This window comes from Simochromis diagramma, unplaced genomic scaffold, assembly GCF_900408965.1.
Source record: "Simochromis diagramma unplaced genomic scaffold, fSimDia1.1 OVJJ01000585.1, whole genome shotgun sequence".
Taxonomy (NCBI): Eukaryota; Metazoa; Chordata; class Actinopteri; order Cichliformes; family Cichlidae; genus Simochromis; species Simochromis diagramma.
In genome coordinates this window covers 2,509,405-2,570,395 of record NW_024387398.1, presented here as the reverse complement: position 1 = coordinate 2,570,395, position 60,991 = coordinate 2,509,405, and the positions used below count along the sequence as shown (strand labels likewise).

At 37.7% G+C, this 60,991-nt stretch overlaps 6 protein-coding genes across 10 annotated transcripts; 2 read left to right on the top strand and 4 right to left on the bottom strand.

Moving 5' to 3' along the window:
* Window positions 1–5,127: 5,127 nt before the first annotated feature.
* LOC120720530 (signal-regulatory protein beta-2-like) lies at window positions 5,128–7,675 on the top strand. Its single transcript, XM_040010262.1, is given in 5 exon segments — window positions 5,128–5,434; window positions 5,711–6,034; window positions 6,119–6,427; window positions 6,430–6,962; window positions 7,065–7,675. Coding segments are annotated over 4 exon segments (729 nt in total). The 5' UTR covers window positions 5,128–5,391; the 3' UTR covers window positions 6,483–6,962; window positions 7,065–7,675.
* Window positions 7,676–7,709: 34 nt separating this feature from the next.
* LOC120720518 lies at window positions 7,710–12,253 on the bottom strand. The gene is made up of 6 exons (XM_040010247.1): window positions 12,084–12,253; window positions 11,596–11,940; window positions 11,161–11,499; window positions 9,663–9,773; window positions 8,516–8,589; window positions 7,710–8,024 (listed from the first exon to the last, which is right to left on the bottom strand). The coding sequence occupies exons 1-6, from the start codon at window positions 12,124–12,126 to the stop codon at window positions 7,959–7,961; spliced, it is 978 nt and encodes a 325-aa protein (XP_039866181.1). The 5' UTR covers window positions 12,127–12,253; the 3' UTR covers window positions 7,710–7,958.
* Window positions 12,254–21,297: 9,044 nt separating this feature from the next.
* Window positions 21,298–22,955, bottom strand: LOC120720537 (coiled-coil domain-containing protein 106-like). The gene is made up of 3 exons (XM_040010272.1): window positions 22,641–22,955; window positions 22,100–22,258; window positions 21,298–21,596 (listed from the first exon to the last, which is right to left on the bottom strand). The coding sequence occupies exons 1-3, from the start codon at window positions 22,774–22,776 to the stop codon at window positions 21,346–21,348; spliced, it is 546 nt and encodes a 181-aa protein (XP_039866206.1). The 5' UTR covers window positions 22,777–22,955; the 3' UTR covers window positions 21,298–21,345.
* LOC120720523 lies at window positions 22,948–24,683 on the top strand. 4 transcript variants are annotated; one of them, XM_040010253.1, is made up of 5 exons: window positions 22,948–23,034; window positions 23,201–23,377; window positions 23,567–23,674; window positions 23,783–23,990; window positions 24,154–24,683. In XM_040010253.1, exons 2-5 carry the CDS (start codon window positions 23,202–23,204, stop codon window positions 24,616–24,618), a joined length of 957 nt encoding a protein of 318 aa, XP_039866187.1. In that variant the 5' UTR covers window positions 22,948–23,034; window position 23,201; the 3' UTR covers window positions 24,619–24,683. The 4 variants fall into 4 exon arrangements, 3 of the variants coding, with proteins under 3 accessions (XP_039866187.1, XP_039866186.1, XP_039866188.1); XM_040010252.1 differs by having other exon boundaries at window positions 22,948–23,377; XR_005692965.1 differs by lacking the exon at window positions 23,783–23,990 and having other exon boundaries at window positions 22,948–23,377.
* Window positions 24,684–32,872: 8,189 nt separating this feature from the next.
* LOC120720501 lies at window positions 32,873–37,741 on the bottom strand. Of its 2 annotated transcripts, XM_040010228.1 has the most exons (6): window positions 37,433–37,741; window positions 36,976–37,314; window positions 36,546–36,884; window positions 36,070–36,180; window positions 34,573–34,637; window positions 32,873–33,969 (listed from the first exon to the last, which is right to left on the bottom strand). In XM_040010228.1, exons 1-6 carry the CDS (start codon window positions 37,473–37,475, stop codon window positions 33,844–33,846), a joined length of 1,023 nt encoding a protein of 340 aa, XP_039866162.1. In that variant the 5' UTR covers window positions 37,476–37,741; the 3' UTR covers window positions 32,873–33,843. The 2 variants fall into 2 exon arrangements, with proteins under 2 accessions (XP_039866162.1, XP_039866161.1); XM_040010227.1 differs by having other exon boundaries at window positions 36,976–37,741.
* Window positions 37,742–45,846: 8,105 nt separating this feature from the next.
* Window positions 45,847–57,974, bottom strand: LOC120720479. Its single transcript, XM_040010193.1, has 4 exons — window positions 57,932–57,974; window positions 57,408–57,473; window positions 51,147–52,676; window positions 45,847–47,820 (listed from the first exon to the last, which is right to left on the bottom strand). Exons 2-4 carry the CDS (start codon window positions 57,416–57,418, stop codon window positions 46,257–46,259), a joined length of 3,105 nt encoding a protein of 1,034 aa, XP_039866127.1. The 5' UTR covers window positions 57,419–57,473; window positions 57,932–57,974; the 3' UTR covers window positions 45,847–46,256.
* Between the last annotated feature and the right edge of the window lie 3,017 nt (window positions 57,975–60,991).

The following is a 60,991-nucleotide window of genomic DNA, read 5'->3' as shown; positions in this document are numbered from 1 at the left end:
GGTGCATGTAAACTAGTTAACACTGGCTAGTGAGCATGCAACAGCGCAGAAATAGTTTGCCTGAATCAACAAGTCTTGTACTTTTTTATTTCAAAGAATTGTGGTATGTGTACGGTGACGGTGTCTGTAAAAGAATACTCAAAGCCACATGTGGCAGCTGAAGTGTGAGATTCAGGCTGTGGCAGGCCACTTCTCTGTTTCCGACATCCCCTCAAACCTGTTTACTCAGAATGTTCATGAATTTTGTTATCAACAGAATATGCAGCTGGTTCACAAGAAGCCTTCGCTGGCTTTTTTAAAACTTAAACCATTAACAAGATCGTTTTCTGATCTGTCTTCCTGGTCGTGGCCATGTTTCGTTCAATTTTATGCAGAGTTGTACAAAAGTAATTATTTTCAGTCACACAAACGCCACACACCTGTGCTTACAGTTTAAAATGTAATAGTCGACTTTCGTCAGGTAAAATCTTTCATGCACTCATGATGTTAAATATGTAGCACTTAAGGCTTATTTGATCAGAGGTCAAATTAAATCTCATCGGTATCTCAGAAAGAAGTTTGCCGACCACCAGGTGATTTGCATGTGACTGAAAAGAAAGACGTCAGATATTAGAAGCCTGGCCTTTTATTTGTTATTGCAGCAGAAACACACTTTGTACATAAATTAGCCACACTAGCATCTTTGAGAAAATAGCACTAAATAGCACCTCGAGGATGGGGAATAAGGTGCATTAAAAGAATGCTCAGACACGATAGCTAAGAGGATATCCTCCCTTTGGCTGTTTGCACCTCTGATGGCTTCCTTTCTGAAAAAACTAATTAGGGTAGGCACAATTCAGTTACAAATGCAACACTGGAAGCATTGCATTGTATCAGTTTTGTTGAAATCCAAATATCAACAGATGTTGTTTTGTTTCCTTAAGCAAACTTGTGTTTTTAGCTATTGTGTTGAGAACTATATTGAGTCACAGACTGCATTAAGGTCAGAAAAAGAAGTGCGTGAGGGGAAGATCAGCTGTTTCAGCCCTCAAGACTTTCTACAAACATTAAAGCGACACCAGTGACTAATTAAGGAAACCACATTGTTGAAATGGAAATTCTCATTGAACAACTGTTCTTATCAAGTGCTTGATATGCTGCAAACTGCTATTGTTTAAAACCTTCTTATTTTCATCTGGCATGTCCTGTGAAAAAGGAGAGAAAAACATTAGCCCCCTACACAGAAACTAAAAATACAAAAGCAAGAGAGAAAAAAATCCCCCCTGTGGATTCACACCAGATAACCACCGCTGAATTTTCCATGCATCATTCGTTTCTCACTGCTTCTGAAACATGAACCGAAGAGTTTTTACAAGAAGCTGATCAGAGAGTGGATGTGACAGCAGAACGCATGAGCCAAAACTGTTTAGCCCTTTGTTTCATTATGAATGGTCGACGTTATTAAGGTCAACAGACAACACGTACAAAATCGAATTTAATGTGCACAATCTTCTAGTGAGTGGTGAAACACAAAGTAACACCACAGTTTGCCACGCAAGTACTACAAAAACTGTTGAAGCGCTGAAGTTAAAATTAGTAATGATGACTGGTGTTATTGCCTGAGATTAATTAATTTAGTTTCAGATGCTCTGATAGGAGGAGCAGGAACCTTGCAGGCCCCACATGTTAATGATATGATGACAAATACTCTGTTGCCACCTGCTGATGAGTTCTTAAATCCTTTAAATGTAATTCCCCAGTGATTATTAAAGAAAAAAGTTACAATTATAATACGATGTATTATTATTATTATTATTATTATTATTATTATTGTTGTTGTTGTTGTTATATTTTGCCTAAATGAAAAACTTCTTTTAACTTAAATCTTTCTGTAATGTATTAATATCATATAAAAATAATTTGTCAGTCTGTCAGTTGTTACTAATTAAAATTAATAAAAAAGACTTTGTGATTGTGATCATCTGCCTCTGTCTCATCCCATTCTCATCCTCCTTTGTCACACCAACCTGCTACCTGCTCTCCTTCACAACCAGAGATGGGCAGTAGCGCGTTACTTGTGACGCGTTACTCTAATCCGATTACTTTTTTCGAGTAACGAGTAAAGTAAGGGATTACTATTGCAAAAACGGTAATTAGATTACCGTTACTTTCCCGTAAGCACGCTGCGTTACTGCGTTACTAAAACCGTGATTTTTTTGCGAGAGTGTCATGACAGTGACGTAAGCGAGTGCGACGTTCGTGACAACAGCTGTGTGCAGATCAACAATGGATCACATATCGAGTGCGGAGAGAGTATGAGCGTGCAGCGTTTAAAGCGTGGAAGTACTGACCTTACTTTGAGTTTGATTCCATAAAAAGTGACAAAAACATTAGTGTCCGCTGTGCGTGGGAAGAAAACTTCTTTTTACAGCGAAAAAAACCCCTAAAATTCCAAGCAAGCACCGAGTAGCTACGACGCAATGGGAAACTCACGGAGAAACTCGCGGATTCTTCCACTGACCGCGGCACACCTGCACCAGGGTAAACCTCCGCCTACCCCGCTCCTGCTTTACAGGTGAAAATAGAGCAACAGGACCGCTGAGTCTTTGACTTTATTTATTTTCTGCTGTGTTTTACTTGCATTTATTTGAAAGACTGAGTGTAAACACAAAAAATATTTTATTTTATGTGCTGGAATGTGCAGAAAATAGCTTTAAATGTTAAACTAATTTATTCAAGTCAGAGAATGTTGCATATAATTAAATGTTTGCTTGATGCATAAAGTTAAAAGATTAAAACTAATAAAACAAGTTTTAAAAAGAGACTTTTCCATTTGATTACATTTTGTATGATGGATTATGCAGAAAAAGTAGAATTGGGCTGAAAGATCTATCGCTTTATCACCTATTCAGGTTGTAAATCGTGTTTTTAAAAGGTAACTAAGTAATTAATTACTTTTGAAAATAAGTAATCAGTAAAGTAACGGGGTTACTTTTTTGGAGAAGTAATCAGTAATTAGTTACCGATTACTTGACCGTAACTTGACCAACACTGTTCACAACATGCACAGTCCCTGCTCTCCACAAGTGAATCAGTTTGCCTCCCTTACTAAGTCTCAAACCAGCAGGGCTCACTGCCCGTCATGTAAACTTTGACCTTTACTTTTGCTGCTATCCTTCTGTGGCAATTCCACTCCACTCACTCCACCTTGCTTGCACTCGCTTCTTCACTTCTCTTATGGACTGTCCGTTACTTCGTTTTCGCAGGTTTATTGAACCTCTGCTCATCTTTACTTCTGAGAAGCTCTACCTCTCTGATGTACTTTTTTATATCCACTGTGTGGTCGCCCTGATGCCATTTCAGGTAAATAGTTGCAAAATGTTCCTCCATCAAATTCATTAATTATGAGATATGCAAATATTTGCATTTGTTCCTATCTATATTTAACACTGCTTCCCAACTTCAGAATTGTGATTATATATGTAACAATGGTTACAGTCCTTATATTACCATGCAACTGCACACATGGACACAGACTCAGAAAAAGCTCAGGATGAGACCAATGTGACAGAAAGTGTAAAGAAAAAGTGCATAACAAACTACACTTTCCAGCAGCCAATAGAATCAAATCCACTCCTCCCATGAGACTCTCTCACAACCATTCATGTTGAGGTTAGTGGGATTTTTTCAAACCTGTAAACTGATGTCAAATAAATGTCAGCCAAGCACCATCTACTCTGAAAGATAGACATAATCATAATGTGAGAAAGCAGTAAACCAAACAGTATGTAACCAATTCAAAAAGTGTAATAAAGAAGCTAAAAAGGTTAACGAGTGAAAGAAAAGAGCAAAATTAAGTGAACTCTGTAAGTGAACTTGCTTAAACCCCTCTTACAAAGTTAGTATTCTGTAAAACCCAGGTAGTTTATGTTTACATCTGGCAATAAATATTAGTATGTTCTGTATCTCTGTGTGCTTTGTCTGCATCATTTTTCTGCTGTAAAGATAGCTGGTATTTGAGATACTTTTGTTTTCATTAATAAATGCTTCATAAGGAAAAAACAGTGATCGCTTTATATGAACTCACACAAAATACTTAATGTTGATAGATCAGGGGTTGTGTCATCTTTTTTAAAAGACGACACAACCCCTGATCTATCTCATTAACTAACAATTAGTAACTGGATGAAATAACCCTAATTTACCCTATGAAATAAGTATTAATAAAACCTCTGTTAACACACTCACATGCAATGAGGTTATATCTTAATTATAAAGATAAATGTACTTATAAATACATCACTTATTTAAACTTTATAAATGATACCATGAACGCATTATGGGTTGTTAAACAAAAATAAACATTTATATCTGTAGATATAAATTGTATAGTAAAGATGAGTAACGCTGTATAAATGATCAATTAAAAATTCAAACACGTCAGTCATTTCCTCCACAGAACCATTTCTCACTGATATTTTCTCTTTTGGACTGTTGTTGTCAGTTGGTGCTACATAAATAACAATAATTTGGATGAATTGAATTTTAGCCTGTATGCATATTTTGCCACCTCATTAACCTTTAAATTCTGGAGTCAATGAGGTTAAAAAAATTATAAAAATATTGAATTGCGTGTCAGTCTTAATCGAAAATTTGCACAGAGCCTGATTAAGAAAAACTGTCTTTGACAATAGAAAACTTAATTTCATCTCTACTGACCCCAGAACATACTGATGTTCTAGGGTCTGTTGTTAAAGAGGTCTGGTATCCTAGTGCAAAGCGAGGTGCTGAGGCCCAGGTTGCTCTGCTTTGAAACCACTCTGTGTGGCAATACTGTATTAAGGGGAGAGCATCCTCACGTTCTGTTGTCCAGGCATGTGATGGTTGAGATCTTGCACTTGGCATGATTCTGGCTTTACCTATAGCTCCACCATAGAGATAATTTATATGATATTAACCAAAATATCTGCTGCTGCTTTTCGTGTAATTTCGTCCACTAAAGCTAAACCATATAGTATTTGTTCATCCTGCTCTTCAGATCTTATGACAAACAAAATGTTATTGCCCCACACCAATGAAAAAATACAGATAGTAAACTTCCTCTGTAGTGCAGAGTTTGATGTATTTGAGGTATTTTTTGCAGCACGTATTACAACCCGGAGTAGAATTGCCATTTGCTTTTCCTGTGCTTAACATCTGACAGCATGAACTACTATCAGACAGACGTCTGAAACACTGCAGAAGAAGATGAAAAAGAGGCAAAAAATGTTAAGATCAGTGTGACAGGAAGTGTACTTTTAAGTCTGTTCTGTGTTAACCAATCAGATGCTTCAACCAATCAGATGCTCTAACAAACAAGCACATGTCACCTCTTAAACCTACTGAAATGCCTCAACAAGGACCAGTGTCAAGATGGTCATATTATGGATGGTATTGGTTTTTCTCCATGAAGGCTGTAAGGGCTTTTTTATTTCTTACTCTGATCACATGTTTGAAATATAATTATTTATGTTGATTTGTGTGTGTGTGTGTGTGTGTGTGTGTCTGTGTGTGTGTGTGTGTGTGTGTGTGTGTGTCTGTGTGTGTGTCTGTGTGTGTGTGTGTGTGTGTGTGTGTGTGTGTGTGTGTGTGTGTCTGTGTGTGTGTGTGTGTGTGTGTAATAACACACATTGGAATATGTTGGAATATTTTCCCCTCATGATTCTTCTTTCTATGTTTTGTTTTCACTCAGATTCTCTGGTTCCAGTGAAAACCGCTCATCTTGGTGAAGCAGCAGCTTTAACATGTGCTAGAACTACTAAAGAGATCAGCAGTAGAGTCCAGTGGTACAAGCAGAGTGTCGGAGATGCTCTTAAATTAGTTGTTACATTTTATGGAACTACACAACCTGTTTATACTCCAGAGTTTCCTGAATCAAGATTTGAGGCAAGAATTGATAAACATTTTGGCAACCTGACTATTGTGAAGACAGTCCAAGAAGATGAGGGCTACTATCACTGTGAGCAAGGCAGTTGTGTTAGTGGTGAATGGAGCGGGATGTATTTGTTAGTAAAAGGTATGCAACTGTTCTACTTTTACAAACATTTTAAAAATCTCTGAGCATGTTTTGAAGAATGACTTTGTGTTTTGTATTACACAGGAAACACTCAGAGGTCATCAAACTATATCGTTGTCCAAAAGCAGATGGAATCAAATCCAGTCTATTCAGGAGACACAGCGACTCTCGAGTGTTCAGTCTTCTCTGATTCTGAGAACAAGACGTGTCCAGGAGATCATAATGTTTTCTGGTTCAGAGCGGGATCTCATCCAAACATCATCTACACTGACGGGAAAAGACATAATGAATATGAGAACAGATCTAACCCTCAGAAAAGATGTGTTTATCGCTTCTCTAAGAGCGTCAGCTCCTCTGATGCTGGGACTTACTACTGCGCTGTGGCCGCATGTGGGAAATAATATCTGGAAATGGAACTATACTTAATATTCAAGGTACCTGTGCCTGATTTTGTCTCCCGTACTGGAAGTTATACTCAAAACATGTTTTTAAGAACTGATTTTTTTTGTTTGTTTTGTAGAGCAAACAACACAACCAGTATTTATTCAAATGACAATATTAATAGCCTGTTTGGCCGTTTCTGTTATTGGAAACGTTTTCTTCATCTGCAACCGAAGGATATGTAAAAAATGTAAAGGTAAGCGTTATCAGTGGTTCAACATTCATGCATTTTAAAAACATAAAACCAATTCAACTTTAAAATCATAAGGAAAAATTATTGAACCGACTGATGACAATTTTTATATGGATTATGCTCCAGAGTGGGTATCATATCTTTGTGAAACTTCAGTAACTGCAGTAAATTGAGAAGGCAATGTCTCATTAAGTGTATTTCACTATCACATATTTATCATGATAATATTTTTTTTTATGTCAAGGAATAGGAAATGCTGTATCGAAAGTACAAACTGACAGCTTACACCAACCAGTAAGTAATGAAAATGATGCTATAATTTAGTTTAAATATGTCCAAAGATTTTTGTATCTTCATCTAAACTACTTTTTTTATTTGCTTTTTGTTACTACGCAGACTGAAGCTGATGATGAAATAAACTATGCTGCACTGAATTTTTCTGCTAGAGAAACAAGAGCAAGAAGGGCAGAGTTTGCTGAGAACCGTGTGCTCTCTATGTTGAGTTGAATGCTAAAGGAAATGTTGAGCATGTCCTGAATTTTAAAATAAACCTCACATTGTGTTACAGATCCCATGCCTGCTGCTTTCTGTTTTGTTTTTTTATAAATTAATATAATTAATAATATGATCACGTGTTTAAGTGTATTATGTGTATTGTTAAACTTAAATATAAAAGTATAGGTTCAGGAAACATGAGCTTTGTTTTACTCTAAAGCAGGGGTCTCAAACTCGCGGCCCACGTGCCATTTGCGGCCCACGTCACACGTCACCTTGCGGCCCGCATATTAATGTAAAGAAATTATTATTTTTTTAATTATTATACGAAAAATGATTTAATATGACAGCAGAGTGTAACAGGCCCTTTAAGTGGCCACTTTAAAGTGGCCCTCCAATGAGATGACAGTGCAGGAAGTGGCCCGCGGCTCATTTGAGTTTGAGACCCCTCCTCTAAAGCATAATTTCTGTGAAGTTGAAATAAGGAATAAAAACAATAAACTGTGACTTGTCTTTGTCAAATACATGAATCATGAACACACGAGGTACATATAACATAGTTTTAATGACAGCAGATTATTTATTGGTATTTATCCATTTGAGTGGTTAATCAATATTGCATGCATATAATATTAACACAGTAAATATGTAATATATATATATATATATATACATATATATATATATATATATATATATATACATATATATATATTCTTCAAAGGGGAAAGATTTACTAGTAGTCTCTTATTCCAGAGTACATGCCGTGTCATCCGGTAGCTCCCTGTTATTCTTTCATCTTTTAGCTGTTCTTGAGGGAAAATCAAGTGCCGCATAGTTTACTCCCACTTCTTCACCCTCCTGTAAATTAGTAAGAGCAAACTGTAATTGAACAATCAATTTCAAGCCTGGTTACGATTTACATTATACGGTTAAAAACACACAGAACATAGTCACAATTAACTGCAAATACCTCACAAACTCTGCTTCCTATAAGAATAACCATATAAATTAATAACCATAACCAAAGTACTTTTTTAATTTAGTGTTAAATTTAAAAAAAATGGAAAATGAAAAAAAAAACAAAGAGTATAGTTGAAAATTGAACATTAACGAGTGTCTCTCTGTGTCAAAGTTCAATTCTTGTTGACTCATCAGTCCAATCCAACCCCCTCTCTTACAGCTTTTGTTGGGATGCCAGTGGTGATCGATTACTACACTGTAATTTTACACTTCAGCTTCAGATTCATTTGACAATTTGAATGTATTTCACATGATAAAAGTGTTTTTCTTAAAGAAAATTTTAAGCTTGCTGGTTCTGTGTTTGTCTGAACATCTAATATTTTATATACCACATTATTCAGCTGATCCACAGTCGATCTCTCCTGTTGACTGACTGGAGATTGATTGGAGGCTGTAACTTTTCCTGTTAATAAAAAGAAGACATTACCATTGGCAGAAGACCTAAAATGGAGATGTTAACAGTGTTAAAAATATATGCTATTTAATGTAAATGTTTCCCAGGTCAGAACCAAGAATCTAATCATCAAGACTAAATTAATACTGCATAGGGACTCAGTTAGCTGTCATGTTAGCTTCAGTTCTTTTTACTATAAATATTATGATGGATACATTCAGTTCATAGTTTGATCTACTCTAGCTGTCACCAGAAGATTCATACTCTGAACACCCTGTTCTTTTACATCAAGAAATAAAGTCTGTCTACCACAATGGCTGCATTAGTCTATGGAGTCACTATCATGGTCATAAAACGAAACGTGATACGACTTCTGCTTCGCTTTCTGTATCCGTGACTCATCCAGGAAGTGGGCTTCTGAGGTTTGGTGTTTGAAAATGCGCAAGACCGATTTGATAGATCTCTAGTGTTTATGTCTAATTCTGACTGAAATCTATCACATCATGCATTATTAGTGAGGATTTCCCCAATGTCACCTCAATTTTTTGTCATTGCTATAAAAGGCTCAGCAGAAGCTCTTCTGTTTATGTACTCTATGGGAAGTTGGGACATAGTTCATTTCTGACATTCATAATTCGTAAAAAACTATGGTGGTGAAAGTACAAACAACATGTTTGGGGTATACTGCCGAGAAAACTTGAACTAATATTACCTGATATGACATTTGAATTTCTACTAGTTCAGAAACTTTGCAGTTCATGAACTGGCAACTTTGTTCTCCTTCTTTTTTTTCCCTCAGAGGACCATCCACTAAATAAACCAAAACTGGAACCTTTCACGCAAAGTGCTGAAAGATGTAATTTTGTAGACATGGCCAATCACGAGCATGACAATAAACAGTAACTCAAAAAAACACTCATTATAATCAAGGGATCCGGAAGAGAATCTCTGAATTTTGAGCAGAACCTTGAAGCAGATGAGCAACAGCAGCAGAAGGCGACACCCGATGTTACTCGCGCTTGTGTGTGTGTGTGTGCGCGCGCACACACGTACATATGTGTATGCATGTGTCAGTAACCTACCTCTGCTGTGTTTCCAATCTGGTTTTTGTTTTCTGGTGAGAATCAGTGCAATATTCACAACCACAGAGCAGGTCAGCAGTATCACAAGCACAGTAACCAGCGGGAACCCCTCTGGAATGAGAAAACATCCCAGACATTTAACATCTCATTTACAAGTCTGTGTAACAGTGCACGTCTACATACAGATCAGTTCTATGTTAAGTACGTATAATGATTGTTTTCATATTTAGGACTTTAAGACTAGAAACAAAAAACATTCTGGACTCCAACCACTTCATTGACTCATTTTCCTACATGTGCGGTAATAAATTATCATAATAGTTCAGACATTCATTCATGATTTTTTATGTATACGTTCAACTTTTACTAAGCACTACTTCAGAACAATTATATTAAAAAGAACTTGGCCCACCCTGAAAATCATGACATGCCTGCAGACAAACTTTTTCTCCTCAACCTCAAGAGCACTTTTTCTTCCCTACATTACACAGTAACAGCTGTACAACAAAGCCAGATTAATGGGCTAGTGAACTATGTGTAGCTTAGTTCAATTTCCACTTTCACAAAGGTGACGCTCTTTGAATCTGGCAAAATGAAAGTTGTACCTCGTGTTGAATGCATTCATTTACTCACCCATTGCATTTACTCACCATTGGATTGTACAATATAAATAAAAAATAATACAGATAAATTACTATTTCATGGAAATTTGTCAATATACGGGAAATAAAAGAGAGTGGTGCAGAAAGAGTTCACAAATACAGTTGTAGCCTTTTTTAATATGAATAACTGTTTCCCTTAATTTTTTTGTACAGATATATTTATCTTACTCATCAGAGGGTTTGTCATGATCAAATCACAAGATTAATGATTTTCTGCAGCGAAAGATGATAATGAGACCAATCATCTCTCACTGCATTTTAGATTTTGTCACAAATGAGCCCAGCTATGTTGAACATGTGTCATAGTGCACCCCTCTGCTAAACATCAGCACGTTCATATTTGGGAGAATTTAAACACAGTTGAAAAAATAAAACAAAACTAATTTATTAACATGCTTGTAAACTTCATGTGACATATTCTTATTATACAATTTTCCTATTGGATTGTGGTGTATTTTAAGTGTTCATATGAACAACACTGTCACAACAAAAATCATCATGTGAAGTACACAAGACAACATGAGCAGCTGAAACAGAGGGGCCTTTACGAGAACACTGCAGGAAATGGGGATAAAACACATACACAGAAAAGTACAGAGAAAAAAGAAGCAAAGGTCACAGAGGCAGCTAAATGCCACCTGTGAATTTATCAACTCATGTGGGCTGCAAACTGAAAAAATACTTCATAGGGCAAAGAAACCAGTGAGGCTTAAGAACATTATAATGTTTATATAAGATCGATCAAACTTAAATTGCTCTCTTACATGCTCACAAAATCAGTGCAGCAACAACTAGTACAGATAAGCAAATATTAAAATAATACTTTAAAAACATACCTATCTCCACTTCAGTTCCTCTACCAAACAGGATCTGTCCACATGTCACCACGGCACAGTAGTACGTCCCAGCATCAGATGAGTTTGTTACAGTTTTGGACAGACTGTAGTCACATCTCCCGTCCTCTTTATTTCTGAGACTGCCGTGGTAAATGCTGCCTGGATGGGATTCTGATGCACCTTTAAACCAGTGCACTTTGTCTTCATCTGGACACTGATCTGCGTCATCTTTGTTCTCAGAGAGGAGCGAACACTGCAGAGTCATTGTATCACCCAAATGTACTGACTCCACGTCTGAAGTTTGTTTCACGGTGAAAGATTTCTGCAGCGTTTTTGTATCTGTGTGAATCATAAAAAGTCATGAAATAGCATTAACTGTAATTATTTGGGTTTAGAAGCAGATATGACAAAAACAGTCAAATTAAAATACGTTACCATCCACGACCAAAAGCGTGCTATTAAAAAATTTCATTATGTATGCCGTTCCTGCTTGGCATAAGTACGTTGCTTCATCTTCTTTGGTTGCATTTGTTATGGTAAGAGAATAAATATCACCCACTTTTGTGGCATTGAATCTTGAGTTGTTAAATGGTCCCTTTTGTGATATTTTGTCAAAACTTCCTTCAGCAATTGTTTCAATCATGTTTCCAAAATTCAGCTTATACCAGTAAGACAACCCAACATCATCCCTAGGGATTTTACATGTCAGAGTCACATTATCTCCAAGTTTAGTCACAGTTATAGAGCTCTGGAAAGGATCCTCATCCCCTTCGGTCAAAGCTAAAAACAAAACAAAAATTGGTTAGAACATGACAGGACAAAGCACTTAAAAAGGTATCATCTATATATAAACATTACTCAACCTTACAGATTTTTGTTTTATATTGTTTACAATGTCAGATGTTTCAGTGAAGTCAACTTACACAATGTACTTAGAAGAATCAAAGAAAGCAGTCTTCTGATCATTGTGGTACCTCAGCCTTCTCTCGCACAACTGATGTCTTCCCACTCAAAGGAAGATTTAGTCACAAGCTGATCAAGGTTTACCAAGTGGAAATCACTGTGATTGGCTGAAGCACAGAAAATGTACTTCCTGTAAAATTCAAACCATTTACAGTGAATCTACACAGGTTGTTGTCGCTGCTGATTCTGCAGGAATAACTTTGATTGGTCATTGCTTTTATTAATCTTGTATAACTGAAGAATAACAATAACAACTAATTTCTACACTTATAACCAGGCAGCATAGGTCAAAGTATGAATTAAAAGAATAAAGTTTTCAGTGTTCACAGACTGCACACTTATTTATGTGATGGCCAGTATAATCTAGTGGCGCACGACTCAAGTGCTGCAGTTTTGTTTTGACTGCACACAAACTGATTTGTGTCTTGTTTTTTCCAGTCAAAGTCATAATCAAGCTAGCAAGGAATCTGGAAGAAAAACATTCCAATATTTAGAAGAAAATCTTACAAACGTAGATGTATAGACAGTGTTGGGGAGTAACGGAATACATGTGCCGCCGTTACGTATTTAAAATACAAAATATGAGTAACTGTATTCCGTTACAGTTACCGTTTAAAAAGGTGGTATTCAGAATACAGTTACTTTGTTCAAATAAATGGATTACACTGCGGTACTTTCCTGTTTCATCTTGTCGCGGGTCAGGACTGTTTGGGTTTTGTTTGACAGCTACGTTCTGTTGTTCCAGGCGGCAGCGTTACGGTTGCCATGGTTACAGGGCGACGCTCTCTCTCTGCGTGTTTCCTGGGTGAGAGAGCGCCTTTTTGTTGTTGTTGTTGTTGTTGTGCTAAGCTAACAGGCAGAATGCTACAAGCATAGCTCTAAAGAATGTAGCATCATGGGCAGTGTAGTCCGTGTTGCAGGGAGAATGGACTGCCATACACGTTATGGGTCTGTGAGCGCGAGGAGGGAGAAAAAGGGGAGTGGAAAGGTACGAGTTGTCATCGAGGAAAAACGGGAGCTGGAAGCATGTAAATATAATAATAACCACTGCAGCCAAGAAGAGTGCCTGACGAGCCCAGTTGTAAGTAAGCTATTAAGACTCGACTGTACACCGTGTTTGTGTTTTCCTCCGAAACAATAAGTTCTGTTGGAGCAGCCTTTCAACGCCTCTCTCTGTCTCTCGCAAGCAGAGTTGACCCAGACAACAAAGTAAAGCTAGTTTTCAGCCCGACACGGAACCCGACATATTAGCCAGAGCCCCTTTACTACGGTTCGGACCTTCAGTAAAAGTAATAAATCACAGCAATAGTACATTCACGTAGTTGTAAAAAGCATGATAATATATTAAGTAATCCAAAGTATTCAGAATACGTTACTGTCATTGAGTAACGTAACGGAATACGTTACAGAATACATTTTGGGGCATGTAATCTGTAATCTGTAATGGAATACATTTTAAAAGTAACCTTCCCAACACTGTAGATAGATCAAAGTACATTTTAATACAACAGGGATCAGCTCTTAGCCCTTTCTTGTTTTTAATGGTGATTGACTGGTGGACAGATAAAACCAGGCAGGAGTCTCCATAGACTGTGATATTTAAACATTATTTACCGTGAAGGTAGGGAGGCAGTGGAAGACAGCCTGGAGAGTAAAGGTACTGGAGAGAAAAAAATGAAAGTCAAAAGAAGCAAAACAGAATTTCTCGGGATTGTACTTGTATCAGGATTTTACTGATTTACAAGTTACAGAATAATACTTTATGCATCTACATCCCAACATTTTGGTAAAAGGTTTCAAATAATTATTTTAAATGCAATACACAGATCAATGCATGTTTGATCTGTTGGGTTTTTCTGGTTATCTTCAGTTATTAAAGAATGTGTGAGTTTAAAAAAAACAATCATACTTTTACAGTGTGGTAAAATTTCAAATGTGATCAGAAAACTTTCAACATTGCTAAAAGCATGAAAATATTCTGATCACTGTTAAAAGTCTTGCTCATGATTCTAAAAACAAAACAGCAGCAACAACAAAAACCTGTATTCTGATTCTATTTCTGGTCAAAGTGAAAGTGTGAAAGTAAAACTATACAGCAAATTATATCAATACTGTGAACAGTTATTTCAGAGGCTGATACCCTTAAACATCAGTGACCAAAAATGTTTTTTGTTAATCTGATATGATATAATAAGAAACTACTTACAGTTGAAAAAGCCACAGCACATTGAGCAATTCTCTGAGAGGTGAGAAATGATTGTGGGGGGGGGGAGTTTAAATGAGGTCACCACACAAGTACTTGACTGCAGCAACTGCATGGTGCAACTCATATTTTCCATAATACAAGCAAAGCAATCCCCATTTCACATAGCTACAATGTATGTACTTAAAATTTGGTGTTGTGACTTTAAAACGATAATCTGAAGAACGTCACAGAAAACAAATAGATAATAAGTAAAAGTATTTTCAAACAAAGTTAATAATAATATGTTCATTGGTCATTGCCCAAAAAAGCAGAAAAAAGCAGAGTCTTCTTTTTCTGTATGTAAATAGTCTGCAAACTAACAAACCCTCTGTAACCTGTAAATCTGTGGTTCTTTGAATTCACTATACAAGCAGCTATCCACTCATCTGGATAGCTGCTTTCTGAGGCATCCAAAATACCACACATAGTTGAACAAAACATTAAAGTAGCTCTTTATTAGGCAGTTTCTTCCCCCACTGAAGAATAAATTTGGTTTTAGTCTTTTTTTTAATTGAATTTATTTTACATGCATACTTGAAACGGCTGAAACAGAAGGATATCAGTACTCCTTTTATACAATAATGCAATAAGAGGGCTTTTTAATGGTTACTTTTGTTTCTTTTGGGATCAAAAATGTATGTAAGCACTTTCTCAACTTATCTCTGTAGATCTACTGGATGCTTCCTGCAACTATGTGTCTCATTCACATGGTCCAGCCTAGTTTAGTGTGTCCCCCATATGTGTGAATTATTAATCTTTCTATCAACTGGACAGGAAAAATTTTATGTTCTAGCAAACCCAGATTTTATTTCCCTCCATGCTGCCTTAGTCTATTGGCAAACCATGAAATAGTAATTTATCTGTATATTTACATGGACATAAATTGTCCTTTTGTTTCGCTCAAGTTAGAATGACTTTTACTTAGCTTAAGTCTCAAGAACACACATGACTTCTCATATATCACAAGTTATGATCTTTCTATAACACTAGCAAGTTATAGGGTTAGGTTATTCTTGCATAAACCCACCCAAACACTCGCCAAAAAAATAAGTATAAAAGTAGTATAAAAAGGCATTGCATGGTGTCTCCATAGTTAAGTTTAACTGCTGTTTCTGAATGAATTACATCTCTACCACCCCTCCAACCTATGGGATTTTTCTCTTTTAAAAACTGGAAACACATGTCTCACTGGATTCAAATTTGTTTACAATAACTGTCTTGAGACTGTTGTCAGTGCAGATGCACTAATTTAGCTGCCTTGTGCAACCAAAGTTTACTGGACTCCCACTAACAAATATGTAGTGAACTGAAACCTACTGAACAGGAGTCTTTGTTGTGGTGAGGGGTTCTGTTATGACATACTTTCAGTATTTTCAAGGCTTCTGTTTTAACTTAGTTGCAATTATGTGCACTGTAAAGAATGAATTGAAATTGGTTTTTAAATATATTGGTTATTTTCTGCCATCACATTATTTGTTTTACACACATATCTCTGAAGGGTAAATGGTAAAATCCAATTGGTGGTTAAAAGACAGAAAGATATCCTTAAAACAATGGCTGTATTTCTAAAGCTTATATTTTACAGTGTATGTATAATGACTGAGTTTTGTTCTTTTGGTCAAAAACAAATAAATAAACAAACAAACAAACAAATAAGAATTGCTTCTACAAGCGTTTATAAAAGAACAGCTTGCTTTGAACAGCTCAGTGAACTCCAGCGTGGTATCCTGATAGGCAATGTTCCCTCTAAGCTGCGCACGTGCGCAATTGCGCACTGCTGCCACGGTGTCTGCGCAGAAAAAAACTGCGTTGCGCACAAAAAATATCTAACCTGAATTGAAATTAAAGTAAATATGTTAATAATTCTGTTTTGCAGTGTTAGTCAATAAGTGACTGGCTGATTAGAACGATGCCACCTTATCCCATAGTCCAGCCAATCACGCGATTCACATTCGTATATACGCAGCTAATCAACGTTGTTGACAGGCTACGACAGCGTCCTTATATGCGACACCGGTGTTTTAGCAAAGCGGCTGATGAGGAGTGAAGCCACGTTAATGACAACGTGTACAACCATTGGAGATGTGAGCAGGACAGACGGAACAACTGACGGAGAAAGTGTGGACTTTATACCAGTTTTTAAATTGTGTTGATCGGCCACGTAAAACCAGAGTTATGATAAAAATATCTGCAATGTTTGTTTGTCTTCCTGAATACTGTCGTTGTTTATATTTACTGCAGGAAGAAACGGTGAAAACGGAAAACACTCGAAAGCCTGTGAACAAAAACCCCGCCCTTTCCTATTGGTCGAAAAATGTACCATGTCGACCAATCGAAACATGGCATTTGTTGTTTAGGGAGGGGGAAGTTTTAGGAGTGACGGGTGTTTTGAGATGTGAGAGATTTGCGACGTTTAGCACAAATCTTGTGTAGTTAGTGTGTAGTTAGTGTGTAGTGTAGTCAATAGTTTTGTTGTGTGTGTCAGAACAATGAGGCGCCTGCTGAGTGTTACAGCAGTGATACATCTCCTGTTGTCAGGCCTGCAGGTATCAGGCTGTTGTTCTCCTTCATCTCATAGTGGACAGAAATTATTTTTTGGAGCGGCACAAATAATTTGTGTGGCATCAGATTTGGTGCTGAACAGCTGATTGTTCTGTAAATAGTTTGAAATGTTTGTTAAAAAAACGCCTTGGCTGCATTTTTAGGTAAACAGCTGCAAAAAACTTTGTTGTTTGCAAAACTCAGTTACTTTTTTGAAGAAGTAACTATATAATTAATTACCCAACACTGGTCATTTATATCCTGTATTTTGCAGACAGAGTTACAGACTCTCTCCCAGACCACAGACTCATAATATAAGTCAGAGCTTCATTTAAAAAAAAGAAAAGAAAGAAAGTTGTTTTCAAAAGTTATTTTTACTTCCAATAGTGTTAACATGCTACACAAGTCAGGAACTAGATTTTTTTTTTCATTGTAAGTGGGCTAATTAAAAGTAGTCTAACATAAATGCTGTGATTTGATTATTTTAATAAACATGTAACTTGGGTGGATTCGATGCTGGCGTGACCACAGTGCACACGTCTGCTGTCGCTCACAGTGGTCCAAGGGATGCTCAGGAGGTTTGTGCGTTCGCTCAGACACACGAAACATTAGAGGGAACTTGGGTGATAGGACGTCACATTTGTTACTAAATGGTTCACAGTCAACTGTGAGTGGTATTATAACAAAGCGGAAGCAAATAGGAATGACAGCAACTCCACCATGAAGTGGTACGCCATGTAAGGGGGAGTTATGGTATGGCATTATTTTTCAGGAAGTGAGCCCGGCCCTTTAGTTCCAGTGGAAGAAATTCTTAATACTTCAGCATAAAAAGACATTTTGGGCAATTTCATGCTGCCAACTTTGTGAGAACAGTTTGGGGATGGCCCCTTTCCTGTTGCTATATGACAGAGCAAGGTCCATAAAGACAGACGAGTGAGTTTGGTGTGAAAGACGTTGACTGGCCTGCAAAGAGTCCTGACTTCAACGTCATGGAGTAACTTTAGGATACAGGGCAGAGTCTAACGTAACATATGGAAGAATGGTCAAAAATTCCCATAAACACATTCCTAAACCTTGTGAAAACCCTTCCTGGAAGACCTGAAGCTGTGACAGCTCTGAACACATCAGAATTCATTTGGCTGCTTCTGCCCTGTGTCTCATCATCAATCCTGGGAGCCATGCATGCTCAAGCCATGTTTTATAAATGATGTGCTATGCTTTGGAGCATTCTTCTGGATCAGCCCTATCCATACTTTTTCCTTACCAACATTCTGGTAGCTGATTGTGGTTTCAACTGTCCAAAGAATGTTTTTACAGAAGTAACTATCTTGAGACTATTGTCAGTGCAGATGCACTAAATTAGCTGTCTTGTGCAAAGTTTACTGAACTCCCACTCACAAATAACTATGTAGTGAACTGAAACCTACTGAACAAGAGTCTTTGTTGTGGTGCATATTTGTATTAGTACACTTTCAGTATTTTCAAGACTTCTGTTTTAACTTAGATGCTTTTTTTAACACTAAAAATATAATTAAAAAATTAAAACAGGAAAAAAGAGATTAGTGGTCATTTTCTCCCATTAAATTAACTTTTTGTTTTGTTTGTTTTGTTTTTTGTACCTAAATTTCAGGAAATGGTAAGACTTTAAATTGTGTGGTAAAGTGTGGTTAAATATTTTTGTTTGTATTTTTGTTTGGGGGGTTTTCACCATATATATATAAAATATTTCAAATTCTTTTCTCTTTTGCAAGTGTGTTAATCTTTTTGTAGTCTGTAATTTGTAATCTGATCATTCAAAAGCTGCACCACATAGTGACTAAATACAAAATCAACAGATCAACACAATTACCATATGATACAATAGTTCTTCCTTGGTGCAAAAAGCAGATCAGGTGCTTTGATGATTAAAGGTCACTGTACGTTTGCTGGTTGGTGAGCCTTGCCACTTCAGAGCAGATTGTAATCCTCTTATCTCATGAACTGTGATATGACACTTTCCCTGTGTGCTATGCAAACAGAGCTGGGCTAAACACTTTATTTGTTGTTTTATGTATTGTTATGTAAACCAAAACAAAATATACGACAAAATTATTCCCCCTGACTCTTTTACATTATCAAAGCAACATAATGTAAAATAAGATAAATATTAGGATTCCCTAATCCTAATATTAATATATTAGGATAATACTGCACAATTAGTGAGATAACTCTATTACATTTCAGAAATCCTGTTTTTCATGGATGCCTGGATGTTAAACTTAATTGTAGAGCAGCCACACTGATCATGAAATAATTTAGACAGTTTTTAAACTCTCACTGATGCCGCAGTGTGTCTTTGACTTTGCGACCTGAAGCGGAGTTTGGACCCGGACCCAGCTAATGACTTATGGCAATAGCGCCAGGCGGCCCATGATGTAATTAGTATGCTACAAAAACCCCACAACAAAGGAGGATGTGAAGTCAGTGATATACCTGCTGCTTGGTCTGTGGCTTTTTCTCAAGCTTGCAGTTGTTTGTAGCCTTTCTCCTCGTTGCCAAGTTTAAAATAAATAGCGGCTGATTGTCACAACTCATTGAGTGACACTGGGTGATCTGCCAGTCAGTTGCATGAAGTCTGTGGATGTTACATTATCGAATTGCTTGAAACCCCAGTGGAGTAGATACTAAAAAAGTACCTGTTATAGCTACAATTGCCTTATGGACTGGGCAATACTAATGCTAATGCCGCTGCACTTTAACTGATGTTAAAACTAGCTATTTGCTGATTAGGAAAGCATGTTAGGTTAAAGACTATTACAGTTCAAAAACAAAGGTACCACTTTACAATAAGGCTCCCCTTATAGATGCTAATAAATAGTTTATAGCTATATTATTAATTAATCTGTAAATGCTTTATAAACCATTAATAATGGTTTATTATGCATTAGTTAAGGGTGAGAAAGAGGAAAAAAACTGACCGGTTTCTTGCCAAATAGTGAGCCAAATGCGTTCACCTATATATTTCATCTAGAGTTGCTATATTAGACATTTCAGACTAAGTTACTATCCTGTAAGCAAAATCAGCATTTGTAAACATATTTTTTATCATATAAAATTGTACTTCAGAAATGCATTATAAATATCCACAACTAACAATCGGAGCTTTGTTGTAAAGTGTAAAGCATGAAACCATTTATTAATGAATAATAAATATTTATAAATACCAGATGGGAGCCTTATTGTAAAGTGTAAAGCATAAAACCATTTATTAATGAATAATAAATATTTATAAATGCCAAATGGGAGCCTTATTGTAAAGTGTAAAGCATAAAACCATTTATTAATGAATAATAAATATTTATAAATGCCAAATGGGAGCCTTATTGTAAAGTGTAAAGCATGACACCATTTATTTATGACTACTAAACATTTATAAATGACAAAAGAGAGCCTTGTTGTAAAGTTTAAAACATGTCAACATTTATTTATGATCAACAAACAAAGTATTACTGGGCATTACTATAAAAAGTATAAAGCACCAACAGTTATTTAGCATTGCTAAACTTATATACAAGCCTTTTAAAGATAGCTAAAACTATATTAAGGAAACAAATCCCATCCCTAAATTCACCACTGGCATAAAACAAAGGAAAATTATAATAATTATTATATAATAAATTATTATACCTTAACTGAAACTGCACAGCTGTATTATTTACTCTACACACATTTATACAAATCAAAACATTAAAAAAAAAACACTAAAATAAACTAACAGGTAAATCTCTTAGTTGTGTGTAAACTCAACACATATGTGAACAGATCTTTGAAAAATGATTGGTTTTGCAGATCTTTCCTTCAGTTCAATATGCTCAAAAAACAAAACCACTTAGAACAAATTAGGGTTTCAGACAGATTTCCCTCTTCGAATTGGAAGCAAAGTACCAGCGGCCTTCATACTTTCTATTTTGTTTTTTACTTCATCACTGCCTTGAATTGCAGCCTCACATCGCTTAGCAAAAGCTAGTACCGTCTCTCCACTAGGCCTGTTGGACAGTAGCTCCTGGTACACATTGGGGACCGCAATAGCAAGCTCCCCAACTGATGAAGTGGACACAACAGTGTTCCTGTCGAGCCCATGCTTCTGAAAAGCTTTGGTCATGGTCTTCGTCTTTGGAAATGTCTTGAGGAGAGATTTGTATCGCTGCACAATGTCATTTGGCGTTTGAACTGAAAATGAAAACAAAGCAAATAATTAGAAAAGCAAATGCTCAAAGCATACTAATCATATATATATATATATATATATATATACACACACACACACACACACAGACAGACAGACAGACAGACAGACAGATAGATAGATAGATAGATAGATATGTATATATGATGTAGCGAACACAGAGTAGTTTTTAGAACAAATTAAAATCATAATACTATCTTTTATGTCACATTTATAGTATCCTCTTCTGTAAAATCTTCTCTTCCAAAATCTTTTGCTCACCACGCTGCCGGAGCATCTTCTGCTCCTTCTTGGGTTTCTTGGCTCTTGAATGCTTTTTCTTGTATTTGTGCTTTTGCTTCTTTGGGGATGAAGATGAGGATGACCACACAGACGATACAGATGAAGATGCGAAAGATGAATCTGAGTTTTCAGAAGCCTTCGAGGAAAATGGATCATTGAATGGTTCGTCTTTAGGTTGCTCTGCAGGATGCAAACAACAAAATGGCTGGTTTTAGAAACAAGTCCCCTGTTTTTCAATTACACAATTGATGATTTAGTAAGCTTATGTGCTTAAAGAGAATGAGGATTTTGTTATAGAAAATCATCATGTGAATAAGGTGTACATATATACACATATATATATATATACACATATATATACATATACACATACACATATATATATATATATATATAAACCTATATTAATTCTGATTGTAAGGCTGTTACATTACTAGTTCAAGTTGGAGTTATGATCTTATGAACTATGAAATTGAATCAATCAAGTTAGACCTGGCTGAACTGAATTTGGAACCAGATCTCTTTAGGAATGAACTAGCACAACACTTAAAGTTAACTGACTAAAATCTTTTAATCAACACAATGACAATAAGGGAACTTCACTGGGATTGATAAATTATCTAATGTTTATTTGAAGACTGTAAAATAAAAACAATGTTCATGGAACAAGTCTAGTTTCATACTTGTAAGGGATGATAGCTGACTTCGGAGAAAATCTCTCTCTCCTTCCAGTTCTTCAATTCTCTTCTTTTGCCACTCCAGTTTCTCCTTAAGAAAAGTCAGTTTCTCTCGCTCCTTGTTAAGAAGGGCAGTTGCAGTAGGGGCAGGATTAGAAGAAGAATCTAAAGAACAAACAATTATTAAATTACAATACTAAAATAATTTATAATCTAAACTTGGGAAACTCAAATAAAATATTGATTAAAAACGGTTACAACTTGAATTTATAAAAAGCCACTTTGTAAAAATTATGTTATATACACATGTGGTGGTTCAGGCATTTCTAAAACAAGGCAAATAATTCTTATGTGTACTGCCTTACCAGGGTGTTTAATATAAATTTAATGATGCACATAAACAAAACTAAAAATATACAACTAAGTGATATCAATCGTTTGGAATAACCAATAGTAATAGAGCTATTCACATGTTATGTGATGTTAGTTAGCCACTGTAGCTAGCAGCCAAATGGCTCGGTAGCTAGCTAGCTAGCATTATACTCACCTTCATGTCTAACTGCTGACGTCGTTGGCTTAGTGCAATCTAGATCATCCAGTCTCTGCTTTTTGTATCTCTTCGAACGTGTGCTAACTGTGTAAGTCGCAGACGCACACAAATTTTTATCTTCTGCTCCATCCATGGCGCAGCAACTTGAACGAGCACCTTCAGTGTGTCTGTTCGTGCCCCTTTGGCTTGACCTTCCAGAGCGCTCCACTGCCTGTCGCGCTCTGAGAGGAGGGGCTTTCCTTAATAAAGTTAACTGTGATTGGATGGTTGTATAAGCTCCTCTGCGTTTAAATTAAATTTGTTTTCCCTCCCTTTGGCGGCAGAACATATTTTTTAGCATGAATCCAGCGGGTTAGATCTACATAACAAAGTCGGAGATACACTATAACAGGTGAGACAATCCTCTTTTTTGCGTGGGACTATTTTTGATTATAGGGCTTGTTTTATATAGCATGTGAAGTTCTTTAACTCTGAACCGATTTGCACTAGACTCCCATAGAGTATTTTACGGTGTTTCGAGGTGATAATAAAATAAATTACTCATTTTTTTCCACCAGAATGTCTTTGGGAATGAGATTGCGCGCCAGAATAGAAGGAAAACAAACTAAATATAAGGCACTAAGGCTCATTAAATGGCTGCAGAAGAAACACCTGCTAAAAAAGAAGCTTAGATGTCCTGTTTGTCACCATAAGATGAAAATGATTTCCGTGGTGAAGAAAGACCAATATATGTGGTATGTATAATGCATGATAATGTAGTGCATGTAGTAAATATAACAAAATATTTCGGTTATCAATGCGAGAGGGAGCATTAACCTCTTTTCATTATTATTTTCTTCATACTTAATTTTGTGATTATCTTTTCAATTAATGCTCTTGTTTAAGGGTCCATTTCTTTACTTAACTCATTGGTATGTTCTCAGGTGCTGCAAAAGAGCAAGTCATAGGAAAGTTTCCAGAACAATTAGAACTGGCTCCCTCTTTGAGAAATCAAAAACATCTCTTTTCAGTTGGATGAAGTTCATTTACAGGTATATGTAGATGTAGCAATGCACCTTTCATAATTGAACACCAATACGAGACTTGTGAAATAAAATTAGGGCCTCAGTAAGTAATAATTGCCTCAATTTCTATCACAGATTTTCACAAGGGCTCAGGCTCAGACAAATAGATATGATGGATGATGAAGTGGCTGGCAGCTCCAGAACACTAAGTAGCATGGCAAGACACATTCGACATGTTTGTATACGTGCAATTAAAAGACACAGAATAAACAATGGACACCGTCTTGGTGGTGACAGAGAATTTGTGGTTATAGATGAAAGCTGTCTCCGTCATCAGCGAAAGGTTGGTAAACTCTCAGACAGGTTTGTTAGAATCAATGCAGATCTGAATGTGTCCTCTAAACATGGAAACCTTTACCATAAGTAAAAAAAATTAGTAGAAGCAACCATCTTTTTGAATGTTTCTTTGTAGATATTCTGTTTAATTTTATTCTTTTTGTTTTCAGTATGCACGTGGACGCTTTGGAAATGCATGGAAAAGGAAGAAATGGGTATTTGGAATGATGGGAATTAAAGACAAAAGGCGAAGGCTCGTGTTAAAACTTGTTGAAAAACGATCAAGGCGCCACCTTGTTCCTCTGATCAGACAGCATGTTAAGTTGGGTAGTGCCATTATCAGTGATGAGTGGAGAGCCTACAAGAATGTTTTGACAAACATGGGGTACAGACATTACACTGTAAATCACAGCAGGTGGTTTGTAGATCCTCAATCTGGCAGTCATACACAGCATATCGAAAGGGCTTGGATGACCATCAAAGGACATGTCCGTAGACTAAGAGGAAATCGCACTGAGAAGTTGCTGGAGGAACACCTGATGGTTCTTGAGTGGTCATCTTGGCTTGGTTCGCGACACCCTGATGGACCACTGGGACGCTTATTTAAGGACATACAAAAAATATTTCCAGTTTGAACCAGTCTGGCATGAACTTTTTTTGGAGTGGGTGACTGTTTGGTGTTTTAAAAAACACATTTAATGTTACATGTGATACTCTTACAATACATTTTTGACAGTAGTTAAATGTTATTTCAAGCACTGATTGTAATTTAGGTCTAAGTGTTATAAATGGTGACATTATACATTTAAGACTCACTTTTGGCAATTAAATGTTTATTAGTGATTAATAAATGGTGTTATGCTTTACACTTTACAATAAGGCTCCCATTTGGCATTTATAAATGTTTATTAATGATTAATAAATGGTTTTATGCTTTACACTTTACAATAAGGCTCCCATTTGGCATTTATAAATGTTTATTTGTCATTAATAAATGGTTTTATGCTTTACACTTTACAATAAGGCTCCCATCTGGCATTTATAAATGTTTATTTGTCATTAATAAATGGTTTTATGCTTTACACTTTACAATAAGGCTCCCATCTGGCATTTATAAATGTTTATTTGTCATTAATAAATGGTTTTATGCTTTACACTTTACAATAAGGCTCCCATCTGGCATTTATAAATGTTTATTTGTCATTAATAAATGGTTTTATGCTTTACACTTTACAATAAGGCTCCCATTTGGCATTTATAAATATTTATTAGTCATTAATAAATGGTTTATGCTTTACACTTTACAATAAGGCTCCCATTTGGCATTATAAATATTTATTAGTCATTAATAAATGGTTTTATGCTTTACACTTTACAATAAGGCTCCCATTTGGCATTTATAAATATTTATTAGTCATTAATAAATGGTTTTATGCTTTACACTTTACAATAAGGCTCCCATGTGGCATTTATAAATATTTATTATTCATTAATAAATGGTTTTATGCTTTACACTTTACAACAAAGCTCTGATTGATAGTTGTGGATATTTATAATGCATTTATGAAGTACAATTTTATATGATAAAAAATATGTTTACAAATGCTGATTGTGCTTACAGGATAGTAACTTAGTCTGAAATGTCTAATATAGCAACTCTAGATGAAATATATAGGTGAACACATTTGGCTCACTATTTGGCAAGAAACCGGTCAGTTTTTTTTCCTTTTTCTCACCCTTAACTAATGCATAATAAACCATTAATAATGGTTTATAAAGCATTTACAGATTAATTAATAATATAGCTATAAACTATTTATTAGCATCTATAAGGGGAGCCTTATTGTAAAGTGGTACCAAAACAAATCAACACTACACTCTGCCAGATAACTAAATTATCTTTACTGTCTCTATGTCTGTCTCATTTCCCTCCCTGGGCATCAGACAGTTTTGGTTTTAATGGTTTTTTGTGTGTGTGTGTGTGTGTGGGTCCTGCAGTATCACGGTCTGAAAGCTTAGTTGTGCCAAACACATTTTCTTTCCTAAGAGGAGCACCTTGGACTCTCTGTAGGATCAACTTTATATCTTTGATTTTATTATTCATATTATTATCTGTGTGGCTATTATGATGACGCAGACAGGGAGTGAACAGCATGAGAACAAAGCAGAGGACAAGAAAAGAAAGGGGGTGCGATGAAACAGGGAGGTATGCTGGGTCTCCAACTGATGCAACTGTAACAGCTGTAACAAACACAAACGATACACAGCACCTGAAAGACAAGACAAAGGAAGGGACACAAATGAACATGCAATTGCTCTTTGTGTGTGTGTGTGTGTGTGTGTATGTGCGTGTGTGTGTGCACGTGTGTGCGTGTGTGTGTGTCCGTCCATGTGAAAGAGATGTTAGCACAGGCAGTGGGGGGGCAAGCCACACACACACAAACACACAAACTACGCCACCCTCTGAAGTACTGACGGAGAGTCAGCCGTGTCCCCGGGATGTAGTTAAAATCCCTCCAAATCAACAGCCAACCCCAGCCATACTTGCCAACCTTGACACCTCAGAATTAGGGGGACATTCAAATATACAAATACAAAAAAACTTCAATTTCACAGTGTTTAATTATTTAAAATTATTTATTTAAAGTAAGTAAATTGTCACCGTTATTACTGTCCCCCAGCCGGGGCTGTCGGAATTCAGACGCTGCATCCACCTGAGGACCTCTGAAAGCCAGGTAGGCCGGAAGTGAGTGATTGTACATCACGAGCTCTCTCGGTGGAGGGAAACCCTGCCGCCTGCTCCTTGCTATCTAAATATAACAGGACACTGGCGTAAATTCTCGACCATCTCACACTTCTGTTTAATCGGTTTTCTGTTTGACGTTTATTCAGCTGTGTGAAAACCCTCCCGAGGGATTAATGAAGTTTTATTTAATCTAATCTAATCTAATAACTTTGATCTCAGCCAAAACGATTTACTCAGGAACAAATAAAACACGGAAAAAAGTCAAACAATCACATTTTAGATGATCTAAGTGACTTATATATCATGTTTAACCTGAGTAGAGAAAGACCGCGGGGGTTTGAAAACGATGTGCCGGGAGTTCGCTGTTCTCGCCGGCTCAGATACTTGAAGTTTACACAGGTTCATTCTCGCCTGAAAATCTGCTAAAAGTTTATTTTGTGACACAGAAAGAGCAATAAGAGCAATATTAAAACGAAGTAGCTGCCACCATTGTTGGAAACTGGGATTGGCTGGCCACGCTATGAATTCTGGGATATGGTTTTTCAATTTTGTTGTCCGGGTGGAAAATCAGGAGAAATCTGGGAGAACGGTGGCTCCCAGAGATTTTCAGGAGGGGCACTGAAATTTGTGATTCTCCCAGAAAAATCAGGAGGGTTGACATGTATGACCCCAGCCCCAGATAGGTGCAGGAAATTGGGGTGTAAAAAGATCCGCCGGCCCCCCTCCCTACTTATCTGTGTGAAAAGTGGTCTGTTGGATGCGTGTATGGGTGCAGCAGCGTATTAGGGGTAAATAGTGAGAGGGACTGTGTGAAAACTAAGCACTATTAAAATTGAGGGGACAGATGCAACACGAGATTGCTGCAGAGGAAAGTATTATTATAACAATTTAATAGGCTTTACTAGACAGTTAAATTAATATTTATGCACATTCTAATACCTTTACAGAGAAGTTCTTAAAAGTATTGCTGCATACTTCTGATAACTGAAAGATTATCAGAAGATCAAACCCAGAAATATTTATGTATGGAAACAATGAACATTGCACTCATTAGATGCACATGTTGTAGCACCAGTGCACCTGCACCTGTGCCAAATCACAGCAAACGTTTTGCATGTTTGTCTTTCAAAGAATGTTGCTACGTATTCATCAGTGGCTGTGAAAGAACAAGCAAAGCCACATGTGGCAGGCGAACTGTGAGATGCAAGCTGCGGCTGGCTACTTCTCTGCTGCCGACACCCCGCCAATCCTGTTTACTCAGAATGCACATGATATTTGGTATCGACAGGATATGTAGCTCGTTGACAAGAAGCCTCCCCAGGCTATTTTTAGCTTAAACCGTTAGACAGATTTCAGTTTTCAGCCTTCCTGGATATGGCCTTGATTATTATAAGGCCAAAACTAATTACTCTAAACCTGAACAACTACAAGTGTGCTTAAGTTAAAAAAAATTAATTTCGGTAAACTTCTGAGAGTTAAACTCTTTCACCATTTAATGAGGTTTGCGGACCTTGTTGTGACCTTTACTTGCGTAAAATTGTGGAGAGAGGAAAAAAGAAAAGACATATATTAGAAACGAGGATGAATATTGTCTGGTTTCTTATGAGGCAGGTATGGGGGACTAAAAACAATCTTAAGACCCAACACATAACCCAGTCCACATTGTGTAATGTTGCTTTGTCAGCATTATTTGCTGCATTCCTGCTGCATGTCTTTCAGTGCTAGTACATTGACTCTCCTGTCAGAGATTTGCTGGCCCCTGACAACACCCACGTTTAACAAATCTGTAGAGTCCTCATTAGAAGGCTGGAGGGGTGATAGTCAGGATTGGTTCAATTTGGACAGGGGTGGCTAACTCCAGGCCTGGAGAGTCAGTTAGATGTGTCATTGATCCATCACTAGATTAGCTTCTCAATATTTCTTGAAGTTCTCCCGAGGCCTGGTGATGAACTAATCATTTGATTAAGGTGTGGTGACCTAGAAGTTTGTGTTTTTCACTTTTTTCTTCTCCCGTTTCATCTTCATTTCTACTCAGTTTGGTTTAGGAACTACATTAATATATGTGTGACTGACCTCTCAATTATGGCCTGACAAATATTCATTACAGCACACACGTCAAAGGACACGTTGTATGTAAATTAGCCACATTAGTAGCTTCGAAAAAGTGATACTTATTGGATAGTCTGGGGATGAGAATGAGCTGCACTAAATGAAAACTCAGATATGACACTAAGAAGGTGCAAAAGCATGGGGATGATATGACAGATGCACTGGAGAACAGCAGCAAAGTTTTTCTATTTAAATGCTTCATTACATCAATTTTGATGTTATTAGCTTCAAAATAATGATGACAAGGGACACAGTTCCCTTTTTCAGCCATTGTGAGTTTACTATAAGCTCACTATTTATTGGCACAATGTATAAAGGTAAGAAAAAGAGGCATGTGAGGGGAAGATCAGCTTTCTCTGCCACTTTCACTTTGAACAAACATTAAAATGTACCGGGTGACTAAGTGGCACATTTCCTTTTCAAAACAAAAAAATCATGATAACCACATTTCTGCAATAGAAATTCTCACAGCACAACTGTTGTATTTTACAGTACAAATGTGTAAATGCTATGTATATGAACTGCTGCCGTTAAAAAAACAAAGTGGGAAAAGTTCAGAAACTAAAAATAAAAAACGAGAAAAAAAAGCCTTCTGTGGATTCACACCACACAACCACATCACTGCTTAATTTTCCATTCATTGTTCATGCTGCTGCATGTGAAACATCAACTACAACCAAAGAATCCTGTATAAATGAATCATTTACAAGCTACTTATTTTTAAGTTTTGCGTAAGTTAAATCAACTCAGTGCAAACACGCAGGTCGATCATTGAAACTCTGATCATTAAAAATCTTGTTTGATGACCACAAAGTGAATGTGATGCTGTGTTGCATGAGCCCACCAATTTCCCAGTATGTTTATTTTTAAAATGAACACTAATTGCACATTTTTCTCTTGTAAATGGTTGATGTTACTAAGGTCAAGCCCCTTTCATGACTACATTCCAGAGTAAAAAGTCAAACACAAAGTAAGGCCACATGTAGTCCTGCTATTACTACAAAAACTTTTGCTACAGTTTCAGTCTTATTGTCTTATGGAAGTAAACTGAAATCATTTAACTTGCGATTAAGAAGAAGAATTGTAGGCCCAAAAGATGCTCTGCTGCCACCTGCTGGTGAGTTGTGAAATTCTTTTCCTATGCCCTAGTGATTATAGAAGACAAAAATGTTACTACACTATGTTTTGTATAAAGTGGAAATGTTAATTATTACTTAAATCTACATTTTACAAATATTGCATGAAATGCCATACAAATATTCATTTGTCAGTTTATCAATTTAATTGAATGACGGACATTTTTGGTTGGTGATGTAAATCCTAAAAGCTTGTGTTTGACATTTAGAGGATTTAAGGTGTTTATTGTTTGTTTATTCTAAGTTCTGTTAATAAAATTGTGAACATTTAAGATTTTTGTCATGACGTTTGTTTCTCATTCTCCTCAAATGAAATTCAAGTGGGAAAATTTATAGTAGCTGGGTTGCCAGATGGCTTAAAATAACTGAAATTTACCGTCACCTAAATATTACTGAAATTTTTCATAATCAAAATACAGAAAATCTGTCTATTATTATATTTGGGTACTTGCAAAATTGCATTTCAATACATATTCACCTGACTACAGGTGCAGCTGAGGTTCGAAGTATAATGCCCGAAAGGTGGTCAAAGACCATTGTTCTGTTTATCCCTCCTTTTGTTCTAGTTTTTTGCTCTTTGCTACTGTTTTGTCACTACTGATAACATATGAGAGGTGCCATTGCCAGAAGGCTTGCTGTATCTCTCAGCAGAGTCTCAAGAGTGCAGGAGGAGAGGGCTGTAGAAGTGCATCATCCCGGCCACAGGATCAGTATCTGCCTCAGTATCTGCCTCTTTGGGCAAGAAAAAACATCACAAACACTGCCAGTCACATGAAATGACCTCCAGCAGATCACATGTGTACATTTTTGGCCAAATTTTAAGAAACAGGCTGCATGGGCGTGGCATGAGATGCCAGCATCTATTAATATGAGCTGTGTTAATAGCCCAATACCATGCAGATTGAAAGGAGTGGGTTAACACATTTTTTTAATCAGGGAAAGATTGACAGCAAACAACCTGCTAGTTACTTGCTAGTTAAATACAAAAAAAATCACGTTGCTCTATAAATGATCCCTGGGGAAAAAAACCCAAATCACACTCATGTGAGACTTGTAACATTGTAACAACAGGCACTTTGGTGCCTCATTTTGATGATGTTTAAATAACCTTTTAGGGTTTTCACAGAAACGCCACAGCTATGACAAGTGTAATATTTAAACATCCTTAACATGCTTATGTTGCAGACTCAATCCATTCATTTAAAACACCGTTATACACATGCAAGGTATATAATGAGTCTGCTGACACGAGATAAAGCCTGTGAGTGCATATTTAGTGCCTAAATCCAATAAAGCATGTCTACTGAACTCTACCTATTACCCAGGAAATATGCCCCCTATGTGCTCATATCGGGCAGACCAACATGCCCCACTCGTCTACTGTGGGCCCACATGGGGCCATCCACACAAGTCAGTAGGGCAGCCCACACCTAGATTTTGACCATTCTGTGGTATGGTGTGGGCCCAGAATGGGCATCACCACATGCCGGCATCATACCCACAGGATTCCCACAATGTAGATCTGGGGTTACCTACTGGTATCCATGTGACCCACATTTCATGCCAGTACAGTACAGGGCTGCCCACCCAGGTTCAAATGTGCAGTACCACTCACTTCACACTGGTACATGAGTCCATAATTTCAAAGAAACAGTGGACTGCCCAATACAGGTTGCACACAGGAAACCAACACGGAGGGCTCCGAGAGGTAACACTACTGTGGTATATTAGCAAGTTAATGCTACTGAGCTTGAGTCTGGAATACTTACCTTGCAAGTATATTGTGTATTGTTGAGTTCTCTGCTCTGTGAGATGACCTTTTTTCTCCTTTATTTAGCTTCTGTTGTTCTTACAATAAAAGCTGAGTGTGCCCTTTCGGAAGTACCAGCGCTATGTTTGGTGGAACTAGTGTAACAGACACACCGGTCCACTGTGTCCATTTCATGCTTTGCTTCTCCAAATCATGAAAAGTGCATGCAGCAGTTGCAGTAAGCAAAACTGTATTCTGTATTCTAGCCTTAAAAGTTAAGAATGAATATTGGGTTATGGTGATATTTCTGCTCATGTACTCTTCCAGAAGGCCATATGTGATACTTCAGATAAGGGAAAACATACATGACTGAGGTATTTTAGTGAGCAAAACTTAAATAAAGAATCACTTACTGCAGGTTTAACTTTTTGTTTCTAGGAGATATTTACATAGAGTGTGAAAAAAAAGACTAAAGCTCTATTTTACTTAATGTGATTATAACCGTATCACCACTGATTCTAGCTCACCTACAGTTATGACTCACCATAAGGCTCGTCCAGGCAGGGCTGTTTCTAGCTTTTTAGGGTCCTGTGCAAGATTCTGTTTTGAACCACTAGGGGGAGTTCAAACACTTTGGTAATGCATCAATTAGCTGGACATTGAGAAAAAAAACAGCTTATATTAAGAATCTTTGAGCCGAGAAATTGAAATGTAGAGAAAATGACAAGAAAAGGTACACAGTGAGGCACCTCTATGCCCATGAATTCAATAGATGGAGAATTTTCCTCAACAATGTTTATTTTAAATTTAGGAAACAAATATCAGGATTGCAATTCATTAAAAGACACCGAAGGTCACTACAGCATGTGGAGCATAATGTTCATACTGAAATATGTATGTATAAGATGTGCGCAACACTGCATCTTCCTGAGGTTGTGTTTTCCTCTGAAGACTGATATGTGGCTGTCAATAGATGTCACTTGTTGCACAACAACACAAGCCACAATGCCTCTATCATGGCAGCTTAGTTTTGTTTGCAGTACTGTCTTCAGTCACCCCTCATTCATTTTTATTTTGCTTGTCCTTTTAAAAGTGGTTTTGTTGTTCTCCAGGTTTTGTAAAGTTTGTTTTTCTGATGTGTGGGTTTCTTTGTTTGTGCGTTTGTTTTTTCTGGTATGTGGATAACCCAGGTTTCTTCATTTATCCGCAAGAAATAAAAAAAAACATTGTATTGTCGGCTTTGTGTTTATGCTCAAACACTAAAAGAGAGATCAAACAGTACGCATGTTCTCATGACGGACATACAGACATAGATTTGTGTCAGTGTGGGGCTCTGTAGCCTACAGTTTACGTAGTTAAACTGTATTCGTGTGACAATGTAGTTCAGTTCATGTGATGGAGTGTACCAAATCACTTTCTCTGGGGCATAATTAAGTAATATCGGGATTACTTTTAAGAATTAAACAGAGTAATGCATTACTTTTTGAATAAAAACCCCATTTAAAGAATAAATGTGAAATTTTGAGATTAAAGTCGAGACTCTATTTTAAGAAAAAATTCTAAATACTATTCTGAAAATAAAGGTGAAAACAGTTGTTGTTTCAAGACAAACTTCCATGTTTGTATACTCACGTTATTCAAAACTCACAACAGTACAGAGTCCATTCTTTTGTGGTTTGTAACGACATATTTTTAGCAGTTGATTCTGTGACTGCGTGCTACTCGTGCTTTTAGACTTAACAGCTGCTTTTGATACTGTGGACCATGATATCCTCATAAGCACTCCATTTGTTTAAGTCCTAGTGTAACTATTCAGGCCAAACACAACCTTGAAACATGAATATATGCTTTTATATACAATGTTTATCTGGTGCGAACAAGCAAGAGCACTTTACTCCAGTTTTAGCTTCCCTTCACTGGCTTCCAGTTCATTTATGAATCCATTTGTCTTTAAGTATCTTAATGGTTGTTCCCCATTTTACCCGTCTAATCCTGACAGAATATCTTCATAAAGGCGGTTAAAAGAATCCGTCTTATAAAAGAATCTGTCTTTGTCATTGTAATTTCCTTTTTCATCTACCCAGAGGAATGGCATCTGCATCAGCCTTAAATCTGCCTTTTACTGGCCCTCTCTGATGCCAGAGTATATGGTGCTCTCTGGTGACTCCTTCCTACTCTTCCATCTTGAAGATTTTCTTGAGGGGAAATCCAGAGCCACATAGTTCAGTCCTGCTTCTTCAACTTCCTGTAAATTATTAACAAAAATATAAAAAATTGAAAATAATAAATACACAAAGAGAGAACATCGCATAGCCATTGTTTGTTTGTTTGTCCTCAGCAGTCTAACATAAGATGACTTCATGTTTCAGGGTAATGGCAACTGCAAGTGTTTCAAAGCGAGTCACAAATTACCATCATGAAAACACATATCTAAAGTACACATATTACACTAAAGTGTGACCTAATCAAACATGTCATCATTTACAATAAAGGACTTCTAGGAGGATGTCAGATGCGACTGATTACTGATTACATTTGACAGTTTCAGGGCAAATGTAGTTTTTTGACCTCTTCTGTCTGTACTGTCTTGTATGTCACATCAAAATGCAAAATCCTGTTTCTTATACAAAATGTTTAGCTTACTTGTTTTGTGTGTTTCAGCCTTAAAAATAAGAAGTCACTTTGTCATCAGTAGTGCAGAATATCATTGTTATGATGAAAGTCTAGTCATGTATTTTATAATAGCTAGATAGCTATAAATATAATGTGTGTGTCTGTGTGTGTGCGTGTGTGTGTGTGTGTGTGTGTGTGTGTGTGTGTGTGTGTGTGTGTGTGTGTGTGTGTGTACCTCGTTACTCATTTGATCCCCAGATGATTTTTCCTGTTTGACATCAGTAAAGACTTCTACTTTTCCTGTTCATAAAAAGAAAAGATTAGCAGTGAAATATTATTTATTTTAAGTGCTTGTCTGGTCAGAATCAAGAACCAATCGTTTGAGATTGTAGAAATACGTTATAGGGCCTCCATTTGCTCTCACAGCAGCTTTAGTTCGTTGTGCTATATACATGATGAGAATATCACATCCAGAAATCTGGATCTATTAGATTAAAATGTATACTGGAACCAGTTTGAAACCACTTCTGCTTCACTATCTGCATTTGTCACTTCATCTATTAAGTCGCAATTTGAGCTGTAGTAAAGCAGGGATATAATTATGTGCTACGAACGATAGAAAGATCGGTGCACTTAGCAAATAACCCTGACCCTTTTCATGCCTCAGAAGCAACTGAAATGTATCACTTCATGTATGACTGGTGAGCGTTTCGCCTCTGCCAATTTGTGTTTCTGTTTATTTCTGTATATTAATTTCTATAACAACTGTGATGGAAGTGCTAAAAAAAAGTTTGTTAATTTTGTTAAAAATGACAGATCGCTTTAAGATAATAAATAATCATTTATCCAAAAATCGATTTGTCAAGTCTGTTCATATAGTAAAATACAATAATTGATGAAAGGGTCAATCTGAAAATCTCAATTAGTGAAGATTTAAATTCTGGAATGTACTGACAATGTAATACTTTTCCTAACCAAAGTTAGCAAATATTTACCAGTGTAAAAAAAAAAAAAAAAAACAACAACAAAAAAAACACGCTAATAATAAATTAAACCCAAATATTAAAGACTGGGATGACAGCTTTGTTTTTATGGGTATGATTCACAGGTTTTGTGAAATGAAAAAGCAAATAAATGACAAGCTCCGAGCTGTACAAACGGCAGTCAGGGGAAAAGGCGGTATCATCATCACTGCCAGGTAACCAACAAGGCACCATTTTTACAATATTTGAAGATATTCTTTTGTATAAATAATGCCTGGTATTTGTATTAGCTTTTAATGTTTTACCATGTTAATGGTTCTGCATTTAATTGACTTTTTTACTGTTATCCTCTGGCCACGTGTGAGCACATGAATCAATAGTTAATGCAACAATTTTAGGTAATATCGACCACACTGAGTACCACGCCTGTCAGCTAAGAACAGGAAACTGAGGTTATAGTTTAGTAAAAAGTAAAATAAGGAAACTTTGTATTCATATTAATTATTAATGTATATATGTATATATATGTATATATTGTACTATTCTTAGTTAGTGTATTGTCTGTCTTGTCTTAATGCTGGTTTATAATGGAGCACTGTAACAAAAAATAATTTCCCCCAGGGATCAATAAAGTATTCTGATTCTGATTAATAATTACTGATTATTAATAATTATTCATTATTAATGTGTATATTAATTATTGATATTAATTAAATGTACACAGTATGTTATACATGTGATTAATTTACCTTCGCTGTGTTTACGAGGTTGGATTTTCTTTCTGGAGAGAATCAGTGCAAAATTCAGAAGCACAGAGCAGGTCAGCAGTGCTCCAAGCACAGTAACGAGCGGGAACTCCTCTGGAATGAGAAAACATCCCAGCAGACAATTAACGTTCGATTATATAATTTATATATTATACGATTATATAATAGTATAATACTGTACATTACTCACTCAGTTAATCCACAGTAATAACATTTCATATAGATGGTTTAAATTAACTCAATCTCCAAGGTATGCAGTATCTCAGGAAAAAATTATCATAAAAGTTCGTTTGGATGTTAATTTTTATGCATCCAGTAACAGTTTACTTACCAATGGTCAAAGTATAAAAGTATTAAAGGCCTGAGAATATGTCTTGCTTATTCACGCACAAATCATCAGGAATCAGGAACAACTAGTACAGATAAGCAAATATTAAAATAATACTTCAAAAACATACCTATCTCAACTTCAGTTCCTCTACCAAACAGGATCTGTCCACATGTCACCACGGCACAGTAGTACGTCCCAGCATCAGATGAGTTTGTTACAGTTTTGGACAGACTGTAGTCACATCTCCCGTCCTCTTTACTTCTGAGACTGCCGTGGTAAATGACGCCTGGATGGGATTCTGATGCACCTTTGAACCAGTGCACTTTGTCTTCATTTGGACACTGATCTGTGTCATCTTTGTTCTCAGAGAGGAGCGAACACTGCAGAGTCATTGTATCACCCAGATAGACTGAATTCACATCTGGAGTTTGTTTTACTGTGAAATATTTATGCTGGGTTTTAGGATCTGTAGGAATTAGAAAAAGACATGAAATTCACTGTAGTTGTTTAGGGTTCGACCCTCCCTTATCAAAGACAACCAAATGAATATACTTTACCATTCACTGCCACAATTGTGCTATTAATAAAGGTAATACTGTATGCTGATCCCGCTTGACAGAAGTATGTTGCTTCATCTTCTTTGCTTACATTTCTTATGGTAAGAGAAAGCACATTACCCACTTTTGTGACACTGAATCTTGAGTTGTTAATTTGAAATAATATTTTTTCAAAATTTCCATTAGCAACTGTTTGAACCATATATCCATAATTCAGCTTATACCAGTAAAACAACCCAACATCATCGCTAGGGATTTTACATGTCAGAGTCACATTGTCTCCAAGTTTAGCCACAGTTACAGAGATCTGCTGAGGAACCTCATTCTTTTCAGTCACAGCTAAAGAAAAGAGACAAACAGTAACAGTTAGAATGTAGAATATTACAAAGCCTAATATATATTTTGTTTTATATTTTTTACAATGATACATCTGGCAGTGTAGAAGCAGTAAACTCACTCAGTGTACTTAGAAGAATCAAAGAAGCCAGTCTTCCGATCATTGTGTTACCTCAGCCTTCTCTTGCACAACTGATGTCTACCCACTCAAAGGAAGATTTTGTGACAAGCTGATTACAGTTTGCAAAGTCGACATCATAGTGATTGGCTGACGCAAAAAAATAAACTTCCTGTAAAATTTCCCAAACCATTTACAGTGAACCTGGGCGCTAATCATCAAACAATTTTAGTTTGTTTGTAGTCAAAGGAGCTTGCAAAGAAAAGCGTCTGGACTTCTTTAAGTTGCTTGAAGACGTTTCACCTCTCATCCGAGAAGCTTCTTCAGTTCTAAGGTCAAATGGTGGAGAGTCCCAGATATAAACCTAGTGGGAGTTTCCCCCCACAGAGGGACAAAAGGACCCCCTGATGATCCTCTAATCGCCTGAGCCAAGGTGTGAAACTGGGTGTGGGTCCCAATCAGCCAGAGTTTCGGGTGAGTTCATTGTGAAACCTGGCCCCACCTTATCATGCGAATTCCTGAGGTCAGATGGCCCAGGATGTGAGTGGGCGTTAAGGCGTCTGGGAAGGGATCTCAAAACTGGATTATAGATGGCAGAGAGTTGGTGTTAGTTTGTTTGTAATTTCAAATTTGTCATTTTAAGCACATGATGCTAAATACGGTTCATGTTTAGCACGACTCCATCAGTATATAAAAGAAAAGTCAAATAGCCTTTAGCTGTAGTTGTTTTTTATTAATCTTGTATAATTAAGGTAAACCAATAATTAATTAATTAATTAGCTAATTAATAATTAGCTTTTTTTATACTAAAAGCTGGTGATAGAACAAACAACATTATTCAGCACAGTGCTTTTACTAACATAAATATAAAAGTACATTTTTTACTAAAATAACGTTGTTATATGTTGGTACATTTCATTTACCAACATATAACTGATATGTTGGAGGCAAATCGTGCGAAGAGAGTGAGGTGATTTCAAACTATGATACTATACTACTGTGGCTATGACTAAGGGAGAGAGCATAAGCAGACCACCAGACAACTAACAGTAAGAGACACAAGAGCTAAATACACTGGAGGGTAACTGGGAAAGTGAACACACATGGGAAAACAGCTGCCACAACAGGGAAGTGGAAACAAAACACATAGAAATGTGGCAACAAGACCTTCAAAATAAACCGGAGCTAAACTTAAGAACTAGAATTTATAGAACTGGGGCCCGTTCTTCGTACGTCGCTTACTACATCCAAGATCAAATGACACATCCAAGACCAAATCATCGCGCTAACTGTGAGCTCGCTAATCCGGTTCTCCGAACACACCTGCTGTTGACGGTTAGTACAGCTGGATGAAGTAATGTGAGATCACTGGGTTTCGTAAAAGGGGCTACGCATCGATAGTAGAAACATTGATCGGCAACCCTCTGATTGGTTGGCGAAAATGTCGAAGGAGCGCGCTTGGTATTTTTCGGCAGCAGAGCAAGAACTCTTGAGTGAGGGATTTCAGGAGTTTCAGAGTTTAATTAAAACGCAAGGGAACACTGCAAAGGCTGCAAAAGCAAGGAGAGAGGGCTGGCAGAAAGTTGCTGACAAATTAAACTCGTAAGTAATTCAATAATAACAATAATAATGGAGTGGATTGATATAGCGCTTTTCAAGGCACCCAAAGCGCTTTACAATGCCACTATTCAGTCACGCTCACATTCACACACTGGTGGAGGCAGCTAAGGTTGTAGCCACAGCTTCCCTGGGACAGACTGACAGAAGCCAGGCTGCCATATCGCGCCATCGGCCCCTCTGGCCATCACCAGTAGGCGGTAGGGTAGATTTATCATATCACACTATATTATCCAATATTATATTACATTATATTATATTATAATATGTTATATTATATCCCCTTTCACATTAGAGCCACAACAGGACCCACTAGAACATGGGAACAAGTAAAAGTGAAATATAAGAATATTCTACAGAATGGTAATATTTATCACTTATATTGCTTTTCGTCTCTTGGAAAGAGACCCTGAAATAATCTGTTTTTTTGTTCATAACAGCAACCAAGAAAAGGGCAGAGCAAAAAAAGACAGGTGGTGGTCCTGCACCCCCTCGTCAACAAGTTGGTTAAGTGAATAATACCCTCACGGGAATATCAATATCTCTCTATGAGCACACTGTCACGCTGAGCTAAAGGATCCTGTCTATCCCGCAATATACGCTGAATTCTGAGGACTCTCCTTATCAATCTTGCACCTTCCGCAATGGGTGGCTCGCGTATACGGACAGGACATGGCTGCGACAGGCTTCCCAAATCCACCTTCGCTTTTATAGCCAAATCAAATCAAATCAAATCACTTTTATTGTCACATCACATGTGCAGGCACACTGGCGCAGCACATGCGAGTGAAATTCTTGTGTGCGAGCCCCACAAGCAACAGAGATGTGCAAACACAACAACACAAACGAGCAAAATACAAGAATGGCCAACCTGAAACCTCAGCCGTGGTCTCTCATCGTGATTACACGAAGTAATTTGCAATTACTACTCTGAAATATGACTTACATCTGTAATAATCACATACATGTAATAGAATGTCAAATCAAATCAAATCACTTTTATTGTCACATCACATGTGCAGGTACATTGGTACAGCACATGTGAGTGAAATTCTTGTGTGCGAGCTTCACAAGCAACAGAGTTGTGCAAAATACAATAATGTAAACAAGCAAAATACAAGAATGGCTACATCTGAAACTAATAAATATATGTACAATATATAATAGTATATGCATTTCTGGATGTGTATACTAAATATTTTTCTACGTGTGTGTGTGTACACATATTTTACAAATTAAATAGAGTAGACAATAAATAAAATATATAAAAATATACAGAGTTGAGACATGTGCAAAACAGTGGCATTACTGTACAGTATGGAGTGCATAATTTTGAAGTTCCAGTAGTGAAGCTGAGGTGTCTATGACGTGTTCATCAGTCTGATGGCCTGGTGGAAGAAGCTGTCTCTCAGTCTGCTGGTACGGGACCGGATGCTGCAGAACCTCCTTCCTGATGGAAGTAGTCTGAACAGTTTATGGCTGGGGTGACTGGAGTCCTTGATGATCCTCCCTGCTTTCCTCAGGCACCGCTTCCTGTAGATGTCTTGGAGGGAGGGAAGCTCACCTCCAATTATCCGTTCAGAGCACCGCACTACTCGCTGGAGAGCTTTGCAGTTGTAGGCGGTGCTGTTGCCATACCAGGTGGTGATGCATCCAGTGAGGATGCTCTCAATGGCACAGTGATAGAAGGTCCTGAGGAATCTTTTCAGTCTCCTGAGAAAGAAGAGGCGCTGCTGCGCCTTCTTCACTGTTTTGTTTGTGTGTACTGACCACGTAAGATCCTCAGCCAGATGTACACCAAGGAACCGGAAGCTGCTCACTCTCTCCACAGCAGCGCCGCTGATGGTGATGGGGGTGTGTACTTCTCTGCACCTCCGGAAGTCCACTATCAACTCCTTTGTCTTTGCGACGTTGAGGGTGAGATGGTTGTCTTGACACCAGTGGGTCAGGGCACTGACCTCCTCCCTGTAAGCCGTCTCATCACCATTGGTGATAAGACCCACCACTGTAGTGTCGTCCGCAAACTTCACAATGATGTTGGAGTTGTTAGTGGCCGTGCAGTCGTAGGTGTAGAGTGAGTACAGGAGAGGGCTCAGCACACATCCCTGTGGAGCACCAGTGTTCAGTGTGACGGGGGATGAGGTGATGCTGCCCAGTCTGACCACTTGGCGTCTGTCAGACAGGAAGTTAAGGATCCAGCTGCAGAGGGAGCTGCTCAGTCCTAGATCCTGCAGTTTCCTGTCCAGCTTCGAGGGAACGATGGTATTGAATGCTGAGCTGTAATCTACAAACAGCATTCTCACATACGTGTCTCTCTTCTCCAGGTGTGACAGGGCAGTGTGTAGTGTCAGGGCTATGGCATCATCAGTGGACCTGTTGTGGCGGTATGCAAACTGTAGAGGGTCCAGTGAGTCGGGTAGTGCAGAGCAGATGAAGTCCCTGACCAGCTTCTCGAAGCATTTGCTTACGATGGGGGTCAGGGCTACAGGTCGCCAGTCGTTCAGTGAGGAGATGGTGGAGGATTTGGGTACAGGGACGACGGTGGCCATTTTGAAGCAGGCTGGGACTACAGACAGAGAGAGGGAAAGGTTGAAGATGTGCGTGAACACTCCAGCCAGCTGAGCCGCGCATGACTTGAGGACGCGGCCGGGAATCCCGTCCGGACTAGTAGCTTTGCGTGCGTTCACCTTCCTGAAGCACTTCCGCACATCCTCCTCAGACACAGTGTGCACACTGACGTCATCCGCAGTGCGCACACTGTCCGGTCTCATGGTGTTCGCTGTGTCGAATCTAGCGTAGAATACGTTTAGATCCTCACACAGAGAGGCCGTGGTCTGCGGTGTGCTGGTTTTCCCTCTAAAGTCTGTGATCGTGTTTAGTCCCTGCCACATACTCCGAGGGTTGTCAAACTGTTGCTCCACCCTGTCCCTGTACTCACGTTTGGCTGCTTTGATCATCTTCCGGAGTTGGTAATGTGCGTGTCTGTAGTCTGATGTGTTCGCGGAGGCAAAGGCGGTGCTCCGTGCCGCCAGTGCTGCGCGAACATCTCCGTTAATCCAGGGTTTTTGAATGTTAATAGTACATTTCCCTTTTTTAGGAAATGACCTGTATGTATCTGTGTGACATCAATAAAAGGATCAAGTGCTGCATTATCTTTAGTTACATTGATGTTATTTATTTATGGTGGAAGAGTGGTGGAATATCGCTGTTGCTTTTGTATAAATGAAGTGGACATACCTGCGTGGCCGCGATCTAATCCTGTTTACATAAATCAAGCCTGCTCCCGAGCAGGTTTACGCTTACGGCTCTGTTGCTATGGCAGCAAGTCCCGGATGAGCTTTGGGGAACCGAACGATCCAAGATCACGTGAAATCGTCAACAATCAAATCCAGCTAACTTACTTAGCAGGTACGAAGAACGGGCCCCAGAGAAAGTTTTAAGTGCTGGAAGTACAAAACAGAAACATTACACTAGAAGTCATAACGATAAATAAACCCAGAATTAATAATAGTCATAATCAATGAGATGAGATGAACAAACACTATTTTTTTGGGGGGGGGGTTGTTTGTTTGTTTTATGACATGACATTGAAGGCAAGTACTCACAGCAGGAGAACATGCAGCTTTCTGAGTAATTTGGTGAGAAATAATGAGGGGAAACATGAAAAGAGGCCACAACAGACACATACTCATTGTCTTGATAAAAACTGACTGCAAGAAGTATATGCTGTGTGCAGATTAACATCCTACAAATCAGATTTCTTTAATTAGTGCTACATATTTTCCAAGTTACCGTGACCTGTTATTGACAGATTTTTTTCAATGCATAGCTGAAATTGTGTGATTCTGACAGCAAAGCCTGGATTTTCTCTCTGTAATAGAAAAATATTGCATTCCTCTCACGAAGCAATGCATTACAACAGATTTCTGAGGCTTTACTTCTTGTTTCCATGGCGATCAATATACGGGTAAGAAACTGATAACTGATCTATATTTTTTGTTTCTCTGCTAGCCTTGTTTCATGTAAAACGTGAAATAGGGATTTATATTCCATTGCTCTTAAAATGACTTTTAATCAAAGTGTATAATTTGGATGATCCAAATTATATGCTGCTCAGGTGCAATTGACCCACCTGAGCAGCATCTGCAATCACGCCACGCCTCTAAAAGTTTAGAGTTTTCGGCGAATTTGGTTGCTATTATGTTGAGCTGGCAGCGGGAGAGCTGTAGCTCTGTGTGTGTGTACGGCAACTGGTAAAATAAAGATGATCAAAATGCCACTGGGTCTGCCGTGTTAGTATGTTTACAGTATTATTGATACTGCTAAGTATAAGTGTATGAAAAAGTATATTATCCTCATATTACTAAATATAAAAGGTATAAAGAAAATACTATTGTTTCAATCGTATGAGCAATATCGTACATTAGAAAGTTCTAAACAGCCCTGGGGGGAATTAAAGCTGTGTATTATGTGAACACAACTGAGACCACTGCAGGCAGAGCTGGTGCAAAGTACATACTGAGCCAGAAACAAGAGTCATGGAGACATCCCAAAATCTTTCCTGCATGTAATCCTGTGTCCAATACTGGCATGCAAGTGCAAAAGTATTCTAGCATCAAAGTGTGTTTTTTTAAAATGAAAGATAAAAAGCTACAGAGCTACAGGAAACACTACAGATACAAAGCACAATCTGATCGTGACCTGACCTAAGATTTTATGTGTGGAAGCAGTGATCATTAAAAGCGATCACATTGGCGGTGCACAGGCAGCCGTGTAAAAATAGTTTGACTGAATCAGGAGGAGTCCTGTACTTTTTCATTTTCAAGTATTGCGGTATGTGCCAGTATCAGTGTTTGTGAAAAAACAAGCACAGCCACATGTGGACCGCAAGATGCAAGCTGTGACTGGCTACTTCGGTGCTTCCCACACCCAACAAGCCTGTTCACTCAGAATGCATATGCATCTGGGCATCAACAGGACATGAATCTAGTTCATAAGAACTCACCACAGGCTCTTTTTAGCTAAAGCTGTCGATAGTTCTAGACCTTCCTTCCTGAATATGGCCTCATTTTGTTTCAAGTAATGTAACGTTGTACAAAAACACTTTTTAGGCACACAACTACAACTGTTTCAAAGTTAAAGATAATTCTCCATTGAGGGAAAGTTTTTATGATTCATGAGGTTAAATATGTTTAGATTAGATTCTTAAATCTAGATTAGATTTAGATTTGTGTGATTTAATCTTACTGTCGCTTTCTCTGAATGAGGTTTACAGACCACCAGATATTTGACTTGTGTAACTGAGGAGCTAAGAAAAAAGACGCGTCAAGTATTAGAAACCACAATGAATGTTGTTTGGTTTCCTTTAAGGTGAGTGTGGGGGACTAAAAAACAATATTCAGACCTAACAACCACACAGGTGGTTAAACTGTACAACCTTTGATTTCTACACAATTTAAGTTAAACCAAGTCAGAGGTGGCAATTTAAACTTACCACAAATGTCCTTGAGGTCCTTAGACTCTTGACTTTGATAAGCAAAAAACTTGCCGACAATGTGGAGGATAGCGCAATCACATTTCTTTCCTTGTACAAACAATGAAGGAAACCACATTGCTACAATGGAAATTCTCATAGACCAACTTTTATTTCAGAAGTGAAATATTTCTGATACCTGCTAGTGTTAAAAAAAAACGTAGACTCTGTGGGAGGGGTTCAAAATGTCAGCTCCCCACACAGAAACTAAAAATAAAAAGCAAACGTGAAAAAGATACCTCCTGTGGATTTACATCTCATTTGATTATACAAACACATTACTCAATTTTCTCTGCATTTTTTAATTTGTAATTTATCATTTTACTTACAAAAATGTTGACTCAATTTAATGTATGTCAGAAGTGTTAGTCCACCAGTTACCCACAGTTTTTACATTTAAATTGAACACTATTATTTGTTTACAGCACTCTGGTACTGTCACGGACCCGGTTCCGGGGACTTGGGGTCCGTGAGCAGTGTGGACCTGTAGTATTACTATTGCTGTTATTATTATTATTATTGTTGTTATTGTTATTATTGTATTGGATGTATGTTTGCTGCACTGTGCTCTTGTGTGTGAAGGCGCCAAAAAAAAGCTCCAGCCGATTCAAGAGAGAAGGACAACCGCTGACAAAGCAAAAGCCTGTAGCGATCCCGCATGTGTCAGGAGTATCGGAACAGTTGAGACACATTTTTCTAAACACCGGGTCTCTGTGGCTTTTAAACGCCAAAAGACACTGCGCCAAAAATTGGTCCACCCCAAGGATCGTGTCCCCCAACATAAACAGAGTAACATAATGTACACTGTCAAGTGCCAGGAGGATTGCCAGGATTTATACATCGGGGAAACCAAACAACCTCTGGCAAAGCGCATGGCACCACAATGAAGAGCTACCTCGTCAGGGCAGGACTCTGCAGTCTATTCACACCTACAGGCCAGCGGACACTCATGATGAGGTTGTACACATACTGGACAGGGAGGAATGCTGGTTTGAGCGCAGAGTCAAGGAGGCCATTTACATGAAAAGGGAAAGACCATCTCTGAATTGAGGAGGGGGCCTAAGGGTACATTTTTCACCATCTTACAATGCTGTGATTGCAGCCATTCTCCAACTCCCTGTGAATGGTTCTGCTAACAAAGCCAGCAGGCCAACATACATCCTGAATTACCATCCGGATTTTTCTGATATTTGTTTTGATATTTGAATGAAATCTCAGTTCTGAAAAAAAATCAGCTGATGATCTAGTAAAGACACTCTGAGCAAACTTGACTGAACAAAGCAGAGATTTTATTGAGGACTGACAGAAAAGTGCATCAAGCAGGAGACGGTTTCATGTGGATGAACAGAATATAGAGAATTTGAACAAATGAAGTCCAACATGAAAGAATCCAAATGTTTCCACTTGGCTTGAAGCACAGCTATCAGCCGACTCCCCGCTTACTCCACATTTTAACAGTACACTGTGGATTTTATGTATTCTAAATTCTAAAGTTCTACGTTTCTATGAGTAAATTATATAAGATAAAATAACATTTTGAGAAAATTCTTTCTCCAGCAAATTTTTCTGACAGTATTAAAATAATCTTACATCAAATACAACAAAATAAGTTTTTCATGTTCATAGAGTCAGAATATTTTTTTTTTCATCTCTTCACTCCTCTCAAATGTTATTAGTTTATTTCAGAGCTCCTCTGGTTCCTTCATCCACTCTTCTTCTCATCTCCTCCAGTTTCTGGACCTTGTCTGTGTCTCCTTTCTCCTCCATCTTCTCAATCAGGAAGTCCAGGTAGTGGACAGTAGTGGACTCTGAATCAATTTTCAGAGCTAGTTCATCCAGTCTGAGGAAATGTTGGTAGCACTCATCCAGTAACTGTGACTTCTCTGCTGTCAGTCGGCTCATTTCCTTTTCAAGATTTTCCAAAAGGCTTTGCAAGTTCTGACTTTTGTTTTTATTTGTCTCATACTTCACTTTCATTTCTTCCATTGTCTTCTTAACTGTTTTGGTCTTGTTCACATATCTCCACTTTTCTTTCACATGTTTTGATGCAGCACACTTTCCGATACAAACAGTGCAGCTGTCATCTTTAATGACCTCACAGTGTGAAGGATACCAGGACACACTGCATCCAGGATAGTGACAGTTCTCCATACAGACTGTACAGCACAGGGCTCCCTCATAAAAAAAACCCCACATCCCACCTTTGATATCTTCTTTTTCTGTGTAGACCTCATCAACTTCAACAGTGAAGTTCTTGTTCGCATTCATGGTTTCTTTATGTTTCTTCAGACCTTCTTGAATCTGTCTGATTTCTCTCTGTTTCAGTTCAATCAGGTTGATTCTCTCTTTCAGGTTTTGGATGCTGGCTTTCAGTTTGATGCGTTTCTTCAACACTTTTTTGGTTTTCATGAGTCTTTGAGGTCCACAACTTGAAAGAAAAGTTAAAAAATCCCCCATTTGTTTCTTTGTTAAGTCCCATGACTTTATTAAAGAATTCTCATATGATTCCCTTCTCTCTTTGCTCTGTTGGTTATCAAACAGAAAGTGAACAGGCTCATTCTTCTCATTTCTGGCACATTCAATGCTTGCAGCTTCAAGCGCTTCAAGAGCATTTTCAGGTGGCATACCATCTGAGTGTGTGATCAGAGCTACGATGCTTTTCCCCACATTTTTTCCAAACAGAGAAATCACTGAGTTAAAGATATAACTCTGCCGGTCACTCAGGCGATTATCTGTCGCCTTCATCACCAGACCCACTGAATTAATTTCATGAACTCCATCCTCTGACCGAAACAAGTCCAATAATCTTTCACCAATGATGTTATCATGATCAGTCCCTCTGGTGTCTCCATATCCAGGAGTATCGATGATGGTCAGAGAGTATGGCAGAATTTGATTTTCAAAACCAAAGATCTCGTACACGATCACATCTGATGTCTGACTTTTTGCCTGACTTCTCATCTCTTCCTCTACAATCTGAAACCAGACTTCATCCTCCCACTTCACTCCCATGGTGTAGTTGATCAAAGTGTTGATCAGAGTGGATTTCCCCCCTCCTGTTTCACCCACAAGTAGGATGGTTTTATTTATCTTATTAAAATCTTTTTCACCAAGAGTCATTCTTGTCAGAGTTCCAAACTTCTGTTTTTTTGGCCTCAGCTGGTAGACAGCAGGAGATCCTGAATAGATCAGAAAGCTGTCTGATGAAATATCCTCATATGGTGGTGAGATGAGATTGATCCTGTAGGAGAAAGTACAGATTTTTCTGTTTCTTATTTTCATATGATGCATTAATTAATTGATCACTTACTGTAAAATGAAACTATTTTATTGCCAATTTGAGCTCATTTTTATACTCTCACAACCACTCATTTGGAAATCTTATTTTCTGTTATGTGTCATGTTGTGACATATGTACACATATGGAACAATGTGATTTTGCACGTGCCTTTGTATTGATTTTGTATTGTTGTCTGTATTATTGTAAGGTCTTTACCTTACAATATTAAGCACCTTGAGGCAACAGTTTTTGTGATTTATTTCTATATAACTAAAATGTAATTACATTAAATTGAAGTTGATTTGATTTTGTCATCACAATGGTGAAAAAAGTTGCTGGATGGTAGGAATGATGAAAATGTAACATGTCAAAGATCTAACAGCAGTGGTTAATAAACAGAGAAACAGATCCATTCCGGAACACATGCCGACTTCACCAGTGTAGAAGATACTACAAAGAAGTGATAGCATTGTAACTAGCTAATAACTAATGGTCTCAGAAGTTAAGCTGGACCAGTGATATCATCAGAAAAACAAGAGTCCTGCCATGCTAATATTTGCCAGAAAGTCTCATTGCTGGATTACGTTAAAGTGGCTGATACTGGCACTGAGATTTGGTATATGCTAATGGAGTGGAAGCACATACTGTACTGATTCCAGCTTCTGTAACTGGGATGTATAAGTGCCTTTAATTTAGATGAAAAACAATGAAATGAAAAATAAAATCTTATGATAGATATAAATACAGATGTGGCTTTACATGTTGGTTTTTCCTTTGGTTTCTTTGGCACAACAAACTTGAAAACCACAGGTCTAGGATCAGATTACAGCTGAGCAACAGGTGAGGGGGACACTATCAATACTATTATTTTGTCAAACTTTTAAAAGTACATGTGTTTAGTAGAGCTGGGCGATATAAGATTTTTTCATATCACGATATGTTTTTTCATTTTAGCCCGATTTTATTTCGCTCTGAACTCGAGATTACTATACATGCATTTATTTCGTCATGCTTGGATTATTGTAATTTGCTGTTTATGTGTCTAAGCAAAGGTTCTCTGGATCGTCTGCAGGTTGTGCAAAACGCTGCAGCTAGGCTTTTGACGAAATCCTCCAAGTACTCACATGTGACACCGTTGTTATCTCAGTTACACTGGCTTCCTGTTAAATTTAGAGTTGATTTTAAGATCCTGGTCTTGACCTACAGAGCTGTGCACGGACTGGCACCTGCCTACATCTTTGATCTGCTACAGCCCGATGTCCCTAGCAGGTCTTTGAGGTCATCTGATCAGGGCTTACTTATGGGCTCAAAATGTGGTCATAAATATTTTGTACTTGTAAAAAAGATTTGTGTGTGTAAAAAAGATTTGTATGTGTAAAAAGAATTTGTGTGTGCGTAAAAAAGATTTGTGTGTGGACTTCGAAAAAAAAAACCCTGCAAGTTACAAGTACGGATTTTGACCCTATTTTTCTTCCTTTCATCTGATTGGTCAATGTCATGTCAATCACAAATGTAACAATCCAATCAGAGAACAGATGGGTTTGGCTGTCGGAGGGGCGCTTTTTTGAACTGCAGGTCCTTGAAGGGTGATACAGTTTGAAGCTGGAGGATCGCTACATAAATATCCGATAGCAGCTAGGTCCCCTAACTTTCAGTAGCTGTTGAAAGGAAAAAGTTGTGGTATATCAGTGGTTAGAAATACCATTATTACTTTAGGATTAGTTTAACACAAAGTCAGGGCTGACCCGGGACCATTGCTGTGAGTCACAGTGCGCAGCATAAAAGTCCTTTCACATCGGACGCAGGATGTGCTGCTAATGCTAACTGCTAACTGCTGTTGCTCACAAGTAAAATGTGAAATAATCAGCAGCTTGTTTTGATTTAAATATTTATTTCCCATAATAAGTTCAACAGGGCAGATGTACTTAAAATAAGGCTTCAGTTTAGGCAAAAAAAGGCAAATATTGCAAACTACACAAAAGGTAGCCACTAAAGCATTTAAGTTTCAAAATAGAACAAACAAAACAGACTACTAAATTGTCAGTTCCACTTTGAATCTGAAACAAAATATTAATTCTAAAAATAAATCTTAGTTTATTTTAAAAAAGAAGAGACAAAATTGACTAACGTATATAATATTGCTTTGGAAGCGCTGTCTGAGAGAAATGTTTATGTCCAGGGAGTTGGTAACGAGGATCCATTACCTTAATTAGCTGCTTGAATCCTTCTTTTTCGACCGTGTTTATTGGTAGCATGTCTTTAGCAAGACAGTAAGCTATGGCATTCGTTATGTTGCTATGTCTCTTAGCGTTTTTGTCATATGGTAAGACGCTGGAGAAAGCCGACTCAATTGACTGTTGCTGCTTTGCAGGGATTCCCCTGGTTGTTTTCGACGACGAATTAGCGCTTTCAGTCAGAGTGAGCGTGCTCTAGTGGGTGGCACTGCTTCAGGTGCTAAAAAAGGTTTGTTGTATTTCCAGACTTTGTGGCAACATGCAATTTACAGTGCGCGTTACTCTGTTTTTTGTCAGACTTCAAATAGCCGAAATACCTCCACACTACCGAATTTCTCTGGCCTTTCCTTTCGACAATCTCTCCTGCATTGGAACCGTCATCTGTGTTCTCTTCGGTAACCTGGTCACCCAAACTCTCGGTTGATTTTTCTCTAGTCGGCATACTCATTTCCTCCATTAACCGGCCGGCACGGTGGCTGGCTGTTTCCCAAATAAATACACATGTGCGGCTTGGCACTTGAGCAGTACGTAACAAGTTACGTGACGCTGTGGCTGTGATTGGTTCGGCTCTGCGCTACTTAATTTGTATTGGCTATTCATTTTTTTCATAAGAGAGGAAGAGAGAGAGAGATGAGGTCTATCGCAATAGTTTCATTTTTCTATCGAGAAAAAGTTATTTCGCAATACATATTGTTATCATTCTATCACCCAGCTCTAGTGTTTAGTCACAAGTAGGTGCCTGGTCTTGTTGCTGAGTTGCATTAAAGACTGAGTTGCATTAAAGACTCTGTGAAGTCACAAATAAGCCACACTTCTCTTCTATGACCTTATAATTCTCACATTTATTAATCAGGATAAACCCCTTGAGATGTGACATCTAATTTTTGAGATGAGTTCAGATATGATAGTGAATAAATCTCAGTCAACTGAGTCATCTACCTTTAACGTGGTAGTTACCTGGTAAGATGCTTGTTATTGCAGGCAGTGCACTAGATTACATGACTTCATAACTAGACCTTATTATCTGCACATCTGTTTAGCAGTTTAACATACCTGTGTTGCAGAGCTGCTCTGGTTTCTTCATCAACTTGGCTTTCAATCTCTTCCAGTTTCTGGATTTTCTCTCTCTCACCTTTCTCCTTCATCTTTTTGATCAGAAAGTCCAAGTGTACAGAAGTGTTTACTGAATTAACATTCAGGTCCATCTGATCCAGTCTGACCACATGTTGGTAAGCTTCATCCAGTAGCTGTAACTTTTCTGTTGCCAGTTTGTTCATTTCCTTTTCCAGATTATTCAAAATGGTCACCCTAGGTTCAGTTTTATTAAATTCAAACACTCTCTTCTTCTTGGCATCCCTTAACCTGGTCACATACCTCCACTTTTCTCTTACGTGATCTAATGGAGGACACTTTTTGGTACAAACAGTGCAGTGACCATCTTTCATGACCTTGCAGTTTTCAGGTTTCCAGCTAAGTGTGCATCCAGGATAGTGACAGTTCTCCTCACAGACTGTACAGCAGACAGCTGCTTCCAGCCCACACATTCCACCTCTGATAGGTTCTTTATGTTTGAAGACCTCAGCAACACGTGGAGTGAAGTCTTCTATCATCTTCCTCTCTTCAGGTTTCTTCAGAGCTTCTTGAGTATTTTTGATTTCTCTTTTTTTTACATCAATAAACTTCATTCTGTCTTGCAGGTTTTGGATGCAGGCTGTTAGTCTGATGCGTTCATTCAGATCTTCAAATGTTGTCTCCAGCTTTTGAGCTTCACTTTCTTCTAGGAAGTCTGTGAACTGACGTACTCCTCTCTCTGTTACTCTCCATGCTGTCTCCAAACCAAACTCATTTTCATCTGTTCTCTCTTTGTTCTGCTGGTTATTAAAAAGAAAATAAAGAGATTGATTCTTTTCATTTTTAGCACATTTTATCTTCTGATGTTCAAGAGCTGTTAGAGCATTTTTAGGTGGCATTCCATCTGAGTATGTGATGAGGGCAACAATGTTTTTCTCCAGGTCTTCTCCAAACAGAGACATTAGTGAATCAAAGACAAACATCAGTCGGTCATTCAGTTGATTATCGCTCGCCTTCATCACTAGACCCACTGCATGAACTTCATGAACTCCACCCTCTAAACGAAACAAGTCCAATAACTTTTGATTGATGACGTCATTCTTTTTGGTCCCCATGATATTTCCATATCCAGGAGTATCGATGATGGTCAGAGAGTAGGGCAGAGTTTCATCTTCAAAACCAAAGATCTCGTACACAATTACATCTAATGTTTGATTTTCTGTCTGATTTCTCTTCTTCTCCTCTACAATCTGAAACCAGACTTCATCATCCCACTTCACTCCCATGGTATAGTTGATCAGAGCGTTAATCAGAGTAGATTTTCCTGTTCCTGTTTCACCCAAAAGTAAGATGGTTTTATTTGTCTTGTCTGTATTTTTTTCTCCAACAGTCATTCTTGTCAACGGCCCAGTCTTCTCTTTTTTTGTTCTCAGCTGGTAGACAGCAAGAGATTTTGATGAGATCACAACTCTGGAGATGATGTCCTTGTATTTAGATGAGATGTTATTCTTCCTGTAGAAAAAAAATTTAAATGTCACTTACACATTTTATCTTTAAATTTCTATTGATTCTAATAACTATGAAATTCTGAATTTGCAGATGGAGCAGCTCTCATTTCTAGAAATATGGACAAATTTATTAAACCCCCCAAAATATGACTATCCAGAGTTGGGACCAGGAAGCAGAGTTGCAGTCTTACACGCCTCTCTACAGCTTCTCTCCTCCTGTTACCCCCAAAAACCCATCTCCATAGAGACTGTGTCAGCTCCCAAACAGACAAAAAACAAACTAAAAACCAGCAACAAACAACTTAAACATAAAAAATCACAAAGAAAGAACAATACAGTATCCACATCTGAACCAAAGAGTAAAACAGTGAAATGTGGATTATTAAATATTGGGTCTCTCTCCTCCAAGTCTCTGTTAGTACATGACTTAGTAATTGATCAACAAATTAATTTACTCTGCCTTACAGAAACCTAGTTGCAGCAGGATGATTATGTTAGTTTAAATGAATTAACACCCCCGAGTCATTCTAACTACCAGAAACCTCGAAGCAGAGGCCGAGGGGGCGGTGTGGCAGCAATTTTTCACACCAGCCTATTAATTAATGAAAGACCAAGACAGACTTTTAATTCATTTGAAAGCCTGATGCTTAGCCTCGTCCACTCCAGCTGTAAAACTCAGAAACCAGTCTTACTTGTTATCATCTATCGTCCACCTGGGCCTTACACAGAGTTTCTGTCTGATTTCTCAGACTTTTTATTTATTATTTATTTATAAACTTTAAAGTATTAAAAAACACTGAGATAAGCTGTGTCCCATGGGACACTATATCTATATATATCATATATCCCATATCTCACTACGAAGCGTTTGGTCGCTGAATAAACGCTTCGTAGTGTGCATTCGTAGACCGATTATGTCACAACGACGCGACGAAGGGTGTCCCAATTCGACGTGTACTCCAAATGCGGTCGACAAATGCGCAGTTCATTTCCCCAAATTTGAAGGCTGGGTCCAGTGTAGACTTCGTGGCCCCATATATCCCACAATTTATAGCGTGGCGGTGGGTGTGGATTTTGTGTTTTCGGTAAAAAAAAGGAGGATGGCTAAAGTGGGGTGGCTGAAGAGTAAACTTTCAAAAGTAAGTATTGAATATTATGTCACTTATTTATGTGCAAATGTTTAATAATGAAGAACATTGAAACATTGCTGTTGGCCACATGTCGGCAAAGTTATGTGACATTAGTGATGTTAGTTCTTTCAGCATCAACTTGATTTTAAAGCATTTACTTTAATATATTAAATCTTACAGAGAATCTGATGATTTTGTGGATAATTAAAGTCAGTCATATATCCACAAACACAACAAGCTGAAAGTCAGTGATGCTGCTCGGTTTGCAGTCCTGAATATCACGGCACAAGCAGGATTCACTGCACTGTTAATGTTAGCTATGTTATATTGCTGCCTCTGTTCGGTGGTGTCGAGCCAAACGGACTTTAACGTGTGTTTGAACGAGCTGACGGTTCACTCGTTAAGCTGAATGAAAGATGCTTTAATCACAGCAGTCACACATGTGTCCACTGCACCATCTGGAACTCTTCTTGTTTAGCACTCGTAATAACACAAACACTAAATCCTGCTTCTCTGGTGCTGTTGTGTAGCAGTGTGTACACCTGAGACTCTCACCTGTCTGTCTGTCCTGCACGCTCTCTCTGTTTCTTTCTCTCTGATTGTGGAATAAAAGTATGAACAGTACAGAAATGAAGCCCAACAATCATGTTTTTACAGTCCCGTGGTCTCAGCCTCAGATACTTATCAAATCAAACAATGCTCATAAACAAGCAAATAGATGAACAAAACAATTTTCTCCTTCATCTCTGTCAAACAATGCTGTATGAAACGTTCCTCGCTGTTAGTATCATGGTTACTAGGCAACCTGAGCAGGGCGACGAAGGCCAGACTGTCCCATTTCACCAGCCTCTAACTTCCGCTCTTCTCATATTTCGGAGTACCCGCCCCACGTAGTCTGCGAAGTGTGTGTACTACGAAGCATGCGGTGGCTGAATTGGGACACAGCTATAGACTGGTTTTCTGGGAGCATGAGTAGCTGCTGCTCTACTGTGTGCCGCCATATTGACTGTCTGTGTGAATGTTAAATAAAAAGCACTTGCATAGAAAGAGCATAAAAGAAGTTTGACCCCTCGCTCAGGGGTAAATGTGACATTTTGACAGGTTCTCAAATATCACACATGATGACTTAGATCTCAGAGTGTCCGTGTCTTTTAAAGGGCTTAAAAACCCGGTTCTGACGGAGGTTTCTGTCGAAGTGCTGGGTCGGTGACCCAGTGTTTTGTGTTTATCATTATGGTTATTATTACGTGATGTGATGTTTGATCTCTTCATGGTTATCTTTATTAGTGTTTAGGTTTTGTTCTCAGGGTTTCCAGTTCTTAGGTTTTCTTCCTGTGCCCCCTTGGTTTAATGCCTAGTTATCCCTGTCCGTGTGCTCTCTCTGTGCTGTGTTTCGTGTCCCTGAGTTTCTGTTGGTAAGTTCAGTCTGTGGGTTTCCGGTTTTACTTTGTAGGCCTTTGGATCCGCTGTACCTCCCTCCCGTTTGCTATTCTTCATATCCCTCCGTGTGTGTATATGCCTGTGCTGGTTGCCGGTCCGTCTGTGTTACTTGGTGTATCTCCGCGTCTCTCTGCTGTCATCTCTGCTCATCATCCTGTGTTCTTATGGTTTCGGGTTAGCTCATTAGTTTTCTTTCTATTGTTGTAGATTTTTCACCTTAAAATAGAAAGTACCTTGAGGCTACTGAAGTTGTGATTTGGCACCATAAAAATAAAACTGAAATGAATTGAATAAAGGATATTGAAATAAAATTGATTAAACAAATGATTTGTGCTGTAAAAGCTTTTATACAATAAGGATTTATAAGATAAAATTCTATGTTGTTAATTACCTTAATCAGTTGACACCACCATATCTTGCTTAGCTTAGGTTGCCAAGATCTGCTGACCAGTTACTCTTACTTAAAATACTAGACACAAGAATATTGTTGTGGATTGAGCATTTTCAGTCATTTGTTGTTGTTTTTAAAATATATTTATGATTCTTTTGATGTGTGTCCATATGTGTATGATGTTTTGTGTATTTTATTGTCTAAGACTTATTGTTTATGTACAGCACTTGCACTGCCATTTATAATTGTGCTTCATAAATAAAAACTGGATTGAACTGAACAACTCCGGAGGAGGATAGCATGTATCCAGAGGATGACTGCTTTGTTGCAAACTATTGTGACATATTAAGCTGAAATCTCTGTGTTACAGCTGGCATGTATGATGAGCAGAAAAGCAAAAGAACACATAACATTATCTACTGTCAGCTCTTGAGCCATATCCATTTTATTGAAAAGGAAACTCCCACAAATACAGATACAATAAGGTCAGCTTCAAACATATTTGTCCATGTCCTCTTTAGTAAACAAGAGGCAGTAGTAATAGTAAACAGTAGGTTTTTAACATCAAAAAAAGGCTTTGCACTAGTGCAGACCTAAAGGAAATTTTGGCCTTTGTGTTCCAGAAGTTCCATAATAAGTACCTTTGAGAATTTCCATTTTATTATAATCACTCAGCTGCAAGGGATCATCTCACCAAAAACACTCTAAACACCGTAAAATGAAAAACAACCCAACATATTAGTATCAGAAAAATAAATTAGAATCATTTTCTCATCACTGGATTGGTTCATTTTATGGAAAATCACTGAGTCACTGATTTGATCCAACACCTCTCAGATGGTAAATGATGCTATAAAATTTAAATTTTTGACTAAATGAATGGCTGCCCAGGGAGGATCCCCATTGTTGATTTCTTGAGTAGTCATGGATTACTGATTAACTGGCAGACTATATGATATTAGGCAATGCTGTCTGATTCTGTGATGTGCTATAGCAGATTGCCACAACGGACTGTGCTGTTAAAATTCCCATTCACCTTGTACTCAGATTTTCAGTACAATTTGGGTCTACAGAAATAGTCTGATGGTCCTTCAGTGGTTAGATACAGGGGGACAGCAGGAATACCAAGTACAAGTGGATGATTTTGTGGAGTGGTCTAGGAGTGGAGTGGTCTGCTTCTGAATATAAATAAGGTCATAGAGGTGATGATCGACTTCAGAAGGAGGAGCACAACTAGATAGCCCGTATCTGTACTGGAACATGATGTTAATGTGGTGCATAACTACGAATACCTGGTCATTCACAACAGGCTGAACTGTCAGACCAACCAAGAGGCTGTGATCAATAACAGGATGAGAAGGCCATAATTCTTTTCCATCAGTCACATGGGATGAGCAGGGTACACTTTGTTGTGGTCTGCAGGTTGAGCACCAAAGCTGGAAACATCAACTGACTAAATAAGCTAATGAGGAAGGCTGGCTCTCTTACTGGCTACATACTGGACACTTCTGAAGATGTGGTGGAGACGAGATCACTTAAACTGTTTTCCATTGTGGATAATCCTCACCACTCTCTGCACCACTTAATGGACAGGCAGCAGAGCTTCTGCTCTAATTGACTGATTCTGTTTCAGTTTTAGAGTATGCTACCTCTGACTATTCACCTTAGTCAAAATTGAATTTTAATTTGTATCTTTGTTATAATGTTATAATATTTATAACATTTCATATTTAGATAACTTCCTTTTGTTTTAATGGTTAAACATTTCACTCACTGTGTTGCCATGGTGATGAATGTTATAGAGGTGTCCACCCGGGAAGCTTGAAATCAGTGCTGCTGTCTGGGTTAGATAAAGCAAGAGAGAGAGAGAGAAGAAATAAGTGTTTTATCAATTGTTGTGGAAGAAAAGTTCCCTCCACAAAAGTTTACTGAAGTCTTGTTGGGAACCCTGTCCTTTAATCTGAAGCGAGTCTCTGAATTCTTACTGTATTTCAAGACATTTGAAACTATAAACTAAAATGAATTCTAGTTTTTGAAATTAAACTGGACAGGATGTGTGTATATTGTGAATCACTGCTAGAGTTAATCAGCCAAACCACGGGTGAATTTCCAAAACTCCTGAAAAGTTTACATTTTAGTGTTACTGAAGAAAAAACTTACCTCAATTATGAAACAATAATTCATTTTAAAAATATCAATCAATATTAGTTACAAATATTTTTTCTATCAAGTTGGTTCTGGATAGAGTTTAAAGTTGATTAGGATATTTATGATATTTAAACTAATCCATCGTCTTACCTGTGTTGTCGGCTTCAGGCTCTGTGATATCTGAGGAGGCAGAAAGAGAAGAGGTGAGTCAGTGCCCACAGACTTTATACACCATAAGAAGAAGGGACCGCCCCTCTGCCCTCACAGAGCACTCTGATTTGACAGAAGGATTCTTAATGTTTTACTTTTGGAATGTTCTTATTTGCAAATAGATGAAGACAACATGAATAAAATATTTGCAGCATATACTGTACATATGCTGAGAAACTACAATGACAAGCTGGTTTTACATAAGCCTGCAGATTTCTCAGTCATTAAACCAAAACTGACCCTAAAGTTCTACATGTATGAATTACACACTTTCAAATGTTGACACGTGTTGTCAACATTAGTCTTTTTTATACTGAATTATGAACTTCTTTGGAAATTACACTGGGGAAAGGTGCCATTATTTTACTTTAACTCTCTGCTTCCTGCTTACTTTCCTCTCTGGAGGGTATTCATCATTTAATAAGTTATCAAATATATATTTTACATCTATTTTGATGATCTTTGCTCACTTACCTGTTTTGTTTTATACTATAAGGTATAAGAAAGAAAACAATTTTCACTAGCTGTCAAAAAATAATTTGTACACTTATGTCTGCATTTTTATTTTGTTAAATACGAACAAAATGATAGCAAAGGTGCTGTCACGTGTTTGCTCAAAAGAGATTGATTTATTTATTACTGTTACTGAAGGCTGCATTACATTCTGCTATGTGCAAATAATCATTTGCAGTTCTAAAAGCAGACAAAAAGAAAACATATTACTGGCTTTGTATACAAGAGTACTGCAGATAGTGCAACCTTACCTAATGTCCACCCTACTATTACTTATTTTATATTAAGATTTTGAAAATCTAGTTGGTATTGGTATGGTGAGTAACTTTCAGTAATAGTAATAAATCACGCAACAATAGTACATTCATGTATGTGGTGGAGACGAGCATGACAATATATTAAGCAATCCAAATTATTCAGAATACATTACTCTCATTGAGTAACTTAACAGAATAAATTACAAAATACATTTTGGGGGATGTATTCTGTAATCAGTAGTGAAATACATTTTAAAAGTAATCTTCCCAAAACTGTCTGCACAGTATTAATCCATAAAAAAATCTGGGCCTGTACGTTTCTGTTTTACAATAGGAGGATCACTGATGCACAGTATTACTTATTTACAGTCATGTAAAACAGAGGATTGTGCACTTCGTGAGAAACAGAGACAGACGTGAAAAACAGAGACACACCAGAGATAACATCTCAGAAATAACTAGCTGTCACAAACAAAGCCATCTCCTCCGTCACCTCCTAAAAGATTTCATTCATTGTTCATATTATGAGACAAAATCTGAAGATCAAAATAGAAAAAAAATTCTAAATATGATCACTATGACTCCAATATCTACTTCTTTTGTGTTGAATTTCATATTCTAACTCCACATGCACATTTGAGTTTGGACATCATCTTCACATTGAGTCACTTACAGAGCAACAAACAGTCCAACAGTCCCACCGAGTGTACTTATGTGAAGGGTGCGTGCACTGTAATGTGAACTCTCAGATAAAGAGTCCATTTGGTCTGAAACCTTGAAGGCTCATGTTTAATAAGACAGAAAGATAAAGTCACAGTTGAACTGTTGAGCACAGGTCTGTGGGCGTGCTGTAAAAAGGTTCCTGAAATGATGAGTGTCGGGATGAAATATTATGTTACTGTTACTATTCATAATCATTATTATTATTGTTGCATCATTTATGATTTATCATTATCATTTCATTGACACAGTTATTGAAACTGTTGATGTTATATTAAAGTCTGTATTTCAGGTGTTAGCATAAGCACATAATCTTTCATTGCAGGTGCAACTGTAATCATGTTATACACATATAAGTTAGGTCAAGTTAATTAATGGTTTGAAGCTACAGCCGGCGCGAGTTCCACTGATCTATGGAGCAAAGTTCAAGTTGAAAGAATTGCCTACATGTTTACAGTACAATTTATCACATATTGCCTGTGTGCATTCAGCAGCCTGCTGCACTGAAGTTTGCCTGGTAGCAGATGATGTAGAGGGGGGTCATACACTAAGGTTAACAACACAGACACATAGTCTGCCTGGGTAAACTGACTGCAAATGTTGTATACCTGCATACGTGACAGTTTAGTTCTGATAAGTCCAGAAGAGTGTAATAACAGGATGCATCTGGTAGGCGGTGGACGAACATAGGAAGGAACTGTTCTTTTTTAGAATATCTCCTGAGATAGAATTACTGGAACATGCATGTTGTTTTTCATCTGCGGTGACGCGAGTTACTGGTCATCATAAGTATAAATATCACACCCACCTATTGTTCGGGGGAGATGGAGCCTGATGTTTTGCAGAGCCCGTCTTCACCACATATATGTGTTTTAATAAAATCATTTGTGTTGACCCACTATGGACTTTCAGTCGTATATCTCTTCTCAAATTCGAACCACAACATGAGCAATATATCTTCAAAAAGCCCATGTTTCTGTGACACTGACATTAAATGAAATCTACAAAATCCTTAACAGTTTTTGTGCACATTGTAATCTTTTTTTATGCTAAGGGGAAAGTAGTTTGCATTAGTTTTGGAGTTTTTATTTTAAGGGAAAAAAATCCTACATTTACTTTTCCGCAAAAGTTTCAGGTGACAGAGGAAACAGAAAAAAATATACAACAAGCTAAAGTTTAACAGACAGAATGCAGATGAGAGAAACTCTGAGTTCATCAACATGCTCAAACCATCGGAGTCTCTATCAGTGATCACAGTGAACTCACAGATTTAATGTGATGTTGTGTTGAGCTATATAACCCGACGGAAACTCAGATCAGGAATTCCTCTGCAGATGATCTGTTAGCTGTTTGACAACTACTCTTTCAAGATTTTTTAGATAAAACAAAGGTTAGAGATTGGCCTATAATAAACTAAGACTGCTGGGTCAAGACGGTTGAACTACAGCCAGCTTGAAGGCCTGTGGGACATAGCCAATTCTGTCATGTTTTATAATATAAAGCCTTAGAA

Bases quoted from the DNA above. Each gene is read 5' to 3' on its own strand.
- LOC120720479 (XM_040010193.1), bottom strand. The intron at 47,821-51,146 runs GTATGTTAAACT...TTTCTCCTACAG, and splicing joins AGAGCAGCTCTGCAACACAG to GATCAATCTCATCTCACCAC.
- LOC120720537 (XM_040010272.1), bottom strand. From the start codon at position 22,776: ATGGATGGAGCAGAAGATAAAAATTTGTGTGCGTCTGCGACTTACACA. The intron at 22,259-22,640 runs GTGAGTATAATG...TTTGTTCTTTAG, and splicing joins GTCAGCAGTTAGACATGAAG to ATTCTTCTTCTAATCCTGCC. The intron at 21,597-22,099 runs GTATGAAACTAG...TGCATCCTGCAG, and splicing joins TCAGCTATCATCCCTTACAA to AGCAACCTAAAGACGAACCA.
- LOC120720523 (XM_040010253.1), top strand. From the start codon at position 23,202: ATGTCTTTGGGAATGAGATTGCGCGCCAGAATAGAAGGAAAACAAACT. The intron at 23,378-23,566 runs GTATGTATAATG...GTATGTTCTCAG, and splicing joins AAGAAAGACCAATATATGTG to GTGCTGCAAAAGAGCAAGTC. The intron at 23,991-24,153 runs GTTGGTAAACTC...TTTTGTTTTCAG, and splicing joins GTCTCCGTCATCAGCGAAAG to TATGCACGTGGACGCTTTGG.
- LOC120720518 (XM_040010247.1), bottom strand. From the start codon at position 12,126: ATGATCAGAAGACTGCTTTCTTTGATTCTTCTAAGTACATTGT. The intron at 11,500-11,595 runs GTAACGTATTTT...TGATTCACACAG, and splicing joins CACGCTTTTGGTCGTGGATG to ATACAAAAACGCTGCAGAAA. The intron at 8,590-9,662 runs GTAGGTTACTGA...TTTTATTAACAG, and splicing joins AGATTGGAAACACAGCAGAG to GAAAAGTTACAGCCTCCAAT.
- LOC120720501 (XM_040010227.1), bottom strand. From the start codon at position 37,405: ATGTATCATTGTAAAAAATATAAAACAAAATATATATTAGGCTTTGTA. The intron at 36,885-36,975 runs GTAAAGTATATT...TAATTCCTACAG, and splicing joins CACAATTGTGGCAGTGAATG to ATCCTAAAACCCAGCATAAA. The intron at 36,181-36,545 runs GTATGTTTTTGA...TTCTCATTCCAG, and splicing joins AGGAACTGAAGTTGAGATAG to AGGAGTTCCCGCTCGTTACT.